At 38.6% G+C, this 69,258-nt stretch overlaps 3 protein-coding genes across 3 annotated transcripts; 1 reads left to right on the top strand and 2 right to left on the bottom strand.

Annotated features, from left to right (window-relative positions):
• Nucleotides 1-13,029: 13,029 nt before the first annotated feature.
• Nucleotides 13,030-17,815, bottom strand: LOC139710183 (mitochondrial nicotinamide adenine dinucleotide transporter SLC25A51-like). The gene is made up of 4 exons (XM_071622115.1): nt 17,751-17,815; nt 16,252-16,688; nt 15,361-15,589; nt 13,030-14,205 (listed from the first exon to the last, which is right to left on the bottom strand). Exons 2-4 carry the CDS (start codon nt 16,516-16,518, stop codon nt 13,682-13,684), a joined length of 1,020 nt encoding a protein of 339 aa, XP_071478216.1. The 5' UTR covers nt 16,519-16,688; nt 17,751-17,815; the 3' UTR covers nt 13,030-13,681.
• A 7,021-nt stretch (nt 17,816-24,836) lies between these two features.
• Nucleotides 24,837-39,701, top strand: LOC139710188 (ADP-ribosylation factor 1-like). Its single transcript, XM_071622119.1, has 5 exons — nt 24,837-24,994; nt 31,602-31,779; nt 33,063-33,173; nt 35,384-35,508; nt 39,476-39,701. Exons 2-5 carry the CDS (start codon nt 31,635-31,637, stop codon nt 39,635-39,637), a joined length of 543 nt encoding a protein of 180 aa, XP_071478220.1. The 5' UTR covers nt 24,837-24,994; nt 31,602-31,634; the 3' UTR covers nt 39,638-39,701.
• A 9,946-nt stretch (nt 39,702-49,647) lies between these two features.
• LOC139710187 (chymotrypsin B-like) lies at nt 49,648-59,961 on the bottom strand. Its single transcript, XM_071622118.1, has 6 exons — nt 59,770-59,961; nt 58,614-58,649; nt 57,197-57,422; nt 55,473-55,750; nt 52,741-52,883; nt 49,648-49,868 (listed from the first exon to the last, which is right to left on the bottom strand). The coding sequence occupies exons 1-6, from the start codon at nt 59,924-59,926 to the stop codon at nt 49,680-49,682; spliced, it is 1,029 nt and encodes a 342-aa protein (XP_071478219.1). The 5' UTR covers nt 59,927-59,961; the 3' UTR covers nt 49,648-49,679.
• Between the last annotated feature and the right edge of the window lie 9,297 nt (nt 59,962-69,258).

The following is a 69,258-nucleotide window of genomic DNA, read 5'->3' as shown; positions in this document are numbered from 1 at the left end:
ATACTGGTGTGATGTTATAGAATGCTGTGACGGATATTCCTTTGCAAGGAGAGTATCGACACCACGCAGGCAATAAAGGCCCGTGAGCCCTACACTGCGTACATTACGCCTCGTGATGTGTGAGTGGCGACCTCGTGGGCCTTCATGTTTGCCTCGTGTAGGGCTCATGGACTTTATTTGCCTAATGTCGAGCTCATGGGCTGTATGACTCGTGGGCTGTATGACTCGTGGGATGTATGACTCGTGGGCTGTATGACTCGTGGGATGTATGACTCATGGGCTGTATGACTCTTGAACTGTATGGGTGTCAACCTCGTGACACGCACCCAAGACGACGTAAGGGTTTCAAAGATGCTACTGCTACTGATAGTCGAAAGAATGGAAACAGGGGAGCCACGTACGGTCAGGGAATTAAGATCCCAAAAGAGGTACAACGACATTCTGAAGGCAAAGCTTAAACTCTGAGCTACAACTTCACTGTGAACTCTTGGGAAGCAACTACTCAAGACGAGATCTTTTGAGGCATCAATGCTCTGCTTTTTAGCAGCGTAGTTATCATCATACTATCATAATACTACTATTGCCACGCTTTGGTGAAGTTATCGAATTGTCATTGCCATGTCATCCGTGAAAGTCTGACAATGGCTAACCTTGTCGTAATTCAGATTCATAGCATTTATGCTCTGTCGCACCACCCCCATAGTGAAGACTGAGAGTTCCATTTAGCAGTTCACAAGTCTACACCGCTGGATAAAACGCAACGAAATCATGGCCGATTCGACGTCTGAGCCGACAGGAGCGACGGGCGATATCCCACAGCAATCGCGCGTCATGTTGTGGTGCCTCCCCCGATCGACCTCCTCGGTTTTCACCAAGTGCTTGAGCTTCGTACCGGACTCGCAGGTCTTCTTCGAGCCGTACTACTTCTGCTACGAAGCCCTGGCCCAACTTCGATCTCTGGGAATCAGCGTCGATCTCTCATCGTTGTCGACGGATTACTACGATCACGTTGACCAGGAGACGTGGTCCAAGGTGGCGGAGCTAATCAGTGGAGAGAAATGTCCCGGCACCAGAGTTGATTTCGATATGTTTAAGTGAGATTATTTTCTCAATGTTTTCTTTCTTGCTATACCTTAGAAGACTATTATGATACATGTTCATTTGGTAAACTTTTTAGTGTGTATATGTGAGGGGGGGGGGCGGCGGCAGGCCGATGGGGGTTTAAGGGTCAATGGTTGCCCCTCCCTCTCCTCATCCCTGTTGGTCCTACTAACTCTCTGCAGTTTTCATCGTCTACTTTACACCAAGTCGTTGAATTTTCTTGTGGTTAGTATCTCCTGCAACAATCCTAGCCCCTCGTAGGCCTACTTCAGCTCTTTTGGACACTTAATACACATCCGCTTACATGAGGGCGATCTCTTGTACTGTTTCTCCCTCGTTCGAGTGTGAATGTGGAATTCAACGCCGCTACTTTCTAACATGCTATGCTGTTACGGACATGCGTTGATAGGGATTCAACCATTACTTTACCAATCTTAATCTGTTTTATTTTTTTTTGTAGGCCTATTTACTTGTTGCTGTAACTGGAGAAATAAAGAGAGACATAAATAAGAACAAAACAAACAACGACTTTGTGGAGGAGCGGCGGATCGGTCTGCATAAATTGCGTACCGTGATGTAGTGACGAAGGTCATAGTGTTGTAAATAGAAGGTCTTGGGTTCGGAACCTGCCCAGCTGGTTGCGTTCATACTTGGACAAGGTGTTTTTACCCACAACGGGTCACACTTGGAGAGAAGTGTAGCCACTGAAGGCAGTGAATTACAACTGTATACATGGTACAGGTGCAAGTTTGGTCCGTGATTGATAATTGTTGCCCTTAAAGCAGTAATTCAAAGCGAAGGCTCAAATATGACAACTAGATATCATTGGAAAGCTCAGAACTCAAAGAATGCAATGAGGTAACGTTCTGTCACTTCTGCGATTCTAAAAGATGCAAAGAAAGGTGACGTCTTGGTAGAGCCTGAATACGCCCAATGCGTTAGGAAAGCCGCACATTTCGCCTGACGTCACGCACTGGATTTGCGAACTCTCCTGGGTGAATTTGTGTCATTGTCATTGGAAGTACTACGTGTCTCTCTAGCTTTACATTTTCTTTTTAAAAGTTCGAATAGGGTCAATTTTAACTTGTTGATGACAAGCAGCAATGGAGGAACTTTTGTTTTCCGACCTTTTAGTCCACTTTTACTCATACTTCTCAAAATCAAGAGTTTTAAACGACTACTGCAGTCATTTTCTCAAAAACTTCTCAAAACATCTACGTGTATCACTATTGATAGCATTTGATTCTACCAAAACGATTATTGTTAAGCCCACACTTCCTATAAGTAAATGTATCGCTGTAATTTCTCTTATAGCTTTGATATTCGGTAATTGTACTGTGCCGCTGTTATTACTTTAATGCTCACTTAATGTCCAACACTATACGAAATATTACGTGAGGTGAAGGTACAATATCCAAGTCATAGCATTGGCAACGCTGTCTAATATCGAGAAGTACGGTGGTTCAAACATAATTATATAATTTCTAAATATTAAATTTACATGGGCCTACATGAAAACTAATGTATAACATGTGATGTACAAATCATTTTCTCTCAGGTTTCCGCACATCCAAAGACTCCTACAACATCCTGATGCAAAGAACAAATTGGTGTTGCTGAAGGACGTTGCCCACTCCATCGACGGCCGCTACAAGTTTCTTCCCGACAAGACTTCGAAGTTCCGTTTCGCCTTCCTTCTGCGGCACCCAGCCAAAGTTTCTCGTCCTGGAGAAAGGTGATGTACGGGCTCCGCCAGTCGCTAGAGGGCGCTGCTCAAGACAGTAACACGGAAATCGCAGATAGTTTCCACATGATCAAAGACATACCAGCTGTGTATAATCCTCCGGGGCTCTTCTACAAGGAGTTGTACGACCTATGGGTTCACGTCAGGGAGAACTATGAGCCGAATCCCGTTGTCATAGACAGCGACGATCTGCTCGCCGACGCGGCCGCTATCTTGCCGAAATTCTGCCGGCGCTTGGATATTCCTTTCACCGACGACCGCCTTCACTGGGACGCCAGCCCTGCTACGACTGATCGCTGTTTGTCGGCATTCACCCCTCCGAATGACTTCGAGTTTATCCGTATTTATTGCCACACGGCATTCCATACGTCGTATTTCAGGGCACCTACCCCATGTCCGTCTCATGACGAGCTGACTTCAGACGTCAAAGAGTGTGTGGATGTCTCTATGCCTTACTATCAAAAAATGTATGAGCACAGAATCACAGCTGACGTATTATAGCAACTGTCTGTCTTTAAGGGCTGGCATATATAGGTGAGATGGGGATTCAGGTTTTAACTTTTTGCAAAATTACTAGAAACCACTTATATGAAATATGAAAGAGCAAACACCTCCAGGAGAAATTCAAATTTTATTTGACGAAATTGGATTTTAAAGATATCCAAAAAACAAAGTGTAACAAAGTGGCCCTGATAATATAGGTGGGACCCAACCATAGGCATAGGTATTGTGTAAATTTTGTGAAAGTGTGAAGCCAGCGGCCTAACAATCCTTGACTTCGATGGAGGCCTGGGAAAAATGATGAATGAACTTATACCAGAAAGTTTCCTAACATCACAAAGAACAAAAGAAAAATATGCATGGGGATTGTCTGTTGGAGTGCATATCGTTCGATTTGATTGGATATTATCTGAATTTGTGTTCATGTTTGTACAGAGTTTATACGGTGTATATATGAGATTGAAGGGTTTTTTTTGGGGGGGGGGGGGGTGGCGGAAAGCGGGTGGGTTGGGGGCCTAGTAAGTAGGCCTAGTCACATGGAGTGTAGATGGTCACTGTGAAGGGATTTCAAGAGAATAGTATTCAATACTTTTTTGGACGGACATGACGTCGCCATTTTATAGGGAGCTTTAGATTTTTGCGACACGGACGTTCAGAGGAAAAAAAACTGTTCTGCACATGCGTAAAATTGCTTATAAGAATTGATTTCAAAATAGCTCGCGTCGTCTGAGTTTTCACCATGCGTTCTGGGCCATTTTTACATCCGCTCAACATTCACGACGCAGAGGGCTACTTAATGCAGTGATCATCTATGGCTACTACGTAATCTAAAGCTACTTTGCAACACGACGCAGGGAGAGATGCAATCGTCATCTTGAACGTCCACATCGCAATTCTAAAGCTCTCTATAATGGAAACTACGACGGGATCAACGGCTTTACATCCCTTTAAAGGACAAGGTATATAATGGGATATAAAAGTACTTCGTAAGACAATGGTTTCGCAATAGAGAATTGATCCACAGTTTGATTCACTGAGCCACAAAACGCGGCTCCAATAACCATCCCAAGCACACGTTGATATACACTTTGCCTACGATGTTTGCAGATGAGAAAGAGAGAGAGAGAAAAATAAAACAGTAATGTATCACGAGTGATTAATAATCATCTTAAGTGCAGCATTTTTTTTTTTGGGGGGGGGTGGTGAAAAAGCATGATTAGTATTGCAATTTATATATACATGTATATATATATATATATATATATATATATATATATATATCAGGGTTTTTTCGCAAAACGAGCTAAATCCATTTTTGTTGAGATATTTGAGATTAAAGCTGCTAAAAACAAAGAAGATAATAAGAAAATACAGGATATCCTTAATCGTGACTTCTAGAAAATTCCTTATTATGTCACAAGTGAGGTATTACTGGAAAGGTTTAATTTTGCTCTATCTGATGATGGACTTACTTTGAAATATGTTTAAAAATGGTGCTTAGCTCATTTTGCAATAACACTTCACATATATATTATATTACATATATATATATATATATATATATATATATATATATATATATATATATAGGTAAGGTATATAGGCCCCACTCATTGCCGATTGTCCTCCCTTCTTTCCTTATAAAACCAGATTGATTGACTGTAGTATATGTGTTAAGAAGCAACATAATCATTTAATATACAGCTGTAGATATGCATGCATACAACTACACACACACATATAACATCATAATTCATAAATATATATACAGTCCGTAAATAATTATGTATAATATAGGGATACAATATATATATATATATATATAGATATTATATATATATTTCAACTCTTCCACTTTTCCGAAAAGGATGAACAGTGAGAGGAATGATGTCAAAGCTACACACCGATTTCTCCTTCCTTTCTCATATCTCACAATATATATATATATATATATATATATATATATATATACTAGGTGTTTCAAAAAACATTTCCCACTTTTGATCATTGATAGTCCAAAAACTATTCATCCGATAAATTTGTCATTGATATGAGTAATAGCTGAATAGTGTACAATTTTGTTGAAGGTAATTTGGATGTGAAAGCATGAATCAGTTTCATTAAATCTAAGATTGATTTTGAAGTAAGGTTTCAGATTTTGGTCAAATTTTAACCCTCTGTACAAAAATGAACTTTGCACAAGAACCAATGATGTGTATGTGAGTGTGTGCTGACAATGGCCCTGAACAATGGACATGCCTGAACCACCTGTTGACTCGGCGTCAGTCTCGCGCTCCCAGGCACATGAATGCTTAATCAATAATTCATGTTGATTGCCCTGGGCACTGCTAGTCTGAATTCATGCACGATAAAGGGTAAAATGCATGCACATGGAAAAAGTAAGCACATGCTTCCATCATGTGCTCGCAAACACCACATTTCATTCCAGCTGGCAATCATTTTCAAATTTTGCTTCACATATCACTAAATCTGGGATATAAATAAGCGTAAATGATCTAAAGTTTTTCATTTTAATACAACTGTTTACTAATATTCTGACAAATTTGTCGATTTTTCGATAAAAGAGATCATTTTTGGTAAAGAGTTCAGCAGCATTTTTCATTGGGGCGATTTGTTTCACAGTTGTGAGTAGATTTATTTAAGGCTCCGTATACACAAGTGTATACTCTAACTGATTTTCTTTGCTTCCTGTCACCTTGTTTACGACAGAACAGAAGGTATTCATTGGAATTTCGTTTTTCAGAAGTAGGGAGAGCACTGTCGCCACTCAACGACAGTATCGGCAGGCGTTTCACTTTACACAGATACTGCCAGAGGCTGAATAAAGACTAGTTGTGATAGTGGAATTTCTCATGAATAAATAATAAAGCATTGAAACCCTGGCCATTGTTTAGGACCATTGTCAGGGTGTTAACCACACACTCCCATACACACCCATCGACCCCTGTGCAAAGTGAAGTTTTGTACAGAGGGTTGAAAATAGAGCAAAATCTGGAACCTAACTGTGAAATTAATCATGGATTTCATGAAACTGATTTATGCTTTCATATTTAAACCACCTCCAACAAAATTGTACACTATTCAGCTATCACTAATATCAATGACAGTGTTATCTGATGTATAGTTTATGAATTATTAAGAATCAAAAGTGGGAAATGTTTTTTGAAACACCTAGTATATATATATATATATATATATATATATATATATATATATATATATATACAAACACGAAATTCATAATCTCAATTTTATCTAATCACACCACTTCTTGACTATGAGCGAAAACAGAGCACGACAACAACTGCATTTTCACTGAAGTACACATACATACCTCTTTAATTGCCATTAGTAGTGTTGCATTTCCTTCTTGCATGCAAATCGTAGTATATAGTCCCTCTACTTTCCCTTCTCACAATAAAAGGACATTTCACATGAAGGAACTGATAATTCACTAATAGCTGATACATTTTGTTTCATGCTTCGAAGTACCCCACATCTCAAGACATAATCCAATACATATCTCCACAAAGAACTTAATATACACCTGAGGTTCAAGAAAATTTACAATAGAGGGGAGGGCTGAGCAATACGTGCGACTTTTTTTTTTTAATAACGGCGCAACCTTTTCCGCGCCACACTATATACCAAACGCTTATAGTCTTTCAGTTTAACTCTTATCACTGAATATGCATCACTGCTGCTGGTTTCATATCAACATGTCAGTAGTTCATTTCTTATGCTTTTTTTTTTCTCTCTCTCTGAAGATAGCGTTGCAAAGCCAACAACAAACATTTCAATAACACCGACAACTCTTCCTTTCCTTAGTACTCTTGATATGCTCTTCGTAAAAGTTTGAAAGCATTGCTGAATGATGGCTGGATGCTTTTCTATACACAGTAGTGCCACTTTAAACTTATAATATAGCTAAATGCTTTTTACGGCATTGCATTCATTTGCAGGATTAAAGAGAAAAAGGTGGAGGAGGAGAAGGAAAAAAAGACTGGTGTAATTTCTTTCTTTTTGGTGATCACTTTCATGGTGGTTGATGCCGAACAGGTGCAATTTCAGAGACACCAATATTAAGAGCAGATGTATAAAACATTTTGTTTCAATGTGTAAAAGAAAAAAAAAATAAGAGAAGTTTCTGTTTTGTCACAATTGCACTAAACCCGAAAGAATGCAAAGAGTTGTACTATTTGTTGCTGGGAATATCAAACGATATCCTTACCTAACTACATGACATGTTTGTGAGTACATGCATATTGTAAGGTGAATGAATCCTCGACTCTTTTACACACGTATGACTCTCCCTCGAGCACATATCGTTAACATAAAAAAAAAAAGAAGAAACCCACACACGCAAAAAAAAAAAAAAAACTTCTATAGATTTTGACGCATGCATGCCGCAATCCCTAAAAAACAATAGCCCGCCAGCATGTTGATCAGCAAGTTGATTAACATTGACATTGTGCGTATTTGAATATATACATAATAATGTTCAGCTGTCTGTTGCGAGAAATTCAAGCAGCATGTGGGTAGTCAACAGAAGTAATGATGGACCTGGGATGCACTATGATGACCCTATCAAACAAGCACATAGTACGGTACCGCAAGGGCAGGTATACGGGGGGAGACAAACATGTAAAGCAGGCATCTAGTACTCTGCAAGACTTGCGTCTTTACCCTTATATACATACATACCCCTCAAACAACTTTCGTAGCAACGAAACTGTGCTTGCAGGATCTACTTCAGCAACAGAGGCAAAAAGCCCTTTATAGTTCCTTTGTGTTCCTTTTCTATCTATAGCTTTCTATCATCACAGAAAACTGAAATATCATGTGGTATATTACTTACCACTGGTTCATAACAGTATCTTCAAGCTGACATTTTATACATACAATATACTTGCACCTGTCTTCACACTGTAAAAAGTACGTAAAAACAATCATCAAAGCTCATGGGCAGACTTCTGCTAAAAATAAAAATACACATTTGAGGTGGGTCACCACGTAATAAGTAAGCATGCACAAGATGAATAAAATTTGTCCCCAAACGAATAAGAAACAACTGTAGAAAAAAGACGAACCAACTAACAACCAAATCACTCCAACAGCAAAACTTCTTTCAGGCTGATGTAACGGTAAGTGTGATACAGTAACCTGTATTACACAATCTTCCTACCCGTGAAGACACTCTAATTACGGAAGATAGCCTTCTTTAGTGCCTCATTCAAAAAGTGACTCTCTCGTCACAAATATTGCGGTCTGGGGGGAATATCTACACAATGCATTAATATAAAGTTCACACATGTAAATACATGTGCATTAAAGGCAGTAACTTTCAAAAGCATATCTGTACCAATTAGCCATTCTTCTCTTGTTTTTTTCTCTTCATTTGTAAACTGAATATGGCATTAGAATAGTACATGTGCCAAATCTTATTCAATCTAGACCATTTTGCCACATATCTATGTTCAACAGTTTCTTTGAGTTTTGTCCCTTTTCTATATTTTGTTCGTGGCTCTGAGGTGGGAAATAAGGAACACAGAATATGTAATAAACATAATAATTTTCATTTTCATGGCAGATTATCACTAATCATTCTAAATATCCAATGCAACATGAATATTGAATACAGAAATGGAAATTGACAAAACAAATTTAAAGAACATAAAAACACTGTGATGCTCCCTATACTGGACTAACATTGACAAGTGATTGGATAAGATGTCGATGGAGGTCAAAGCCACAAGAAGATGGGTCAATCAGTGTACACGGAAACTGATGACATAAATGTCTTGTTTTACTGGCAAGGAGGTGCATGCACATGGAGAAGGTGTAAAGGTATGAAAACCATGAACAGGTAATCTTGGTGATCTCTTTTAGAGGCATCAAACACTGATTTCTATGCTATATCATAGCGCATAGATCGGCGGCTCTAAATGCAGTCAAAGCCTTGGGGTGAGAGGTTGTTGAGTACGAAAAGCTGTGTGAGAGAATTGTGGTACAGTATTGTGGATATGGCAATGGACTTTGTTAAAAACTGGATATTCAGTTTTCCAATACTTCTGGGGGATGTTTCTTAAAAAATTTAAATTGATCTTTATGGTCAAGATAAGCTTACATATAAAATGGTATATCACTGAATTCCCTATTCCATTTGACCAGCCTTTCAGAATCCATTCCAAAGTGCTATCAAAGTTTAAAGAAAAAATCCATTGTCACTTATTTCATTGTATATATTAATGGCAGCATGAAAATGTCTTACAAAAATTTCACTTTAAGTACGGAGCTCAAATACCACTGAAGAAATACAAAGCCTACCATGAGTTTAAGCTTATCAGCATTTTTAAGATCGACTTCAATTGTTGTGAATCGCCCCCTGGAAAATATGCATTTGATATTTTCTTCCTTTTTTTTTTCAACAACAATGTCTCATTTCTGATGTCTACTGGTTACCCGGGTGCATGTGTTTCTTGCAATTGGACAGCATTGGTAAGGTTTCCTTCGAAATTGTCTGGAAAGTCCTCTTTTTTTTTAACACTGGAGGGGTTCCTCCTGGTAAAAAAGACTATACACATGTACATAATCATTGTGACAGTAACACTGTTTTACAACTCCTCAAGTATTCTACCAACATATTACAGGTGATTCCCATTATAGTGAAGTCTTCGGGACTAGCAGTTCCTTGCGTTATATAAAAAAATTGTTATATACAGTATCCGAGCAAATAAAGTGTATAGAAATATCTACATGATAATTTTGGGCCCTGAATTCTGACCTCACCGTATCCAAAATTTTGTTATAACTGTGGTCTTAATAATGGGAGTTCACTGTATCTGATGGAGATCATGTTATCAAATGCACATATGCCAACTTTTTGGCTCAAAACTATAAACACTTCTTCAGAGATAAAAGCTATGTTTTGTTTTGTTTGTTTGTTTGTTTGTTCTTTTTTGATTCATTAATTTTTTGTTTACTCTCTACTCTCTGCAGTCGGGTTGCTCTTTGAATGCATAAGGCACTTCCTCGTCGCTCAAAGGAAAGGGATACCCTATCTAATAAATACCCCCCAAAACAGTTTTCAATCGTGAAAATGAAATGATTCTGCATTACCAATCAAACAGCAGAAATCATTTTAATTTGAGGACCCTGATACATTCGGCAAGTAATGGTTACTCAAATACTTTATAGATCACAAAAGAAAAAAAATGCTTTCACACTGGCTCTTCACAACTGATGTCCCATTGATCAATTTGCATGTTGACAGACCATGACAATATCTAGGACAGAAATAAAGAGTATTAATGTCATACGAGTCATACAGCCCATGAGTCATGCAGCCCATGAGTCATACAGCCAACAAGTTACTGTAAAACAAGGAATGTTCGCGTGCATTTTAATTTCGCGAATTTCGCGAGCACAAAGATTCGCGAAATTAAAATGCACGCGAAAGTTCTTTTCTACACTATATATATTGAATGGCAGTGGCAGTTCGCGAAAATTTCATGCCCCAAAAAAGGCTGTCGGCTTCAATTTGCGAAAAATTCATGCCGCGAATATATCATGTTTTACAGTATACCGCTCATGAGTTTGACAATACGCGAAAAAGGCCCACGAGACTGACACATTAAGCCCTGTGTTGTAATGTCGACCTCTTATGTCATTTTTACCTAGTGTTGAACTCATGGGCCTTACAATATTCCAAGTGTCAAAACTCCTGGGCTGTATGACTCGTAGACCTTTTTTTTTAATGTTGAACTTGAGGGCTGTATGACTTGTGGGTGCCAATCTCTTGGGATGACCCCATATCTTCATGAGCTACAGGAATACAGATGGCAAGGTATCTTTCAAGTAACACTTCATGTCGTAACAGACCCTCAAGCAAAAGACTTCAAAATGTGACACTTGGAAATGACGAAAGATACCATCCCCAACAAAAAAACAAAAAAAACAAAAAAAAAAAACTTCACGACAAGAGTGGACATAATGCCAAGATAAATGGTTCAGATTTTCACAAATTTACACTTCCACGGTGAGAACACAACTTCTCTATATCATAATGTCAGAAAAGTACTGATATATGATACTCATTATAAGATCCCTGCTCCTGAGCAAGCAGTATTTCACATATATTCCATGTACTCATACTAAGCTTGTGGCCTTTAGACCACATGGTCAGGACAATTTTTCTTGTTGTTGTTGTTGTTGTTGTTGTACCTGCCATTACTGAAAACAAAATCTTTCAAATATAAATGATATTTAAATGGAAGCAGTCCTTAATCCATTGAGGGCAAGTCACGAGAATACTCGGGCAGGTGTCTATGGGAAATGCGCAGTATAGCAAAATCAGTCCATCCTCAACGGGTTAAATGGATGGTACAGTTTTGGTTGAGATGGGGGTTTCAGATTTAAATAACTATTTGTGAGATAATTAGACACCCCTTTTGAAATTATGAAAGAGCATACAACTCTATGAGGAATTCAAAGTTCATCTGGTGAAATGTGGTTTTGAAATGGCTGATATCCAAAAAAGAAAGTAAAACAAACAAAGTAGTCCTAATAAAAAGGTAGCTCCAACTTTTTACTAGAATCTCATTGTTTAGGCTCTTTATGCATCCATATTCAACTTACTGTACACTACAGGCAGTGGGACTTACAAAAGTACATGCTGGTGACATACATTTAATACACAATACCAATGATATTGATATCCACAATAACATGAATGAAAAAACTGTCATTGCAAGCTAATAAACAAACAAACCGTAAAAAATCCATTAAGATTGACGAATACTACACTTCAAATTCAATCCCTAATACCCTTTAAACCCAGTATGCCCCTCTTTCTCATACATGTACCTTACCATAAAGAATTATATATTCACTAAGATATAACACATACTTTGTTATCAATTTGACTTGGTATCAAACAAATGCATACTTGAAACTCTCTCCAAGGCCTTACACTTGAATTCTCAGTATAGCTCTACTTCTGATTTTCTTTCCTGTTTTTTCTTCCGTATTTTGTAGAATACAGACTGTATACAAATGTCTGCAAGTACTCTTGAAATTTTTCTCTGGAGTAAGGCATAACCTTTGTGATTTTTACATTTTTACATTTTTTTTTTGGGGGGGGGGGGGGGGTGGGGGGAGGGGGTCACAATGCACCAAACTCTTTCTTGGAGTGAGACATGGCCCTAAAAAGGACCAACTCAATCTTCAGGGCTACCTTTCACTCCAAGAAAGAATTTGGCGCATTGTGCGCTGAAAAATGACCGGTGTTAAGTATACATGCAGCAATGATACAGTGGCACTGTTTACCAGACACAGGACCAAGACAAGAGAGTACACCAACAATGATTTAAATATGATGTGTCTACCTATTGGAATACACAATATACTGCATGCATCTGCGGTACGTCTCAGCAAGCATTAGTACAGGAAGAACACAGTGATCCCAGAAAACTCAATTAAAATTTGGACACACTCTATGTATCCCATTGTTCATCATCAAATGCTCTAATGCCCACAATCCGCCCCAACACAACAATCACATGATGGTCAAACAAGAATGATTGTCTAATTTCGTATGCATGAACGCACTTCTTGGAGCTCTTCTGGTTTTGGCACGAGGATGATGTTCTGCTGAAATACAATGCCACTATTCAGAAAGCATGCGGGCATACTGCTGTAAAAATGAATATTTTCGCGCGACTAATTTTTCGCGCTTGGCCAGGTAAGAGGAGTTTAGCATGTTTTTAATTCCGCGGAATCAAGACATCACGCACAGGAACATATGAAAAGCCAAAATATTCGCATGCTTTTATTTTCGCGCTAGTTTCTGGATGCGCAAAAATTTCAACACCGCGAAAATTTCCACTTTTACAGTATTCATGCAGCCACAACAGCATTACATAATAACTCTTTTCTGAAACAGATTTACTCTTCTAAAGTAATTCATGACATACCTCGTGACAATCTTTGTTATTGTTTGGCATGCGGTGAGTTTACCCTGCTATAAGTCATATGTAAGACCAAATGTAACAAATCGAAAAATGCAGCTTGTTCATCAAAATTCATTATCATAGATATTTGTACTCTTCACAACACCACTGGAAAAAGGTCATTTGCAAAGATCATTACCAGCGTCAACCATCAAAGAAATTAAGCTAAAAATAACAGCTGCTTAATGGTACACAAACCATAGACAGAGTTTTCTATGTATTCATCCAGTACCTAAAAAGTAAAAATGAAATGTGATACAAACACACTATCACATCAAGGAAGAAACAAATTAAAATTAAGATTTCACGATTTCATGCTTATGCAAAACGATTTCAGCATTTCATATGATGCATTGATGATGCCCCATGATATTAGGGCTCGGGTGAAGTTGAGGTGGACGCCATAGAACATGGCACGCCAGCGACAGCCGCGCTCAACATATATTTCCCGGAAGGTGTGGACGAAGGAGTAGAACTTCCCACCTACCCTGGACTGCATGCGGGTCTTGACGACGTTGACGGGAAACCACGCTGTGCTCAGCATGGCCCCCAGGATGGCCCCACTGATGAAGTCATTCACGACCGCTCCAGCGTCGCTGGTGGGCTCGGGGAGCGCTTCACGAAGCCTCCCGCGGAGGCTGAAGAACACGATATTGCTGGGCCCGTTGCGGAGGAGAATGGCCGTCAGACCACGGTAGCACTCTCTGATACTGTAAGAGTAGACAGTCCGCAGAGCGTGGGGCGTGTTCTTGAATGTTCCAGAGTGTCTGTGGTCCTGCAGCAGAGTCTGAACGCGCTCAAACGGAGCAAGAAGGGCTTCGCAAGATCCTGTGAAACAAAAGTTGGATGAATATTTCTCATTTGACCATTCACAGAGACACTTGTACTATCAGGGTATCATTCCCTTGTACCTGAGACAATGGGTCAGCCAAAACTTGTTAAGTGGCAGGATATCAATGGCCTATTGTACAAGTCATACATATTGCCAGACAAGAAAGAGCAACACAACAAGCAGTTAACACTGGCCTGTGTGAGAAAAGTTGGGAAATAATTCACTTAATTCTCAAGGCTGCAAGAACCCTCCCCCCCCCCCCACACACACAAACACACAAAAACACTTCATTAATCTATACACATACAGTATTGTATATCACACATTTTTAAGTTGTTAAAAGTGTGTCTTAAACAGAACTTGATAGAAACTCTTATTTACAGTGAAATGATATTGGAAATCAAGTAGTTGCTGCTTGTGTTCAAATAATATCAATACAGAACAATCGAAAGATCCACATTTTTCAACTGTTTTGCATCCCGATGGAACATCCCAGGCATCATTGCATTGTACACTTGCATCACCCACCATACATTTATCACACATGAACAGAGCAGTCTTTTTCACAAATAATGAAAATGTGATATTTCAACACGAGTTTACTCCTTCTCTTGCTACACTGTATTTTTTTCCTCTTTCTTGTTGTTTTAGTTAAAAACTGAGAAGTTTTCATGGTTAAATGATATCAAAAAGTATATAAAGTAAATTGCAATGTCTGAAGGTAGAGGTCAAATGTATCCCTCCTGTGCACTTATCATGTGGCAGATTTCACAGAGACTCCAACTCTCCCGCTTTTGATGAGAGACCTCCCGCTGAAAGCCCATTTTTGCAAAATCTCCCGTTCTCCTGCTTGAGATTTCATTTCTCCCGCCCTGGCTCTGTGGCTCCCACTTTAAGATGTATTTTCTCCCACTGGAAATGATCTCTTACTTAGTGCCATCATAATGTTGAAAAATAAGCCTGAGATACATAGCACGAGAGAGCACCTGGAACCCTGGTATCCTAGGGACTTCGTGCTCATGATGTGTGCTCTGTGCACATCAAGTTTAATAGAGTTTCCAGTTTGCTACGGGTTTCAGGTGGGAGAATCTCCAGATCAGAAGGTGCTCGGGGTTGGAGTCTGTGGATTTCGTCCTTCGACACTTTCATACCTGACAGCAGTGCAGCAGTGCACAGGACGGCGGTGGGGCTCAGCGATGGGAACTCGCTGCGGAAGATGCGTGAGAAGTGCTCGTAGGCACCAAACATGACCGCCACAGAGCAGGTCTTCTGCAGGAGCGGGGGCAAGACGCCGCGGTAGATGTTCCTCAGCCCCTCCCTGTTGATTTGGCGCAGCGCTTTCTTGGCACGGATGCCATGAAGTTGTTGACGGAAGAGCACCTGTATTTCACACAGGTGAAGAATACATGAATTTTTGTGGTGTATAAATATAAATTGTACGTCAACAAATTTTCATTACACCAATAGTTTCTCTTTGTCATACAAAGTGTACTCAACTGCAAGTTCACATTTACTAACCAGGAATATAACAACAGCTAATGCTCTTGCATCTATAAAAATGGTGATGTGAAATTCTTGGTATAAAGAAAGAAGATGATGAATATGATGAATTCTTTATTGAATGTAAAATGTTCAAGGTAACTAAGGTAGAAAAATTTTGCGCATTATGTTGGAACTTGTAAATGCCAGCACCAGCACATGTTTTGCACATCCAAACATGCACAGCCTGCATGTAGCAATTATCATCGTGGCAGACTTACTGATCTTTTGGGGATTGATAGTAAGTAATAAAAAATAACAAAATAAGCTCGCAAGTCTTTATTCATTATTTTTTCTTCTTTTTTTCTGACCTGTAGTTTTGGGTATGGACCAGTAAAAAATGGAAAAAGTGGATTATCTACTGGTCCGACGCAGACAGGTGGGACCAGAAGAAAAAATAGGTGAGTGTGGAGCCCTGGCTTTACATTTGTACTTTTATGTATCTGTACATGAAACGGTAGTGTTCAGGTTTGACTAGCATCATGAAATTCATATACATGTACCTTATTGAGGGGGAAGGTAATTGTAATGTTCATGAGGGCTGCTCCTCCCCCTGACATGTACTCAACCCAGTCAGGCTTGTGAACGAGAGACGATGTCACCTGTCCCGAATCATGGGACAGCTCTGCTGCCATGGAAACTGAAGCTGAGGTAGAAGTGGAGGCAGCCGCAAAGGTTGAGATGTTGTAGTACAGGCATGATGGAGTGGGTAAGTTTTGCTGCTCCCAAGCACTAGAGTCCAAGCCTTTTCTCTCTGCCTTAGAAGGCATTGTGGTCGGTCACATTTGTCAGGAGCAGCAAACAATGACATCTGGAAGATGTCCACGGGCGCAGTCAGCAAACAGGTAGGATGACGTACTGGCACAGGCAAAGCTGTAATTTGTGTAAAACTGGCTAGTGTCCACGGGAAGATATAATCCAACCATGAAATGTGTATGCCCTGTAAAACAATACAAAACAAAACAAAACAAGTCAAAAAAAACCCCCAAAACAAAAACAAAAACAAATTATGGATGTACCCAATCACAGCAAATAGTGCAGTCTGACTTTACAGTATTACTGTTATTAGCTGTCCAAGAAATGACAGGGAACTGAAGTCGAATTCTATGAACAACAAATCATTCTCGTAATCTCATGCTTAATAAATTGAGTGTACAATGTATGCTCACGTATACAATTTTACAAATTTGCTTAATTGTTCTACCAAAGAGAATGCACATTTTCTATTAGCCCGAATACAATAGATCAGTAGATGCTGTACTTCCTTGTGTACTGTGACAGGACTGTGTATAGTCTAGTCAATTTTCTATAGACAGATTAAAATTTTCACTTTAGAGTGCTCTTCTTTTTTTCTTGGTATGCTGACAACATGCCATGGTAATGCTAAGATGCCAATACAATGGAATAGATACATGTTGCCGCCGCTCCATGTAGAAAATAATTTGCATCACATCGCCACAGCTATTTTACACACACTAGATAACTGTTCTATGTTACGCTTAGCATTTAGAATAACTAGAAGAACCCTACTCCCTAGCTAGCCTTGCCCCCCACTGCAAGGCCTTGGCTAGTTAGAACTCTAGATTTACAAATTTAGGGGCCTACAATTTGTAAATTTAGAGCTCAGCCTATGTCATAGGCATAGACTCTAGTCTAGGTTCCGAACAGTGCGAGCGATCAACATGGGCATGGTCTAAAACATGTCCTTGGGCCATGAGTGAATTAATGTAAATAATGAAACAGCTCTAACTTTAAAAGTTTAGAACCTTCATTCGACCTATATTACAGACGCATTAATGCTTAACCACACACAAATGCCTATATGTGGGGCTTAACAACAACTCTTGCGTATTTTTCACACTGCACTTGTCTTGAGCACGTAATTTCTTTTTGAATTATCCACACTTGCTTAAGATTTTTAATCTGTAGGTTTCTTAGTTCGCCTTTGTGGTGAATACACAACATGAACTGAGTAACATAACGTTCTTTGGTGAGGACTTACAGTACGCTTCGTTCCAATTTTCACTGCAGCTAGCTACTTGTAAGGCCGTGTAGACTGTCTTGTCGCAAATGCCAATCTTTGGTAAAATACCAAAGGTACCGGGTAAGACTAGAGCGTGCAAAGAGGGTTGTACGCTCTTATACGACGTGTGTGTGTATGTGCGGGTTTGTTTGTAGTTTATTAACTCAATCACCCTCCTGGGGTATGTGAGTAAAAATGAATACATGTAAAGATACAAACTGGCAAGAATAACAATCTACATGGCAGACTAAACATGCAAAGAAGACGTACATGGAATAGAGATGAGTAATACGAATATGTACATCAGACTACTAGTACCGTATCTACTTTCTATAGCAGGCACGCCTGCAATACATGTAAGCTAAAAAATCATCCCTCTAACAGGGTTAATGTATAAGTGCCCATAATCACACACAAGAAAATCATTTCAAAGTTTATCAAAATAATCTACAATTACCTTACAAAACTTTACTAATTTCAACATCACTGTTTGCGTAGAGTGGTTAAATAAAAGATCCATTTTATATAGATTGTCTACATTAGGTCGTTTCCAAAAAAAAAAAAAAAAATCTTCATGGCTTGTTTACGATCATTTTCAAATATTGGACACTGAAACAAATAATGAAATTCATCCCCGATCTGACTCAGGGAGCAACATTTACATATTCGATCCTCTCGTCTCGAGGAATATTTGCATAGGGGAGACCGGGTCTAGTTGTTACACGGGCAAGTTGTTACACTGTCATTTTCTCTATTATGATCAAAAGAGGGCGTTACAAAAGTAATATCAAATCAAAACGTATAAGCAACGATCTCTGCATGCAAAATCTGGCGTTGCCTGGACGCCACATGTAGAAGGTAGGTCCAAAAAACACTTTTTTACCTCTCCGAGTAAAATTTTGAAAAATTCGATTTTTCTTTATTACACCAAATCCATTCTTCTCCAGTAAGTGATGAGTATGTGGTTGAAAGAAGCGTGTTTTGGCTGTCTTTTGGTGAAAGTAGCAACACGCGATGTTTGATTGTTTATTGGCCACACGTGTGAAAAGTTTTTGAAAACGCACTGGGTCAAGTTGTTACAACTTGACCCGTCTGGAGAATCGAGTGGTGTAACAACTTACCCCAATGCACTTTCAATTGAATTTATGGTTATACACACACACATACACGCACACACACACACAAAAACACACACACACACACACACACCCACACACACCCAACACACTCATACACCCCAGCATAGGCTAACATGCACACCCAGACAGGTTAATATTAAGAATTACCTAACACGTCAGATCTGCATTACCCGATTTGAGTTGACTTTCTACGGTGTAACAAAGTACCCCATGTGCTGTAACAACTTACCCCAACATCGGGGAAAGTTGTTACAAAATTTTGTGTTTATTGATTACGTAATATCTTGTTTATATTATCTGGACTTCCAAAGTTTGTACTGTTTTTAATTAAAGGAGGAAATAAGGTATCCTCAAAGCAAAAATGAAGCCGATTCCTCTATTCGTTTTTTGTACAGACCTAAAAATGTGAAAATTGTAACAATTAGACCCGGTCTCCCCTACCTTCCAGTCACTATAGGGAGCTTATTATCTAAACATCGAAATCTACACAAAAAAAAAATCCTATCACATGGATTAAGGTGCAACAAATAATCTCCAAACACTAACTTTTGTTTATGAATATTCGATACACAATACATTGAGAATTCAAACTTGCTGGTGTGTATCATTCAACCTCTGCGACACAAATTTCTTCAACACAGCAAACTCCATATCTTGTGCTTGGTTATCCCAAATGTATGAAAATTCTAAACTATCAAAAATATACTTTTAATCTTCCCAAGCCATGGCAGGATGTAAGTACCAGTTTCAAAAAGAGAAAAATAAAACGAATACTAGTACATTATGCTTGCCAGTTTACCTTGCTTTCCATGAACTATCCTGGGTAGGCCCTCCTGGGGTATGGGCAAGCGCAACTAGCTACACTGGGAGCTGCATGCAGTAAGGGAGTCACCTCCCTGATGCAGCGGTGCAAGTGCTACAGGTACTAGTATTTGAAAGTTGAAAGTTGAAAGTTTATGTTACTCAGCAACCTATATTCTGGGTATCGGAGTCCAATGTAAAAACATATATCATAATAGTCTAATCATTAATTCAATAATATAGAGTTGCAAATAACTTAAAACAAAACAACGTAAAGTAAGAGTCGTATGAATTACGATAGTTATAAAGAAAAATGTACAGAAATGACACACAATATGGCTTGTAATGGAGGACAAAACACAAAGTTAAGAAAAATAATATGACAATAAGAGAGAAAGAGAGAGAGAGAGTCGGGGGGGGGGGGGGGTGGGAGGCAATGGGAGGAAGAGAGGCGAGGTGAAGAGTGAATTCGAAGGACAAAAAAATCGGGAGACAATTAAAGTACTTACACAAAGTAAAGGAAACCAAAGCCAAAGAGAAATGTGGATTAAGTGAAAGCAGTAACATTAGTAGAGCACATTGACAGTGAAAGTTTGAGGAAAATCGGACAATCGATGCAAAAGTTATGAATTGTTAAAGTTTTGGTGTTGGAACCACTGGATGAGAAGACTATAAATATCAGAGGTTTTGACGTCATGTGTGGACATACAACAAGATAATTTTTCATGAAAATTTCACATTCCATCAACTTGCATATAACATACTGACATGATGTTAAGGGTAACAAATATGCCCTGCTTTCTGAAAGCAGTATATAGTGACTATAGTCAAGTGCTCTTTCATTTTGCTAGAAAAGTGAATTTTGTTGGAATCCCCTTTATTTTCTTTATATTCTTGTCCACACAATGACGTCATAACCTCTAGTAGTCTCCTCATCCATGGTTCCAACACCACTATAAAACTTTTAAAATTCTCAACTTTTGCATCGATTGTCATAATATCAAATAATGTCAAAACTATGACAAAAATGTCATATTTCATCTGTATATTAATATAAAACGTGTCTCACCCCCCCAATATATAAAAAAAAGATTAATGTTAACTCTGGTATATCTTGGTATGGTAACATACTTTTACTTGTATTAGCTTATAAAAATAATTAAAAAAATTGTCCGAATGTCATATATAACATACATGAAAAATTGTGAGGGTATCACATCATCAACTAGGTCATTTCAAAGGAAATTGGTAGTCATGTAAAGATCATCCATTTTCAAGGGAATGTGGTTGGAATATCCATGTAAATAATTATTACGACCTTTGTATTCTCGTATGTATACGAGGTATGTATAAAGGAAATGTCTCTGTATATTTCCAATGCATGGAAAACAACTCCGCTGAAATCATAAAGTATATAAAATGTATATGTAATGAAAAGTGAGACGATAATCGAATCGCAAAATTTGAATGTATATAATCATGCTCCAATAAAACATCACCCTGAAAATCACATGGATTTGTTCATGTAGTTCCAAAATGATCATGCGTAGAACCCCTGTATATAACTGCAGGCCGCACATGTATATTATGAGTTATTTCTAGTCATAATTGCATTTAAAAGAGGATTTAGGGCAATATAAGGTTCAGCGATTAGTTTTTTTTTTCTGCAACTGATTATCTAAATTGCCCTGTACGTCAACGTAAATAAGCACTGATTGGTCAGTGTTTGATATTATAGTTGCAATATAATAATGATGATAATAATAATAATAATAATGATAATAATGATAAAATTAATAATAAAAATAACGATGATAATAATGATAGAAATTATAATAATGATAATGATAATGATAATAATAATAATAATGATGATAATAATAATGATAATAATAATAATATTAATAATGATAATAATAATAATAATAATAATTATCATTATTATCATTATTATAATAATAAGAGTGCAGGAATATCACTCCCTGATGGAAGAATACTACAGAGTTTGGAGGAAGGAGAGAATTACAAATACCTCGGAGTGTTGGAATCTGATGATGTCTCGAACAATGCGTCTGTGACGAAGGAGTGCTTCTCACGTGTAAAAAGTGTACCTAATCACACTTAAATGGCGGACACGTGATCACAGCTCTAAACACCTGGGCGGTAGCAGTTTTGAGATACACAGGAGGAGTGGTCGAATGGACGAAGGCGGAACTCTCTGCTATGGATCGGAAGACAAGAAAGATGCTCTCGATCTACCAAACCCACCAAATGAGTGCTGAGATGTCGACAGGTTGTACAGTTGAACCTCTCGTATCCGGACAAGTCGGGACCGGGGCTCATCCGGATAAGGGATTTGGCCGGATACGGGAGACTCAATGCTTTATACATGTACATATACATACACATGTACTGATGTAGCCCATTGTAGTACCACATGTAGTAATGTGTATACTGCAACCTTTTCATTGTTACACTCAGTAACAGACCCCAAAATAGAGGTTCGTGTTTGCAAGAATGAAATCATTTTCTTTTATAAATTCTTGGGATGATTTACCTAAATAATTATTAAGAAATGTATCAAGTATATGTAATTCATGTGTGTTTGTGTAGGAGTTCTCAAGGAGTTGGGAATCCCCCTTTCCTACCGTAATTATTAAAAAATAAAAAATCACGGTGAGATTGCGTCCGTATAATAGAGAGATCCGGATAAAGGGAGGCCGGATAAGGGAGGTTCAACTGTACTTGCCAAGGAAAGAAGGAGGCCGAGGGCTCGTGAGTGCATCAGATTGCGTCGAAATGGAGCAAATCAGCCTCAACAATGACATAAACAGCAGTGAGGAAAAACTCCTTCGAGCCGTTCGGGTTGAAAGTGGAAATAATGTAAACGTCATTGATCCACTTACTTTCAAAAGCCAGAAACGAACAGAAAGATCCGCAAAGTGGAGAGAAAAGCAGCTGCACGGGCAGTTTTGCAGAGAGACGGAGAACATCAGCAGTAATGACACATGGTTATGGCCTAAGAAAGGAGAACTGAAGAAGGAGACAGAAGGACTGATCATCGCTGCCCAAGAGCAAGCACTGTCAACAAATGCTCTGAAAGCCAAGATACAGAAGAGAGATGTGGATGCCGCATGCAGGATATGCCGAGAAAGAGACGAGACAGTGCAACATATCGTATGTGGCTGTAGTAAACTGGCGCAAAAAGAGTACAAAAGACGACATGACAAACTGGCGCAAGTCGTTCACTGGGAGCTTTGCAGAAAACATGAAATACCATTTGAGAGCAAATGGTATATGCACGAACCACAGAAAGTTTCTGAAAATGATCAAGTGAAAATCCTGTGGGATTTCGATGTTCAAACTGACAATGTCATCCAACACAGGCGTCCGGATATCATCGTCGTAGAAAGGGCTCGACAGATGTGCACAATCGTCGATGTCGCGGTACCGGGAGACAGTAGAGTAGCCGAGAAGGAGAAGGAAAAGATAGAGAAGTATACCAAGACCTTGCCAGAGAGCTTCGCCGCCTGTGGAATATGAGAACGAATTCAGGTGATCCCTATTGACGTTGGAGCACTCGGAACAACGCCAAAGCAGCTGCGACGGCACTTGGACGACGTTGGTGTGATGTGCCCGATCGAGTGCAAACGCTCCAAAAAGCAGCATTGCTAGGGACGGCACGAATCCTGAGAAAAGTACTGGAAGTCTAAGGTTCCAGGATGGAACTTGACGTGATATTAATCTCCAAGAGATATCTTGTGAAGATAGAGATAAAAATAATGATAAAATAATGGGGATATGATATAGCTTACTCGAGCTGGAGTGGAATCAATGATCTCTTGCACCACCGGACAGCATGAGGCTTCGATATAAAGGACAATCAATCAATCAATCAATCAATCAATCAATCAATCAATCAATCAATCAATCAATCAATCAGTCAATCAATCAATCAATCATCTTTTGCAATAAAACGAAGTCGATGCAAAATCCATCTATTTGAATATATGAAAGCTCTTTTTTTTCTCCTTTTCAGCATGTTGTTTTAGATACCCATCTTATATAATGTAGTATGGTTTTGTTGTTGTTAGTTTCCGTTGCCGTCACGCACAGAGACTTCGTTAAAAAGAATTACAAATAAAAAGACATGGGCCAGGATTATTGGTAAAGAATATCAATTGATCGCCCAGTAGGTATATAACCTACAAATGCCGATATAGCAGTGGTATTGAAGTAGTACATGGTAACAGCTGCTTTATGCATTGATAAGTATTCTTATTTCCACAGTCTTTTTTTTTTAAATTCAGTTAAAATGTGCAAAAAATTTAGACAAAATAAATTGAATAGAACTGAAAGGGATTGTATAGTTCAGGGCCCTGTTGCATAAAACCCTTACCGCTGGACTTACCTCTCCTTTCTAGCGGTAAGTCTTCAAATTAGCGGTAAATTTTAGAATCCTTGATGCTGATTGGCTGTGATGCCTAATTTTGACGGTAGTTACCATTGAAATTCAATGGTAAGTTTTATGCAACGGGCCCCTGGTTGAGATGAGAGAATTCAGATTTTCATCTTTTTTTATGAATGAGCAATTATAAAGAGCATCCAATCCTAAGAGGAATTCAAAATTTATTTGATGAAAACTGGTTTTGAAATGGCTGAGATACCCTGAAATAACGTGGTCCTGTACAAGTGTATCATAAAAGGTGGGTACCTAATTAGCATTGTTTTGTTTTTGGATATCTCAGCCATTTCAAAACCAATTGTCTTCAAATCAACTCGGATGCTCTGTCATATTTCATAAGAGGCTTCTCATATTAGAGAAACAAACAAACAAACAAACAAACAAAGAACCCCCTTCCCCCCCCCCCCCCAAAAAAAAAAAAAAAAAAAAAAAAAGAACACACACACACACACAAAAAACTGTACATTTCCGTGTGTGCGCAATGCGAACGTGATGAACAGTGGCATGATAACGGTGTGAGTCAAGCTCTGTGGTCAAGCTGTGCTTACCGCGTGCGCAGCGAGCGGTGTTGTGTGTGCAGTGGTATTGGTAGTATGCATGCATCATACCACGTACGTACGTACGCCAGTTGAGTGGGTATATGTGTACTGTGTGATGTGTGTAGAATACACGTCATAAGTTACAACGTTTTCCTCCCCACAATTGCACTGGAGGCCAACTACGGTTACTATTTTCCGTGTTTTCCGTGTATATTCCGGACATTTTCACTTCCAGTGAAGTGACCATAGACACCCCGGATATTCTCATCAATTTACTTTGTAAGTATATAAAGATAATTTTGAACAAAATGCCCTTACATGAGCCGGAAATTGTGATCATATCTTATCAAAATTTTATCTAGACTACAGTAAACTGTCTCATGCACGGTGTACAGATCAAATGGGGAAAGCTGTCAAAGTCATATCATATCAGATAGCATATCGAACCAGCACCAACTCAGATTACCTTCCAGTGCAAGTTAATTCCGCTGATAGTTTAGAAGATTATGCCTTTGTATTTCAGAAAGTTCGGGTACATTAGTGTTCATCTTGCATGCAATAGGTTCAGCCTAGCCTGTTCGCTGTGTTTTGACTGCTCAGTCATTACTAACACAGTTAGTCTAAACTCGGTTTCAAGTAACGACCGTTAGTTTCTAAGTTGATGCGGACCGCGACCGGAGCTATAAAAAAAAAAAAAAAATGAATTAAAAAAAAAAAAAAGCTAAAAAACCATGTGTACAAATGCAATGAATCTGTGTTAACTGTGTGTAAGTTAAAAGAAGTCGGTTGAGAAATGTGTGTGTGTACAAACTGCCTCTGCTCTGACTGTCTCTGTTGTATCAATGACTGTTTTTATGCACTCCTAAACTGTTAACAAGTTAGTGTTAGAAAATTTCTAACATTACATTTGTAGGCCCTACAGATGTAGTAGGAGTAGCAATTGCATTTCTCAAGCAACTTTTTGCAACATGCCATAAATACATCATTACATGTACATGTAAATTTACATATGTACTTGTACAATGTATATATACCGTACCTACATTGTATATATATTTGTGTATGTGTGTGTGTGTGTTTCTACACTGTCACTGTCACTGATTTTTTGAAATTTTGCCTCGGTTGGATCCTAACCACATCGCATTGCTTGGTGACCCCAACAGCAACACGTTCATGTCGGGGTCGCAGTGCAGGGCGACCCTATCACCTTTGTCTGCTTTGATGTAGACCCTACTTGATATGGTTGATATGGCTTGAATAGCAGCAACAATATTGTTAGGTGATCCGAGTATCCTCTCGGATCACCTTCTGTATCTGTACGGATTCTTTCTTCTTCTTCTTCTTCTTTCTTTATTTCTCCCCAAAAGTTGTGCAGAGGTTAGCTCAGAAAGTGCTATGCCTATCAAGTTCAAACTTATACCATGTATGTATCGTGTCCCAAAGACGGCAATCGAACTAAAATCAAAGTGATCAGGCGACCTTGACGTCACTATGACGTCATTATGTGAAAACACATTCTCAATCATATCTCATTAATGGAATGAAGTTTTTCAATGAAATTCACGTCACATTTATTTCAAGTTATGCGCATTCTACTCATATTCTCAAAATTTGCATTTTCTCTTGATACGTGCGCGTACGCGCGCGTTGAAATATTTGTATGCTCCAATCGAGCTCAAAATTTTTTTGCACACGTTTCAGACCATTTAGAGCATTTTTTGAAAAATTGAAAAAATCGGACGGACGCGTACGCGCGCGCGCATATACGCACGCACAGCTCATGTGCAATTGAAATTTCCAGTTTTTTCACTTTGATCGGATGTCTGAAATGTTAAGGAATATTTATACCAAGTTTCAAATCAATGCAACCCAATATGACGTCATACGGGCCCGTCAAAGTTGAAATTCTGCGCGCGCGTCAATGGCGATATACAGTGCAACTATGCCAAAAAACTGCTAATTTTAAATTCGATTTTACTCGTCAGGATGGACGGTGACCCCCCATTTTCTTTACATATTTTAAAACCTGATGAGTTGTACATGTCATTTCATGGGGTGGCAATGCTGACAAAATGATTAAAAGATAGCAAATTTCTTAATAAAGTAAAAAAAGTAAATTTTCAAAATGACGTCATCAAATTTCAAGTTCATTTGAGCGTATCTCACTAGTCCTTTGTCAATTTTCACCCAGATTTCAGTATGTTGTAGCTTATTTAATGTTCTTTCAAACATAAAATTACAAAATTTTGATTGAATAACGGTATCACCTCGTAAAAATGGATTGAAAGTAACCTTGTCAAATTTGACCAGTTTACGTGTTATCTCTATGGGAGTGCAGTTTTTCTGGAAATGAAAATTGACATGACTATCTTTATCGAGCACTAGCTCACTTACTCTTCGGTAAATTTCTCCCAGATTTTGATATGTTGTAGCTGAGACTTTACGCTACCGTGAGTGTGCCCTTCGTTTTTTCATACGATGTCGGGATCACGTCAAAAATTTTGGTTGAAATTCAGGCTTATCTTCGATGTATTGAGATATTTCTTTCTTTCTGCAACTTTCTTTGCAATAACTCAAGAAAAACACGCCCTATCACTTCTATATTTTGCACATGTTTAGTTCATGTCACGTACATTATTTCATAAAATAACAACTACTTGATCGGACACCATCTTGGGTATGTAAATTAGGGTCAAAGGTCATAAGTGTTTCATCCTGTATCTTAGTGAATACATGTCTTATCTTTCCCATATTTTGCAAACGCAAAGACCATGTTACAAGGATCATTTCACAAAATAACCACTTTTTACTCAGATGCCATCTTGTCTGTGCAAATTGAGGTCAAAGGTCATATGTACTTCTTTTTGTTTCTTCGTTATGACGTGTTATCTCTATGGGAGGGAATTTTTTTAAATGTGAAAATTGACATGATTGTCTTTATCGAGCACTAGCTCACATACCCTTCGGTGAATTTCTCCCAGATTTTAATATGTTGTAGCTGAGACTTTGCGCTATCGTTAAATTTCATTTTGTTATTTCATACGATGTCGGGATCACGATAAAAAACTTGGTTGAAATTAAAGCTTATCTTCTATGTATTGAGATATTTCTTTCTTTCTGCAACTTTCTTTGCAATAACTCAAGAAAAACACGCCCTATCACCCCCATATTCTGCACATGTTTAGTTCATGTCACGTACATTATTTCATAAAATAACAACTACTTGATCGGACAACATCTTGGGTATGTAAATTAGGGTCAAAGGTCATAAATGTTTCATCTTGTATCTTGGCGAATACCTGTCCTATCTTTCCCATATTTTGCACACGTATAGACGATGTCGCAAGAATCATTTCACAAAATAACCACTTTTTCCTCAGATGCCATCTTGGGAGTGTAAAGGTGGGTCAAAGGTCGTATGTATTTGTTGTTGTATCTTCGTTATCTAGTGTATACGGAATTTGGTACCAAAGATGGCAGATATGACTCCCTTTTCTAAACGAGAATTCAAACATCACACGGCCAACGTTTTTAACAACAGACGAAACCTGTATGGTCATGCCTATTGCGATCAGGACTCGAATCATTGATGAAAAAAAAAAATCGGATCACCTTAATTTGTCAGTAATGACAAATTACAATCTCTAGTTTGTATTTGTAACTGCGACCAGCCCGACCGTACATGAAGTAGAATATATGCTGATACGTATTGATACTCAATGTGTTCAACGGAGCTTCCCGGGGTTACTATCGGCAAGACCAGAGACCAAAATACTATTAGAAAGTCTATGAACAGGGTTTTGTACTATTATTTGTAGCCACACTTTTTTTTTTACTAGATGAAATACTGTGTGTGCTGACAATGGATTACCTGTACAATGATACATACATGTACAAACTGTATTGAGGAATTGATTTCCAGTATAATCTGATATCTGCTACATTTTTAGAGTCCAGTCAGAGATTTTATCTGAGCTTTTAAAGTTTCAGTCCTTGTGCACTTCGTATTGTCATACAGTTTATAAGTCGATCACTTCATCAAACTGCATGCAAGTCGTTGAGGCGCTGTAACTGGTTTAACAGTGCCTCGGATTTGAGGTTATTTGGATCCCGGTTGCTTAAAAGGGCAGGACTTCCACAGCACTGGATACCTTAGACCGATAAATCTGCCTAGCTTCTCTTTACTGTAAAAGTGGTTTCTTTCGCGGTGGTTTTATTTTCGCGCTTTGAGGTTGATCCGCGAATTTAACATACGCGAAAATGTTTTGACAAGTTGTGCGAAATTAACCACGCAAGGAAATGTTTTGAACTCGCCGCTTGTTACAAGGCTATAATTGCGCACATGCACACACGAAGATTCTGCGCATTGAGTGTATTGATGGTCAACACAAACACGGCGATGCCGCGCAATGTGGTGGAGGTACAAGCATGCACTTACTCGAGAGACGGGGTTTCAGGTAAGCCTGCATTTAGTTTTAATTTCTATTTAATAAATTAAAGAATAGTTGGATTATACAATGTAGTTTGGGTTTTCATGTGCAAAATAAAACATTTTTTGCCGACTGTGAATTCACAGATTTTGCCGACCGCGAATTTAAACACACGCGAAAAAGTCGGCACCGATGGAAATGCGAAAGTATCTGTACGCGAAAGAAACCACTTTTACAGTAAATGGCCTCTTGTTAACCCATTGAGGACGGTTTGATTTTGCTGCAAATCGCATTTCACATAGACACCTGCCCGAGTATACTTGGGACTTGTCCTCAACAGGTTAACTTTACGGTGAACAACAACAATTACACTGGTCTTCTTCTTTCAAACATGAAGACTCTTCTAGAAATTGCATGTCACAGGAGTAGGATGAGATGTGTATACACTTTGTACAAACTACACAGTGTATAAGGGTGCAAGTAAAAAAAAAAAAACACCATGGCTCTACATGTAGCCACAGTTGAACTACAGCCTTTCGTCAAATGAGGATGAAAGGCTTCGACCATGGGAGCTTACAGCTAAATACCATACTGTAGATGGGAGAGTACTCCAATGCCCTCACGCTGTACAAGAAGGAGTTTTGTTGTTGCTGGGTCCTGGACTGTGGTAGGAGGTATCCTTACAAGTGTGTGCCCTGCTCTTGATGATCTGGCAGATTATTTGGTAATGGGTGTCTCACAGTCAAATGGGACAAGCTGGCTATGGATCTTGTAGAAAATCACATGTCAAAGGTGTTATTGGGAGTGATGATGATGTTCATCCCAGCTCCTGGAGCATTGTTGATTCACTTGAAGTGTTGCGGTAACAATTAAGGTGTATCTGGCTGCCCTCCATTGTGTTGTATTCTGTTTGTTGATGAGATGATGGTTCCCATACAGAGAAGGCATTATTACCTCTGGACACCAAGGAAGGAGGTTTTGTTCCAACTGGGTTTTGGTCTTACAGTGCCAGTGATCTGTATACCTAGGCTTTGGCTTTAATTATTGAGCTTTTGGTGAACTTACTCTCAGATTCCTTCGTAGGAAGGCTAGGGAGTTGGTAGTCTTTTGGCAGACATTGTTGACATGTTTGTTCCAGTTTATGTGTGATGTTATGGCAAAGCCAAGGTACTTGGGTTGGTTGCTTCTACAGGAGTCAGGATGGAGTTGGTGAGCTTGTACTGATGCACACAATTCAGTTTTGCTTCCTAGTGACTACTGTATGATGACTTCACGCTTCTTGGTGTTCAGTTCCATCATCCCCATGCTGGTCCTTTCACAGAGCTTATTTAGATCTTGTAAGTTGTATATTTTGTTCAGCATCAGTATCAGACTGGATAGTCAGGTAGACAGTGGCGTCATCAGCAAACAGTAAAACCCTGGACTCGAGTTGGCAATCCAGGGGTTTAGTTGCCACACACGTTTTGATCTTAAAATGACTCATAGTGATATTTTGGATGACAAGATTGAATATTTCCAGGTGTTTCAGCTTCTCCACGATGCCATTTTGATGCAACGTTGGCCGTAAGGTAAGGGAATTATTGTAATAAACATTGCGGAGTGCACACAGAAATAATGAATACTGGTTGAAAATGCTCAATACTCATCATGTGTGAGAATTGCATGAATGCCTGGCAGAGGTGCACGTTCTGCTGAAAAGTTGAATTAGCCAGCAAACAAGATGAATTGTCACCATTTGGATATTTTTATCGCTTAGTGTGGGACGGGCGGTGTTTAGCAGTCCTACAGTACATTGCTGGAAACTCAGCTTGGGACGGAACACCAAGTGAAACATGCGTTTGGTCAGAATCAAACTCAAAGTTACGCTTTGTATGTTAATTCATCCAAGTTACTTTTGATTTTTGAGCATTTCCACAGTAAAAGGGTACATTTCAGGGATGTTGCTTTTATTTATTTTTTCTGTTTCAAGAAATGTGCATTACCTCCAGTACAATACAAAATATGCTCTACCATCTTTTGGAATACTTTAGTGAGAGATGTTTAATTTTGCCCCCATATTGCTTCAAAGCTGTGCTGCAATCTGTTAGGATTTTTGCTAATATGTCTTTTTTTTTTAATGTATGCAATGCTGGACAAACATGTATCACTTTGTACTAAGCATAAATGCAGAATGCTCACTGGAACTTTGTTGTTTTTCAGCTGAGTGGCCTACATGTACATTGTAACATTGATCAGAAGAGATGATATCAGCTCTAAAATTCTTTTGAACATTGTGTTTATAGCAATTGTAGATGTAGTGCGTAACGATGACAAAAATGCAATCAGTTTTGTTGGTCCATTTTGCGTACTATTTGGAAGAATAATGTGTTATACAGTATGTAGAGGCATACCAGATTTCTAGTTTGTTGAATAGCACACTTCTACATAATGCTGTACTCTTTGTTTCTCCAATACAGATATCACATACGCAGTTGTCCAACAGCAGAAACATGGGTGCACTTTTCAGTGCGATTAAAGGGATGATTGGTAAGAAGGAGGTCAGAATATTGATGGTCGGGCTGGATGCTGCAGGCAAGACCACCATTCTCTACAAGCTCAAGCTTGGAGAAATTGTCACGACCATTCCAACAATTGGTGAGTCCACTTTTGTTTGAAAGACATACTGTACATGTATATTCTATATTAAACCAGAAACTTTAGCAACGTGAAACTTTTGCGAATTACAGAGTGTACCACTGACATTCAATGCAATTGCGTGCAAATTTGCATAAACCACCTTCGTGAATACATCTGTAGAATGATTCTATAAATGAAATAATTTTGTTCTTGAACTCGCAGTATGTAGGCCCTACTGTACATACTGTACTGTACTGTACACACTTGTACAGCATACAGTTGTATAATGTACAGATTGTAGAACTAGATTTGAAATAAAATACTGACAAATGGGTGATCCCATATATCCGGAAATACATTTTTTGAGCCCTGACTCAATTCACATGGCCAAGATCGAATCAGGTCATGAAGTCGGTATTTCAAGAAATGATTCCTGTAACATGGTCACATGGTCCATGTACACTACAATGTACATTAATGCATTTTAATCAATGACCCTACCACTCTCTAGGGAATGCACATCGTGATTGCACTCTGTACATATGTTTTTAATGACTTTTCACTCTTCCTTCTTATAAAAGATGAGCAGTACATGTACATGTAGTTACATTTGTACTGGTACAGACATACAGCTATGCCGGTATGTGCAAATGCATATTGCCCCCAAATCAATGAAATAAAAATCAAAAGTACTCTACTCAACTTTTTCATGTCTTTAAAAATCTGATAAAGAACTATGATTATACTTGAAGATCGTACACGTACCTTAATTATCACTTTCATTTGTCAAAAATGGTCGGAAATTCTGAAATTGGCTTTCAAGTTAGAGTGCCGAACTTTTCAGATACATGTACGTGTACACTGTACATTCACAATATACTGTTCGCGAACACGTGTACAGTGTACATGTTTGCATGTTGTACACACTGTATTTCTGGATGGGATTCACTCTAAATTGTTTGATATACTTTATCATTAGGTACAATTTCATTTCATTAAACAAGCAAAATATAATCTGAAATTACCTGTATGTTAGCATTCAAAATGAATCTTCAGATTACTCATAACAACAGTGGCATTGAACTCTGATCATGAAAGGCATAAATGTACCAATGGATATTCTCTTGTGCGTCCATAGGGAACTGACAGCTGTTTGAGATTATAGCCAGTCAGAACTCGCATCTCTTGAACCTCCTTGCATTAAAAGTACTGAAAGAGGTACAAGTTGTGCTTGCTTTACTTGCTTGGATGTCATGCAGTGTTTGATTTGAAAATTATGTTGTTGTTTTTTTTTTCAACAGGTTTCAACGTGGAGACGGTGGAATACAAAAACATCAGCTTCACAGTGTGGGATGTTGGAGGGCAGGACAAGATTCGTCCGCTTTGGCGCCACTACTACCAGAACACACAAGGTGCGTGACAACCTGTACAGTAGATAGCGACTTGAATTCTCGGTAATGGAGTCATACTTGAATTGAAGAGATGCTTTCCTTTCAACCTCTATCTACTACTACGTACAAATTTGTATGTGGTACAGCTGTATGTTTCTGTTTATCGTGCATCATGAAGGTGGCCAAAAGTTACATGGAATGATACAAATATTTGATTATCGTCTGAATATTAACCGAACACTTTGTGGTTGCAGGGGAACTCAGCATAAGATTGAAATTTTTGTTGGTAATAATGCCAAAAACAGCAACAAAAGCTTGCCACTTTATGACCAGAAAAAAGTGCTTTTGTGGTAGTACAGCCGTGTTATGGTTTTGTTATTGGCACCTGACTTGCTTTGAGTTTATCTGTAACAGCAAAGCTTTGTTAGACACTTGGTTGGCACTTTAGCTCAAGCATTCTTTGTGTGTGTGTGTGTGTGTGTGTGTGTGTGTGTACAGTTGTACACTACATGTGTGTTCAAGTTTGGTGGGTTAACAGAAAATGACAAATGCACTTTCCACTACATGTATGCATACACATATCGTCGCTGGGGTGACAAGACCTTGTATCTCAAATTTTGGTGAAAATGACTTTTTTTTTTTTGGATTTAATGGTCAGATAATCAGTTAAGTGAAGTCCTGTCCAATCCTAGCTGACTTATCCCAAACATGAAGCCACCATGGCATGTCAAAGGAAAGGCTATCCCATTTGAATAGTGCTTATAGCTGCTGTGTTTTTTTGCTCTCCTGAACATTTGACATTTTGTAGATGCAAGGTCTTGTCACCCCAGCAATGATATGGTAGTCAAGTAAAATGCTACGAGCTGGTGTTTGAGTAGTCCAGATACTGGACGATTTTAATCGTCCGCATTCCCCACACTTACACACACATACACATGCATGCACCCACACAATGCGCCCAACCGCTGACTGCGACACTCCACCAATTGGTACTCCCGAAAAAAAATGTATTCAGGAGGGGTGACCTTGTGTACTACAGTGTACATTGTATACAGACACCATCAACGTACGTACGCGGGTACGCTGCATACGAATACAGTCCAGGAAGTGGACTAGTGTTTGAGTAACAGAGGATATTTGACAGTGGTAAAAAAAAAAAGCAAAAAGCAAAAACAATAGGTAACGGGACATGAAACTCAGTACTGAGAAGAGTTAGGTGATATTCGGGGGGATGGATGGGATGATGAGATATCAATTGGGCTTGATTGCCACCTACATACTGTACATACTGTGTGAAAAGGGGATAGTCAGAAATCAAGGCAGTAATGTCGAAAATTATGCTGTTATCAGGCTAAAAGCAATCACACCATACATACATATGTACGCCTCGATTTTGACTCTCGTTTCCACAACCAAGAAAGTGACATACGGACCAGAAGTAATATATCAAAATATATATTTGCGTAGAATTAAGTTCAAGACAGACACACTTTTGGCACATTTGGACAAATGGTTTTTGAGATTATGCAAAACAAAGAGAAATTGCTTGTACTACACTGTATATAATTGTATGTGCATGTGGTAGTATCATAGCTACACAGTATGTAATACAAGCTCAGCGACTGTGTACTCTTAAATAGCAAGAGGTCGTGAACACGAACAAATGAAAAATGATACTAATGTGTTTTAGGGATCATCTTGATCTTAAAATAGGCCTTTGAAAAATGAACTTAGACCTTCATTTGCGTAACCAAATGACTACAATATATTACCTTATCTTGCCAGTATGTAGATGAATTGGTCATGCTCTACGAGCCCACAAATTTTACAGCAGTTGGAGCAATGTGAGTACCTGAGATACAGAACAAAGGGAAATAGTGTGTTTGTCCTTGTGGGTGTGTATCCCTGCGAAAATGATTTCTATACGAATGAAACTAAAGTTTAGCTGAAATACAACGAAAAAGAAAGAACAAAATAATGAGAGCAAATTTATCCTGCTGGGCTGAAATGATGGCCCTTGGTTCAAAGGAAGAGTTCTTAACCACTCATCCACACTTTTGCATGGACTAGACTTTAATATGGAACTCAAGCTGATTGTTAAAAGAATAAAAAATCACTTCACCATGTAAGTATTCCTTTAGAAAATGTGTTTAATTTTCCTCAAATTTCATTAATGTGATTCTTTTTGTTTTTTCATTTTTTTGTAAATACAATCCATCTCCTTTCTGCAGGTCTCATATTTGTAGTTGACAGCAACGACAGAGAGCGCATCACCGAAGCCAAAGAGGAATTGCACAGAATGCTGAGTGAGGATGAACTGAGAGAGGCTGCCGTGCTAGTAATGGCCAACAAGCAGGTAATGATGATGATCTGGGAGCATCCCGTTTCCAGGGGCGGATCCGGGAATTCCGTAAAAGGGGGGGGGGGGGGGGGGCTTTTGCAAAATTAAAGGGGGGTGTGCACACCTCACCCCCCCCCCCCCAACTTTGTTAATTTTTATTTCTTGTGTTTTTAACAAACAATAAAGGGGGACACTAGGTGCGCCCCCACCTGGATCCGTCACTGGTTTCACATTCTAAAGTGCGCTACGCTGTGGCAGGGCTGTGGGGAAGGCCCTCCCCCCCCCCCCCCCCCCATTCCACATATTAAAACAGAGTACCCTTGAAGGACCACTGGGGGACCAAAAATTGGCAAGACGCCCTCAACAGTGTCTCCAAGACCAGTGGCTGACCGGGGTTTGAAGTTGACAAAGCTTCGGAGGGGCACACATTGTTCACAAACAATACTGTGCTCCTCCAGTGCTTTGTCTACTGGAAAACACAATATTTTTGCAGCATGAAATTTTCGCAAATTGGAGCTGACGGCCTTTTTCATGGCATGCCTCTAACATAGTGTAGACAAGAACTTTCACGTGCATTTTAATTTTGCGAATCTTGGCTCTTGCGAAATTCGTGAAGTTAAAATGCACGCGAACATTCCTCGTTTTACAGTTCTCCAAACCTCTGTCCGCCACTTGAAGACCAGATGAAAATATCGTCTTTGTGGAATTGCTAAAAGAAAAAAAATCCCTTGAAACATCATTGACGGACCAAAAGGTAGTTTTCCAGCAATTTCTCGGAGATCTCTGTGGGACCTTGAAGATGGCCAAATGTTCACTGGGAGACCAAGAAGACTATTGAGAGATCACTGAAAGATAATTTGATATACTCCCTTAAAAAGGAAATCCAGTCCAAATTTAAGTTAGTCTGATAAAAAAGAGTGAAATCTTACGAGTTCTACAGTAAAAATTTGACTGAAATTGGATGAAAAATAAGGAAGTTATAACATTTTGAAGTTTCACTATTTTGGGGGGAAACAACTCTTGAATAGTCAATATGAATATGCAAATGGAAAGTGAGCATGTCATTCCCTCACAAGTTACCATATGTGACTCTGCACCTCAAAACAAACAAAAAGTCGCCAGACATGAATTTTTAGTTAAGACCATATTCTGAAAGAGCAGATTTTAAACTTTAAAATGATGCATAACTCAAATCAAATGAACTCTCCTAACCTATCTAAACATTGGGAAGAAAGCACAAACTCATGAAAAGTGTGAAGTGAGAAAAGAGGCTCTGAAGTACAGTGTCTATTCAAGCGCTTAATCTTTACCAAACCGTGCTGGCTGTGCAATGAATGGGACAAAAAACAGGAAGTAAACCACCAGAGTAACAACAATGAAGGGATTATCAAATTAGACCAAAATTAAGCATGCCTCATTAACACATTCTGTCCATAATTAATGCCAACTTTCAAAGCAGTAGCACTATCCTTTCAAAAGTTATTAGAGTTGAAAGTGAAGAATGTGGACAAGGTTTTTCAGAAATGAAAAAGGGATTCTAAAGACACACTTAATCACACTATTCTACCAAAAATGTTCGAGATAAACTGCTAAAAAACACACTTTCCTGCCCGTTTTATGATACCAAATTTTAGCATAATGTTAAAGAAGACCCGCTCTTCAGAAAATATGAAAAAGTCAAGTTCGACTAGGTTGACCCATTTAACTTATTTTCAGTCCTCACGCAAAATCAGTGTGTGCGACTTTATGTTCGTTTTGAGGTGCACGGTCACATATAGTTTGTACATAAAATTGTGAAAGTTCCGGTTTTTCAATCAAACACAATTATGCCCGAGGCTCAAATCCTCGTATATCTAACTGATCACTATTCTGAAGTTATTCAACCAGGTTATTCAACCAGGAATAACATCATCTTTCAGACTTCATTGACAGAAACATTGAATTTTCATCATATTTTTGTACAGGATCAATGGAAAATTGTAAGGGTATGACATGGTTAGCTCACTCATTTGCAAAGTCATATCCACTGTACAAGAACTGTTTTGCAGAATAACTTCCTTATTTTTCATCTGATTTCAGTCAAGTTTCTACTATTGAACTTGCAAGATTTTACTCTCGATCAAGATTTTACTCTTTTTTTTTTTGTCATGAAAATGGGATATAATGTATTACCAGTCAGTGATTATTTGATGAAAGATGTTGGCCATGGGGTCAAACGGCAAGGGTCAAACTTCAAGTGAAAATGCTCAAATTCCCGAATACTTGCCCTCTGAACAATTTTGCCATCCAGATGAAGTTTAGCTGAAAGATTACTGATATGTACTCAGACACAGGCCCTTCTGATGTGATATGATATTGGGAAAAAAATATATATATATTGCTATACTTACTACTCAAAATTTTCCCAACCAATACATAATGTTATGTGAGAAAGTGTACAAGTTTTCAGGACACTATATGTATATATATATATATAAGTATATATATATTATATATATAGTGCATGAGGCTGAATGCACTATAACAATATAAGCACCGACAAATTCTGAATTTGCCCCGAAGGCCAGTTATATTCAATGAGGCCGCAGGCCGAATTGAATATAATTGCCTGAGGGCAAATTCAGAATTTGGAGGTGCTTGGTACTTGTTATAGTGCAATAAGATGTCATGCACTATGTGATATATAAAATAGCATACATACCCAGGCAAGATAAGCCTAACATTTTGTTAGATCATTTCTAACAGTTGCACGTGTCTACACAAGCAATAATACCAGTTTCTTTGAACCTGTGTAGACAAAATCCTGAAGATCCAAATTCAACTATAGTCCGAGTCTAACGCTAGGGTCTACGTGGTTATATCTAACGTTTTCTAGGCCCTACGATAGGTTAGGTCTAGGGCCCTAGGGGTCCTGGCCTAACGTTTTTATACTAACACTTGTTAGATCTACGTACTGTACGTCACTTACGAGCGACAGAGTTAGTTAACACTTGACCCTACAATAGGTCAACTAACAACAGTAACACGTTAGACGCCCTACTTACTGCACTGTGGGTCCAGGACCAGGACTAGATGATGTTTTGTAGGATTAGGGATCTACTGGATTTAAACACAAGGTTCGTGCCAGGCCCCATTGCTGCACATGCGGATTCCGAGAGTGTGTTGTGAATGTCGTAGTAAAGTTCATAGCGTAGCGTGATCAAAGAGCGCTTAGCGTATACTGTACACACCACACGCTCCCCATTTCCACGGCGCACTTCCACGTAGAATGTACGGAGAAAGCGGCACAAATCTTGGGTTGACTTGCTCAGTAATATCCGTCAGATTGATTCCTTTTTCAGAACAGTAGGAGTCCAAAATTCGTAGGGCGTATTTGATGGCATCCTTTGTGTCCTTATTGTCTAAGATACTGTTTATATAGATCAGTCTCTCTAAAAGTAGCGAACCTGTTCATTTCAGCTTCCATGTTTAAATCTACCGCTGAAAGTCTAGTCCCATCACACAGAAGTTGCTGGCATAGCCAGCCTGCGAGAATTGAGAATAACGATAATATCGAGCAAAATATATCGCGGTTGTGGCGCAATCGCGTTGATAAGGTGCGGGATTCAAGTACTCGATGATTAAAATGAGGGAGCAAAAACCGATATCAAATCGATAGTGGGTTATCGTTTGCAATCGTTATATTTTGCGTGCACTATAATTTTTGTCGTGCACTGCCGGCCTGTATCATAAGTATGTATGCTATTTTATATATATATATATATATATATATATATATATATATATACAGTTGTATATTCATATTATATATATATATATATGTATAATTATACTATATATATATTTATACATATATTTATGTTTATACATGTATTTATATATATATTATATAAATGTATATATATATATATTATATATATAGATGCACTGTATATATTTATACATATATTAATTATATACACTGTATATATCTCCTTTGCAGGATCTTCCCAATGCGTGCTCAGTTCAGGATGTGACAGACAAACTCGGCCTGTCATCCCTGAGGGGTCGGAAGTGGTACATCCAGTCCACCTGCGCCACGTCTGGAGATGGTCTCTACGAGGGATTGGACTGGCTCTCCAACACGCTCAAGAACATCAAATGATGTTGCTGGCCAGTGGAACCCCCAAGTCTCTGATACGTTGTACCCCTTCACAACCCCTCCCCAATACTTTCCCCCCCCCCCCCCCCCCCCCCCCCGCCCCCCCATTTGCCTGTCCTTTTGCAGATGTGACGTAGCAGAGTGATGCACGTCTCAGTCTTTTTTCTTTTTATACCTTTGAGAGAGAGAGAGGGGGACATAGATATGCTATATATCGAGATGAAATGTTCCTTTTTTCTAATCTTACGAAGCATTAATGTACAGCCCACCTTTTCCCATCTCAAAGTCGAACAAAGATCTGACGACACTATATCAATTTTGTTTTTGCTCAACTGCGAACCAACCATGCCTGTGCATATTTTTCATATTTTTTGAGGGGTTGATATTTAGTTTTTTTATGTTCTTGTTTTTGTTTGTCTTTTGAAATATTTCATCAGTTGTCTGCTGTCAATGCGTTTTTTTTTTTTGCTTCGTATCAATTTCATTCCACTGTATTATTTTGAAATGGTATCTGTACCAATTGACCAACTTCTTTGTGGCATCTTTTTGTGCAAATTGAGTTAGATATGTTCACTGTTATTCTCATACAAGTAGATTAACATTTGTGTGAGAGGTCAGTTGTTTTACACTATCATAAAGCAGAGACACAGGAAAGTTAAATACCACACACACACACACACATGCAAATGTTATTGTATGTGTACGTGCAAAACTGAAGAAGCAAACACTACTACAGCAGTGACATACTCGTGGACATTGTATGGTGCTCTGTACAAGGTTGCTGTGTGCTGTGAGTCTCATAATTGCTGGCTGTTAGAATAAATCACATGTATTTAACTTACACATTGAAGAGATTAACTACTTCTGTGAGTGCTAGGAAGACAATAGGTCCTCTAGTGTTGCTAATGTCAGCACATGCCATTTTTTTTTTTTTTTTTTTTTTTAAAGTGCTACCTATACATGTACTATCATCCCACATGTGTACATCAGCATTAGTTTACATGCATGTCTTTTTGAAATGACAAAGACTTTGTTTTTTGTTTTTGTATCTCTATCTACCCATCTATCTGTCTGTCTTTCGGTCTGTCTGTCTGTCTGTCTATCTGTCTGTCTGTCTATCTATCTGTCTATCTGTATGTTTGTCTGTCTGTGTATCTATCTGTCTGTCTGTCTGTCTGTCTGCCAGGCATACCTTCTGTACAGTTCTGGCACATCTTGCTCTTGATGTGTACAAGTGCTTGAGCTCTGCTACAGACACTGGGTATCCCAGGCATTAAAAAACGAGTTTGTTGCGATAGATCCAATGATGTTATCACAATAGGCTTTGCCTGTATTTTTCTTCAGAAGGTGAAGCTCTATAGTCTTGTGACTAGTATCACACACACAAAACACTTCTGCTTTTTCTCTCTTTAAAAAAAAAATTATCTTTATAAACTCACCAGAAGGAAAAAAACTCACAAAGTAAAGCGAGCATGCAAGCAGCTGTCACTGATTTTTAAGCCTTCCATATTGCTCGCTATATTGAGCCACAAATTGACATATCGTCACATGATATCTGTGAATCAAGTATTTAAAGTCACGTCAGCTGTAGGTGGCAGCTTTGCTCTCTTTTAATGGGAGTGTACGTCTCTCCCTAGTTCCCCTACGCTGGCCTAAACTGTTAGAAATAATGGCATGTAATGGTGACTGTGATGAAAATGACTATGGTCGTAGGGAAGGTAAAAATTTGCAATTGCTCTTGATTGCAGATGTAATATGAGTCATATTTCATATTTCTGTCATGTAAGAAGCTCTCTCCATTTTCTTTCTCTCTTAGTCATCTCTTTCTCTCCCTGTCACGTAGTCACGTCACACTCTTTTGCTTTCAATCTGAGAATACACAGTTCCACTTGAGCGCCGTGCTGTTTTGGCTGCATTACTGTTATAAAAATCGTCAAATCGAGAGAGGCAAACGTGTTGTGGTTTTGAAAGCTGTTGTACACAGTGCGTCAGAGTTTGGGAATACCTGGGCCCTGTTTCGTAAAGCTGTTTGTAAACTTACCATGACTTATGAGCCACTGGTGATCAGTTCTTGTGCTGAATTATTGAAATTCTGATTAAGTATAGCATATCACAAGTGATCACCAGTCGCTCGTAAGTTGTTCATAACTTTACGAACAGCTTTATGTAACACCCTCCTGGCCTCAGCGTTCTCCACCCATACCCTTCAAGAGTACAATGCAAGCACTTTTCCCTTGATTACGTACTTGATCCTTGTACAAAGTAATGAGCGGGAAAAGTTCACTCCCCCCCCCCCCCCTCTTTCATTCCATGATAGCAGTTCAGTATTTAACCCATTGAGGACAAGGTAAATTTGCTTTAACACACATATCCCATAGACACCTGCCTGAGAATACTCGGGACTATAGTCTTCAAGGGGTTAAGTATGTAATGGGGTTGTGAGCCTAATTGCATGTTGCCAGTATTTTTGAAACTGCAGAAAGAAACGCCTCTCTGTGTATTGGACACAGGAATAGCTTGAATAGATTTTGAAAACATTCCCCTTCCCCCCCCCCCCCAAAAAAAAAAAATCATATTAAAAAAGGGAAAGCCTTTGTATTCTAGGAATTATGTGAAGAACTCAATCTTTTTCTCCCTCGCCACCTTTCATTTTTGTGTTTTTTAATTATTGTGGCGAGACTAATTACAGATTGAGAAATCCATAGAGTTTTTAGGAGAGTCTTTTTTTTTTTCTTTTCTTGGCTGCTCCTTGTGTAACACGACGATAAGGTATATTCTCAAAGTTTTGTGATTGTAAGCCTACCGTTGCAGGAATATGAGAGATGTTGCAGCCACTTTACCATGTGTTTTTTGATGGGAATGTTGTATTGAAAATTTGTGTATGATAGGAATTTGCGTATACAGCATTTTAAAGTGTACTCGTTTAAGGAATTGGACTCTGTAGTGTATCGCTGTGGAAATGTATTAACCTATATGTGGATATGGGTGATTCGAGAGGTTCCCTCTTCCGCGTGCAGAAGAGCTCAGTTAACGTGCAGTAAATTAAAAAATTATGATTGCCGACAAACCAGCCACAGACAGTAAAAGAAGATTTGGTAATAATCAGCCAAAGCTGCAGTCAAATTGTTAGTCTCTCGTAATTATTGTTATCATTATTTTTTTTTTTGGTTATATTTTACAAAAGTCTCCATTAAAGCCTGTGTGGAGTTATGGCATTTCAACAACAACAACAAATGGAACAAAAATCTTTTACTCGGTATGAATACTTTTTCCTTTTAGCATTTCATGATAGTCTCCAAAATGGCTTAAGCTTGAGAAGGTGCACTCAATGGATGCGTAGTAAACCCATGGTGGGAAGATATATGAGTGTATCACAGATAATGCAATAACCCCACTTTAAGTGTTATAAAAGTAAGAAGTGTGTACACACTATACAGTCACCCTTGCTTAAGTCGACCTCACATAAGTCGAATAATCGCTTAAGTCAAAGGTCTTTTCAAGTCCTCTCTTGTCTTTATATTCTATTGATTTTAATCCCTCATAACTTAATTTTCTCCAAGTGGAAGCTATTTCTTTAGTCCCAATAGATTCGACTTAGGCACGGTTGACTGTATTTAGTTTCATGAACTAAGTGTGTATGGTTTGTAGAGAAAATCCCAAACTGACTTGGGAAATTTATGTAGTGCATTATCTGTCATACAAGAGGTATTTTATAAAATCTGTCTTGAAACATATATTTTGTTTTCATTCTAATTGCAAGATGGCTTGTAAATGTTATAGTATGAATGTGTAGATACCCATTTTCATATACCAAAAGCACACTGGGGCGTTTTAAACAAATTCACAGAGAAAACTATGGGAGTGTGAAATATAGTTGTGAATGTGAATGAAAATGCACCAATATGTGAGTGCAGAAGCAAAGAATAGTAGATCATTACAACAACAAAGAATTAAATGTGAAGTCTTGCAAATACAATACATGTAAAAGTTGAAAAAAAAACAAGAAAAAAAGGTGAATAAATTGGTATCACAAAAATTGAAAAGACGTCCCTTTTTGTTCTCGTTGATTTGTCCAAGTGCTGTGTTTTGTTTTGGTTTGTTTTGTTTTGTTTTGTTTTGTAGTGACCACAGACCTTTCTTGTAGAATACATACAATACATACGAGGGCATCAAGTACTAGTAATACATTCGGAGTTAAAGGAAACCAAAACCCAAAGAGAAATGTGGATTGAGTGAAAGCAGCAACATTAGTAGAACACATCACTGAAAGTTTGAGGAAAATCGGACAATCGATGCAAAAGTTATGAATTTTTAAAGTGTTGGTGTTGGAACCGCTGGACGAGGAGACTACAAGAAGTTATGACGTCATGTGTGGACAAAAAAAATAAAGGGAATTCCACAAAAATTCACTTTTCTAGCATAATGAAAGAGCACTTGACTAACCTCTTTCAGAAAGCAGGGGGAATAATTGCTAACCTTAATATGTCAGTATCAAGTTGCTGGAATGTGTAATTTTCATGAAAAATTTAATTTTGTGGAATTCTCTGTATATTTTAATTGTTGTACACACATGACGTCAGATACTTGTGAAATTTTGTGTAAAAGAGCAATTTGAGAGCTTGCTCATTGATCTCCCTATAAATCACACAGAGTTGCCAATATGACAGATTCTAAATTTTTACAATTCTTAACTTTTTTTTAATGTGCCCTATTTTTCCCCCAAATTTCTGATCCCACCCTTTTGATTTTTCTGTTTTTAATACAAAACAACATTGATAGTAATTTCTCAGGATATATTTGCCCTTTCTGCAATATTGCTGATAAAGCCGTCGGAGTTGGGGTTTGGGACGGAATTGTATATACAGTACAAGGAAATATGATAAAAATGTTACACAATGGACCCCCTCCTTCTAGAGGGAGGGGGAGATTGAGGAGAGAGGCGGAGAGAGGGAGAGAGAGAGAGTGAAAGTGAGAGAGAGGCAGACAAACAGCTATAGACAGACAGACAGACAGACAGGAAGACCATGACGTCAACAAAAAACAAACAAAAAAAATGACGATGTACGTTTGCTCCACACATTTCTCAGGCCCGGGTGTTTGTTTTTTGTTTTTTGTTTTGTTTTGTTTTTGTTTTTTTAAACAAAACGTGTAATTGATCAAAAGTTTAATAAATCAACTTTAACTCCCCAAATCGATCGTAAGTGCGTGATCGTAACTTTACAATGAACCAGGATTTAGGTAGACCAACAACGAGTGGAACAAGAAAAAAAAGAAAAAGAAAAAGAAAACTAGCAAGGCAAGGCTCTGCTTTATACCTGGATGGCGTTTATTGAGCATGCTAGTAGAGCTAGGTCTAAAAGGCACTCAGGTGTATACATGAGTATGTATACATGAGTATACATGACTGGCTACCGCAGCGTTCGAAAATTTATTTCCTCATTCTTTACAAGTGCTAGAAAACGTGTTGTGCAAACATGATACACATTGATATTATCGAGAATAATTATGTGAACTCTTTTGGATCGGAAAGTCTCGTGTCTTCCCCTGTTTCCTCTGTTGTTGTTGTTTTTTTTTTTGGTGTGTGTGTGTGTGTGTGTGTGTGTCTCATTCTGTGTGTGTGTGTGTGTGTGTGTGTGTTTTGTTTCTTTTTTTTTTACTGTTGTTTTTTTTTTACTATTTTTTCGCCATGGCAATGAAAGTGTCATCCATGTCATGTTTTGATGTCGGTATTTCATAGGATACTGAAGAGGACTGCCATATGGCGGTTACTTCCTGTAGAACTTCAATGCCATAATATTGCCTTTGCCTGTATTTACAGCGTAATGTCAAACAAGAAAAAAAAGTCCAGAGAAGATATAATTACGAAAGTTCACACGTTTTTGGCAAGAAAGGGTGATAATATTCACGTTAATTTGATGATGTGATGATTATTATTGTCATGCATTGGCAAGCACACAAATGCTCAATGGAAACAATTAAAGCAGTAACTTCCTTGATGAAAAAAAAATATGGAGTTAATTGATATAAAAGCTAAATTGACAGAACAGCTATAGTGGAAAGTTTATGGGGCGTCGACATTATCATCGCTATATGTGTGATTGTGAGTGATATTAGATTTCCAAAAAATAGGGAAACTAGAATTATGAAAATCCCAAACTTTCTATACATGTATCAAACTTTTCAATGACGCTGTTCCGTCTTTGTGACGTAACGCTACGTCATGTTGAATCATGTCTAGCAGCATTGTCTTTGGTAATGGAAATTAAAGGACAAGTTCACCTTCATAGACATGTGGGTTGAGTGAATGCAGCAATATTAGTAGAACACATTAGTGAGAGTTTGAGCAAAATCGGACAATGATGAAGTTTCTGCTCAGTCACGGCTGAATGAAAAGACTACTATAGCTTGTGATGTCACATGAGTACAACGATATAAAGAAAGAATAAAGAAAATTCAACATATTTCCATTTTTCTCGCATAACAAAAGAACCCTCGACTTCTCTCTTTCAGAAGGCAGAGGAAATAATATAACCCTTAACATACGTCAGTAGCAAGTCGAAGAGCTGTGCACTTTATTCAAAAAGTACAGTTTTGTGAAATTCTCTTTTTATTTTCATTATATAGTTGTACGCATGTGACATCATACACTGTAGTAGTCTTCTCTTCCAGCGGTAACTGCGCAGATACTTAAAATATTCGTAACTTTTGAACGGATTGTCCAATTTTCTTCAAACTTTCACTGATGTGTTCTACTAATATTGCTGCATTCTCTCAATCCTTATGTATATGAAGGTGGACTTGTCCTTTAAAGAATTCCAGAAAATAGCGATACGAGGACAGTATACTAGCATCCGCATAATTGTGCAAATTTCATGAAGTGATAAGTGCCATGACGTGGTCTCATAAATTTTCTGCCAGCCATGCCAGCGCATCGGTTTTCACCAGTCCTAGTTTATTTCTTTTGGCATGGAAATCTAAAGGGCAAAACATAGGCCATTGCAACATTTTTTTTTTTGTGTGTGTGTATATACACTGTACCTTTATACATGTGTTGTTGCAATACTCTATACAATGTAGTACTGTACTATTGGCATTAGTAGGGGAGAGGGTTTTTGTTCTAAACTGTTGACCAAATGATGAGTACATGTGTACTCGCGGCAACTTAATGCATGATAATGGGATTTAGATTGAAGAGTTTTGAGTTGATAGATTGTCAAAATCAAGGGCATGATATTTATCATAATTCGACGTACAAACGAACAGGAAGGTTGTGAGTTGATGATATCATTATTCAACCTCGGCTAATTTGCATAATATTCATGAGGTTGCAAACAATATCACTAAGCGTGACGAAGGTGTGAATTTCGATAACTTCCATCAGTTTGTGTACGAAATTGTTGTGAACTCTACCACTCTGTTCGTCCGACTAAATTCCACACATTTTGGTTTGTTTGTTTGTTTGTTTGTTTGTTTGTTGTTTGTTTTACTTCAGCTTGATCATAAGGTGGAATTGCAATAAGTATATTACACGAGTTCAAAGGTTGCGAGAGTGTACAAGCTGTTGTCTTTTTACAAGGACAGAATGGAGCAAGGCAATTAGTACACACGTTTTGTTTCCTTTTGTTTATTTCGCATTCACAATATAACAAGAGTATAAGATACATGTATATACAAAAAGACAATGCATAGAGTCCTCAAGTCCAACAACAACAACAACAACAACAACGATTCTGTACAACATATCAACATACTGACAGCGGATAACAGAGATTACAATAGTCATGTGCAGCAAATAACGCATTTTGTCGGTAAATGTCTGTCCAGAACAATACGCACGCATCAGTTCATGTGCGCCTATGAAATTTCAAAACAAACAAACAGAAAAAAAAAATCAAAACAAAGCATACGAACGAACATGCAGATGAATTCAGCCCGCAAGTTTTGTACACATTACCACTAACAATGCCCCATTCCACCAAGATATCGAAAACTTCTTGTGAATATACTCATGCATGGATCTACAAGTGTAGGAGTGAAATTCAAGATTTGAGTAGTACACTGTATTTCTCTGCTGTTGATCTGTCGTTTCTATCATACTAATTACAATTTCTCGGAATCTTGTGCACAATTTCTCGGAATCTTGTGCAAAATACAGCAAAACAAAACTAAGACTAAAACAGACCAAAAAGTACGTACATGAGCGTGAACTTTGCTTAGATTTATCTTTCAAAATTATCAGGGACCGCCGACACATTGTTGAGAAATCATCGATCAAACTATTACACTGATCTAGAAGAGTATACTGCTCAGATCATCCAGGTTATCGGCAAAGAAATAATTCTCTATTACTACAACGATGCTGGAAAATAAAATTGAGGGAGTCATTCATTTGAAACGTCACACAGTCCAACACAGTCCAACACGATATATGCATCAACACTCTGGAATAAGAATTACTCCATGCATATTGAGGAAATCTGACAATTTCAATTTGAGACTACGTTGGGAGGGGGGTAATCAACCTTTTTCAGTTTCAGACCTAAACTCTTCCTGTGCTTATATAGTTTGCCGACTGACTGGAGCGCTTTCGTCTCCAATTTGCACAGAATGATGTCTGGAAACTAATTGCCGAATGAAGATTAATAATAGAGATTACTTAATCTCCTATATCTCTAACTTTGTCACAATGGCCCATCTGTTGGACTGAGGCACTTGTAACACCTGAGTGGGATTAAAACTGTACAACTATAACAGGGTTAAGTTTGGATGGATTACTGAGTGCTGATGACAAAGAGCATGCGTGACGTCATAAAAAATGTGTTCACACTAGATACTTTTGACAAATCTTGATTCAGGTTTCTTGCACTTTCGAATGCACGTCCCAATTGCCTATACAACAGGCAACATAGCACAGCATACCACGTATTTTGACACTCTTGTCTGCTTTTTAGTGTTTTCTTTTGTTTCTGTAACTTTATACAAAGGCACTGCGGTATGTCTATTACAATACAACGATGTTCTATAATATTGCTTTGAACAGCGCTCTGATACACATTTACTTGAAAAAAAAACCCAGTTTTAACAGCATTTTACAAACAACAGGGAAAAATTAAATGCATATATGCATAAGCATGCGAGTATACTATGTACACATAGTCAACATGACACAAGCGTTTTTTTTTTCCATTTCGGTCATTTTTCTTTTTGTTCAAAAAGAGTACATCGTGCATTTTTATTACCCGCTGCGTTCAGTGCCTCATACACTAACCTTAATACTCGAGATGCATGCATTAAACACTGAGAGGTGGTTTTACATTTGGCGTCAGCATAAAAAGTGAATGTTACCCTTATTCAGTGGCTGCTTTGTCATTGATTCCATAGCGATGCTAATTATGTAGAATTTTCTATATTCAGAAATGCTTGTCATACAATATAATTTACTTAATAACATTCTTTAGGGAATGTTTGACTCCACAACTGCATTTCAAAATTGAGTTCAAAGAAAGAAGGAAAGACACAAAGAAACAAGAAAAGAAAGAAGTGTAGACAGATAGATACACACTAATAGATAAATACATTCATAGATAAAATGGATAGATATCAATGGCATCATGCCTGGGCTAGGTGACGAATTTAATGTTTACCTCAGGGGCTCTCCGTAATCACAGAGAGTGGAGGGAGCCTGTAGTAAAATGTGGCCAAAAATCACACATATTTCTCTACAATGTTACTTGATTAGTATTTGAAATGAATTAAACTAACACTTGATAACCACATAAAAGAGATAATGATTATATCTAGTCATATATTTACAACCGCTTTACGTGTTAATGTATCTTATCTTTCTTGATACGAAATGCCATGCAGTCTACACGGCTGCTCACAATACTATTTTCTTATCAAAATTAATGAATGGAAGCATACTTTGGTACCCGTAAGGAACAGGAGTGACGAAACAAAAAAAAAACAGAAAAGAAAAATACGCTTCGAGGCAAGACATAAACGGCGTTTAAAGGCGCGGCTCCACCCTTTACCGGAAGTGATGTCATCTTTGGTCTGTGTCATCTTCCACTATTGCCTTGATGAAGGTTGAGAAGTACCACGACACTCGCGAGTAGACGCCGGGCGCTGGATTGGTAGGCGTGTTGCAGCCGTAGCCAAAACTGGTGACGCCTACCACGGACCAGGCGTTGGTGGCGTTGTCACGACACATCAGTGGACCACCACTGTCGCCCTATTCATGCAAGAACGAAACCCAATGATATTATGATAACAATAGTGATTCATCGAGGCAATGTTCAGTACTAACGACCGTGACTTATTGGAAAATGACTAAGTCGTTTCCAGCATTGCTGGCCCAGCAAAAAGATAAAGTGGATAAACTTTGAATGGATAACAACAAACAAACAGAAAAAAAACATACAAAATATAATTTGCAAACAATAAAACAATAAAAACTGTCGAGTGTTGTCCACAAGAATCACATTCAATCACTTCATGAAATATTTTGATTTTGATAATAGAGTGGCTACTTGTATAACGCACAGGTCCACCTTTCGGTGCTCAATATCACGATATACTGATGATGCATCAAATAAAGCAAATAACAAGGCAAGTGCTATAATGTGTCTCGCCCATTCGCGTACAACAAATTGTACGCGAATGGGATATAACAGATAAAAAGAGATATAAAAAGGTAAAAATTTATAGCAAAAAAGAAACGTGCCATAAAAACTGAACATTGGGCCCTTAAAGTTCGTTGACCCCTGCCTGTGACCTTTGACCTTGTGGTGACCATCCACACTCCCCAAGGGACATCTACCATCCAACTTTGGTCACAAACGGACCTATGGATCAAAAGTTATGACCCATAATAGAAACGCACCATAAAAACTTAACATTGGCCTCTAAAAGTTTGTTGACCCATGCTTGTGACCATTGACCTTGTGGTGACCATCCACTCCCCAAGGGACATCTACCATCCAAGTTTAGTCACAAATGGAGATATGGATCAAAAGTTATGACCCATAATAGAAATGCACCATAAAAACTTAACATTGGGCTCTAAAAGTTTGATTACCCATGCTTGTGACCATTGACCTTGTGGTGACCATCCACTCCCCAAGGGACATCTACCATCCAAGTTTGGTCACGAACGGAACTATGGATCAAAAGTTATGACCCATAATAGAAACGTGCCATAAAAACTTAACATTGGGCTCTAAAAGTTCGTTGACCCTGCTTGTGACCATTGACCTTGTGGTGACCATCCACTCCCCAAGGGACATCCACCATCCAAGTTTAGTTACAAATGGAATTATGGATCAAAACTTATGACCCATAATAGAAACGTGCCATAAAAACCTAACATTGGGCTCTAAAAGTTCGTTGACCCCTGCTTGTGACCTTTGACCTTGTAATGATCACCCACTCCCCAAGGGACATCTACCATCCAAGTTTGGTCACAAATGGAGTTATGGATCAAAAGTTATGACCCATAATAGAAACGCGCCATAAAAACTTAACATTGGGCCCTAAAGTTCATTGACCCCTGCCTGTGAGCTTTGACCTTGAGGTGACCTTCATATATGGTAAAATGTGAAACTTTGTATGACTCCTCTTCCCTCGAAGTTTGATTGCAATTGAAGCCCAGAGTAAAGAGTTATTGAAGTTTTTGTAGCGTTACGGACAGACGACGCGACGGACGGACGGACGGACGGACGGACGGACGGACGACGGACGGACAGACGCCGCAGGCGATCCCTCAGTCTTCCCTCACCTCCGGTGGGCTCGACAAAAACTAATTACTAGTATCTTGTTACATAGAAAGTTCGTCACACTGATGAAAATGACAAATGTGTTCGACCTGTAAACCAATACGATTTGTATTAGAGTAGGAGCTCATCTGTATTGGAAATTCCAATGAAATTGGTGTTAATTTTGATCTCAATACAATACTGGTCATGCCGCTGATGAAGGCTGTAGCGTTGACAGTTGAAAATTCCGGAGGTAAATATCTTGTAATGAGATAAAAAATTTAACACCAATTTCAGTACGATTTCTATTGTTTTATTTCGTTATTTGGATCACTTAGTGAATGCGTGCAACAACATCCATTAATAGATTCTGAGTCGTGTCTGTGTGTGCATGTGCGTGCGTGCTTTTAATAGCATTGTTCTAGTGGCAAATCGGAACACATGCATTTTGAAACGTTGTTTTACTACAAGCGAAAAAAAATTGGAAGAAAATACTTTAGAAGTAAGTTGACAAGGGTCAATCCTTTGGATTTCATTATTTCTTGTTTAAGTTGCTTTACATAATCGGTATCACATCCTCAATTATCATTATTGTTTTGAAGATTAACTCTTTTTATGCCAGTGACTTTGGGCACTAAATATATAAGGTTATGTGGTTTTCTCTGCTTGTCACCCTTCAAAGCACAAAAAGGTTTAAACTTGGTTAGCTGATCGATCATTGCTCATTAATATGCACTATCAGACGTTGAGTTATTCCAACTGTCTTTGTTCGAAAATATGTGCATATTGTGTATGTTTCTATGTCACCACAACGACGTAGAGTAACATTTCATGTTAGTGACAACCAATACCTTAGTTTATTAATATGTCCCCAGTACTCCATCCGATGATTAAGTTAAAGGTGTCGGTCGATTGATTAGGGAGCTTTATAGATTTGCGATGTGGACGTTTAAAACGAAGATTGCATTAGCCGGTCCAGAGAGCCTGTGTCGTATTGCAAAGTAGCTTTAAATTACGCGAGGACGCAACCTATCAAAAAGTAAAATGGCGCCCCATATCACGATCAGTGCATCAAATACAGTAGCTCTCTGCGTCGTGAATGTATTGAGCGAACGCAAAAATAGCCCAGAACGCGTGGTGAAAACCCAGAAGACGCGAGATATCATATATACCGAGCATTCGATAGATCGATTTTGATAAGCGATTTTGCGCATCCGCAGAACATGTCCTTCCCCCCCCCCCCCCCCCCGAACGTCCGCATCATGAAAATCTAAAGCTCCCTATTAGCATTACTTTGTCATTCCAACTTGGAAGGTCTGCATATATAAATAATCGAGTTCTGATAGATACCTTACAGGTGTCGACCTGGGCATCGGACGACACCGCACAGATCACGTGATCACTCAGGTGGTGTCTGTCGGCATAGGCTTCCGTGCACTCATCCAGAGGTACGAGAGGTACCCTCCCTTCTTGGAGTATCGTGGAGCCGAAATCTGAAAAAAGGTTAACATTATCATCGGTTAGTTTTTAACATGTCAGTTTACACAAGTCAGGGTATTATTTGGTTCCCAGTTCCGCCGAGGCCATAGTTATCATCAACTTCAACAACAACAACAACGTAACAACTGTAAAGATGATAATATCAGTGATTATATAATAACAGGAGATAGAGGAAGATTAGGCAAAGGAGAAGAATATCAAAAGACATGAATAAGAACAATAACAGGAACAAGACATTTTCGTGTTGTTATTAGCATTGCTATCAGACTGCATTATTATACAGGGCATACTGCGAGTATGGTAAACAAGACAGGGTGGAAGGATAAGGAGAGGACGAGGGGGAAAAGAAGGTAAAGCGCAAATAGAAAAAAAAAAATGAAGAAACGAAAGCTAAGAATGATGAAGTGTGGCAACAACACACAAAACAAAAAGAACAATTAAAAGGTTATCGTCTATGAGAGTAATATTGTGTTGATCAGTGGAGATTGTCTTAGTATTTTAGGAAGTAGCAGTAGTATGACAGTATCATCAGGAGGTGGAGCAGAGGGAGGAGAAGATGAGGTGGAGGAGGAAAGGAAGAGGAGGAGGAGGATAAGGAGGAAAGATATTTGTATACGAATGTAGCACGTTTCCAGAAGTCTCTCAGGGTATCAGGACAATTACCCCCCCCCCACGACAATTACAGTGCCCCTCCCCCCCCCCCCCCCCCCCCCCCCCCACCGCTAAATACTGGTTAGTGATAGGGTTAGAGTACAGACAGGGTCAGGGTTGTCAGAGTTTGGGTTAGGGTTAGGATTAGGATCAGGATAAGGATTAGGATTAGGGGAAGGGGAAGAGTAAGGGTGATTGTCGGGGGGGGGGGTAATTGTCCTAGTACTCCTATAGAACCTCGTCTCAGGCCTGGAGAAAAGAGAAAGGGTAGGTGTACTCTACAGGGAGGGAGAATAAAAATATCATGACTGCCAATGTTGCCTCAAGGGAAGAGATATTATGTGATGTTAAACAGAAGCCGGAGGTCGTGACATCTTGTTTGTTTGTTTGTTTGTTTGTTTGTCTGTATTTTGGTTCATTTTCATCTGAGAAGATGGCTGGATATCCCATATTTAGCTATGCTTAGCTGGTCTTCCATGGGGTTCAGTTGGATGTGAGGCGGAACCACTTCACCGGGTTAAACACGCTGTTCTTTGCGATGAATGAACGAAGCGAGATCTTTTACTTGTATGAGTTGTGACTCTCTCATACACGGGGCCTCCATTTTATTTCCTATCCGAGGGACAGATCTTCATGTGATCGGGAGGGCATAAACAAACAGACACGAGATCCATTTATTCGTAATTATATAGGAAAACGGTTTTCCTCATGATCTGGTGACTGCCTCTGCAGGCTGACGGCAACATTACGGGAAGCCGATCGAGGTTGGCGTGACTTCGCGAGACTTGTGATGACCTAAACGCGAAACAAAGTTAGCGTGTATTTATAATGAGCCTTGCTTCTCAAGGGAACTTGACAAAAATGAAAACATGCTATGCAAGATCAATTACACCTTGAAAGACCAGCAAAGGTATAGCCATTGCAGATTTAAAAGTCAAAAGAAGGTGAAAAATAAGATAGAGGTTAGGGCGGTGAGTTGGCTCAGTCGGTTGCGCGTCTGCCTCCGACCCAAGCGGCCCGGGTTCGAACCCGAGTCTGGACTGAGCAATGTTGTGTGTAATCATATCGTCCCCTCTAGCAAGAGGCAAAACACTCTGTCCATCTCAGATAGGACATAAAATGGAGGTCCCGTGTATGAGAGAGTAACAACTCATGCACGTAAAAGATCCCGCTTCATTCATTCATCGAAAAGAGAAGGGTGTTTAACCCGGTGAAGTGGTCACACCTCACATCTAACTGAACCCCATGGAAGACCAGCTTAGCATAGCTGGATATGGGCTATCCAGCCATCTTCTAAGATGGAAAATGAACAAACAAACAAACAAACAAACAAACAAACAAACAAACAAACAAACAAACAAACAAAACAAGCAAAGGTCTTAGTGTTTGGTAAGGGAAACAATGAAGGGAACAGAAAGAGTATATAGAAACAGAACTCGGGCTATTGTTACTCTCTTGATTATCTAAATTAACTTTCTAGGCTGGACTCTCATTATGCTTGCTTTGTGTCGCATCGTATCAATATTCCACACCTCCTCGATGGTCACATACACCTGTAATTCATTTTTTCTCTCACTTTTTCATTGTGTCATTAAAAAGCACTCTAGGGCAATAAAGACGAACTATTGTTACCGTCACAATCATAAATTATTATTACAAACAGTGATACAATTTATTAGCTGGGCCTTCTCCATCAAAATCATAATTATTCGTAGTAACAACAACAGTTGTAGTGATATTAGCGGCAGTAGCAATAGTGTAGTGATTATAAAACCAGAAAACTGTATAGGGATTATGTTAACAGTCTTTTTGTTAGTAAGGCCTCCACGCATCGATAGTGTAACAGTCGCTATTAGAAAATAAACAAAGGAAGATAAAATGGATTATCATATGATGAAAGACGTCCAAATTAATCCAGGGATCGTCCTTACCGGAAAAGGATGTCTTTCCCCAGCCTAGCACGTAGCACGTAGTGAATAACTCCATCTCCCTCGCGTCGTCATTGAGGCACGCCGGGGAAACCCCAGACGACGTCATTACGGGTGGGTCAAAGCGGACGACGGCGATGTCGTTGGTGAACGCCGCCGCATCGAACTCATCGTGCATGTAGATCCGAAACGAGTTCCTCGTCACGTGGCTGCTGGAGTTCTCGGCGAGGGAAGTGTCGCCCATCACGACGGAGCCAAGTTCGCGCGAAGATTCGTTTTCACTACAGCAACAAGGAAATATGCACGTAATTATATTTCAAAAATATGAGCTCAAGATAATTAATTTTAAGTTTTATGGACGGGATTTTATCGGTACTTACAGATACTAGCAACTGTACCTCGATGGGAAACACAACGGCCATCCTGGTGGCGAAACGGTTAAACAGATCACAGTATGCTCTTCACATGACTCTGATTGTAATGTGTTTTGACTCTTCCTACTTTGGTGCTACAGCACAATGGCCCAAATTTACGAAGGTGGTACAATTTTTGTCCATGGTTTAAAGGCTGTGTACAGTTCTGGTCTAGGTGAGGATTTAGCTTTTAACATTTTGCGAGATATTCAGAAACCACTCTATGAGATGTCAAAGAGCATGCAGTTCTCTGGGGTATCAAAAGTTTATTCGATGAAAATCGGTTTTGAAATGGCTGAGATATCCAAAAACAAGGTGAAACAAAGAGATCCTAATAAAGTTGTGGCATGTCGCCTTTTATTATCATCATCACTTTTTTTTTTGGATATCTCAGCCATTTGAAAACCAATTTTCATCAAATAAACGCTGAATCCTTCTTAAAACCACATGCTCTTTCATATCTCATAAGAGGTTTCTCATTATCTCACTTAAGAATGTTCAAAACATGAATCCCCACCTCAACTAGTACTGTACAGTCCCTTTAAACCATGGACAAAGACTGTAGTTTTGTATGGGGCGCCAAGTGTCGCATGGCCTATTTCGTTACGAAATCAGTCATTTCGTCGTTCATTTCGTCGACGAAATGTTGTCATTTCGTTAGGAAATGATCATTTCGTCGACGAAATGACTGATTTCGTAACGAACTAGGCCATGCGACACTTTGCGCCCCATACAAAAATACGGTCTTTGTCCATGGTTTAAACCATGGACAAAAATTGTACCACCTTCGTGAATTCGGGCCAATGTGACTGAAACCTCTTGTGAGCTCCTACACAATAGGCCTAACCATCATGTGACCAGTGCCATTGTCGACAGAGTTCTTCCAGTGAGGCATACGTGTAAATGTGGCATAAACGTCAGCCGGGTTATTTTGTCTGCATCAAAATGACGCAGTGTCTGGTTGCCAGAGATTCAAGATTGCCTTTCTTGTACATAGTAGTAATAGCGCCACCTTTGTCACCTATGATCGCTTGAAGAAGAAGAAGAAGAAGAAGAAGAAGAAGAAGAAGAAGAAGAAGAAGAAATATATTTCTTATATACATAAAGAGACAGCTACACGACTATCATGACTCTTTAATTTCACCATCGAAGTGTTTGGTCAAAACTATTCATGAACAGTCAAGAGCCATTATCAAACTAAGTGGGAAAAAGAACGTTTATAATAAATTAACGTGTTATCATTGCAAAGTCGAAAAAGGTATATTATAGTAATATCATCGTCAAATGTTTTACGACATTGGTGAAACGCATTACAGGCAATGAGCAGCCGTCAGCAACCATCGATCGCCAATGAGCGTCGCTCCACACATGTGCGAGCCGTGCTGGTCCCGTAGCGAGGCCATCCACGGCCAAGACTCGATGTCGGTCGGGCGCCCACCCGACACCCTGAGATCGATGCCGGGGTGCGGCTCGACAACTTGCTGAATGCACAGCGCCGATGGCGACGATGAAGTGGAAATCACGGGTGGCGAGTTTGGATCTAGGGAAAGAAAGCATTCAAGTATCATGACATACGAATTACGAATGCTTGTAGAGAATACAAGATCTTGGAGGCACCATCAGGCCTACATGAACCCGAGGGCAATATTATTAGATATTTTACGCCTTATCAAATATATGTGTACTTAATCACCCTTTTCTCAATCTTTGGCCACGATGAATGAAATTGCAAGGCTAATTATACAGTCGAAATGCATCTAGTGCATGATAATGAATGGTTGAGAATCATGTTACGATGTAAATAGAAGTGCATGCAATTATATTGGCATGTCGTGCATGAATGCGTGGTTATAGTACACGGCTATATACACTAGTGCAAAAACGGTGACAAGCCATTTGGTACCATGTCAATGATACTCAACTTATGTTATTCTTGAAAAATCCATGTTTAAACAGCTTTTAAAGTGAAATGAGTCATTATATCAATGCATTTAATCTTAACGCTTCAGTTTTACTGCACCGCTTTGGGTGCACGCACGTCACATAATGATATTTTCCCGTTTGCTTAAAACAAAGTGATGTGATCTCATTTAGCCGGAATAACCTCTTCAATGCACGCTCAGCTCTTTTATGATTATGGGGTACTGTGATTGGTATAGCATACTTCAAGCATTGTCGGTTGCACCATTTTTTTCCACACAAGATCAGCGTCAAGATGATCCCAAGATGTAAATATTATACGGCAGCATTTAAAAAAAAACTGAGGGTTAAAAGTAGGGTTTCAACTAGTTTGTTTTGCAGAATGGATGGATGGGTCGTCACGTCATCAACTCTTGGCTCATGGATGGGGTCAACCCCTGTAACCCTTGTTTGCTGAAATGTACTTTTGAGGAAAGCCCAGGTACCTTCTTTATTGCACACGATGAATTTTTATCACCATGCTATACCCGTTATGTATATACTTTTTCTTTAGGTCTATGTTTTCTTTCGCGACACTCGACAAAAACAAGAACAAAGCAAAAACCCGAACACTGTGTATGGCTCAGCTGAACATTGTAGAAAAATCGCACAAACAATAAAACCAAACTCGGTGGCTCGCATTCATAGTGATCAAATTTCTTTTCCCAAGTATAACAAAGTGTTCACACCTCTGAAAATCTGAAATGTAGATTCTCCAATATGCAGACTAAATAGGCCTAGTTTTTATGAATAATATGAACATGCAAATTACCTGACGTAACACTTTCCCTCTGATGTATATTGTAATCTGTTGACGAAAGAAACACATGAAGGGAAAAAATGTAACAAAAGCTAATAAATATGATGATACACACGGGGGGGGGGGGGGGCAAAGTGTCTACAAACGAAGTTTGATAGATTCTTAAGAATTTTGATGGATGGAGCTACTACACGCCGATCATGCCGATGTTAACTCGGAAGAGTGCCGAAAGACTGCGAGACAAAAAAAAAAAAAAAAAAAAATCACCTGTTTTCTAAAATTTGAAACCTCCTATCAGGTGTAAAAGGTTCGTATTACATGAATGTGACTCCGAAAGTATAACAATGTGGACACAAGATGCAAGGTAAACAGGTGTCATGTTTTCAGTTGCTCTGCATTTTGACCCATATTGTTCTGCCTGCCGAGTAAAATAAAGAGCTAATAAGACGCAAGTGAATGTGTGGACTGTTTTTAGCAGACAATGCACTTCTTCTTCTTTTTTTTTCGAATAAACATCAAACCTACCCACTCCCTCGCTTTGTGATTTATTCTGGCAACATCATCTAGCTATGCAGTCAATCTAAAAATATCGAGCAAAATACTCAACATTTGTCGCAAGTTTCTACCTCAATTCAGGTGAATAACCGCAGTGAAATACAAAGTTAGCATATTTACCATTTATTCTTAGTTACAAACGATATATACAGTCATGCTGCAGCAACTGACTTACTTTCCGCCTGTTACAAAACTTTCCTCGGACAAAATTACCGCTCTGATAATATTTGGTTTCTACATTTCGATGATGACATCACCAATATTATTTTTGAGAATATTATTCGATTCAATTCAATTGTTCATTTATTTCCATTAAGAAAAGAATACATGATCCAAAGCAGTACGTGTGTACGTGCACCACCAATATAATGTATTTATGTTATATTCATCTATGTACCACTGTACATATTTTGATCATTGATAATAATGATGTCGATAATACAAACATACACTTCTAACAGTAGGGCCTACTTGCTATAGAATGCAAACAAAATATTGTAACATAGCAATGTTATGGCACAAACACTATTCATATTCAATATATTTCCGACTATGGTAATTAGAAAGACAATACCCTGACTTATATAAACAGAGGCTTGCCCTAGCGACCAACCTTCAAAGACCAGAAAAAGAACCAAAAGAACAACAGTCAGTGAGATGAAGAAGGTGAAGAGAACCCAGGGCAGGACGCGTTTACAGCAGACTCGACGACTGGTACGCTCGCCCGTGCACATCTCGGCCAAAGACGGTTTACCTCGACCTTCCTCCATCGTCAGAGCGTGTCTGGTTTCTTTCGCATTTCGTTCCATTTTGGATGTATCCTGGATCTGGATCTGACGAGGGAGATAAAGAATTTGAATGATTTCGAATGTCACCTACAAAAAAAAAAAAAACCAAAACAAAACGAAAACAAAAAGTTCAAACACTTTCCTTTAAAAAAAAAGGGGGGGGTACCCCTCCGTTAAGGAGTATAATCCCACTGTCTAGAGTTGAGACAATATCCTCTAGATACCTGACTTTGAAGATCATTGCCGTAAACCCGCTACATTGTATAAACAACGTTTACCGACAATAATTATTCTCCATAGAAGAAATCACTGTGAGAGTGGGTTGTTTTGAAATAAGGCAGTGAAGCGAAAGGAACTTCAACATGACTGCAATAGAATAATATGTATATCGTACTCGGGTGCATGGGGAAAACAAATCTTTCATTACGTTGACCCCCGGACACTTCAAAATCACCTTCTCATGCGTTTCTGGTCTCATAAATGTCACAGTTCAGAATCACAGCATAGAATTATATCAATAAATGAGAGTAACTGGATATTCTCATTTGAGAGACACTTTAATTCTCCTGTAACTCTGGGTCGTCATGTTATGTGATGTTAACATGCCATGTTATGACGTATTGTACAAATCAAAATAATGGCGTCAGACAAATTTTAAACGGAAGCAAAATTAAAGGAGAGTTTCAAAAATTAATGATTTTCAGACTTTTGCATTTGAACATCCGTAAATTGGTTGTACTGCATGGGGACATCGGAGTTTCAGAACTTATAGTGATTATAAGATGAGGAATAAGAATGTTTTCAAAATTCATAACAAAACACAATGAACGAGGATGATGACATAGCAGCTTCACATTAAAAAAGAAATGCATGATTTATTGTTCAAGGAAGCAGGACAAAAAAAAAAGAAGATAACTTGCATAGATTGTGCACAGGTAACATTGCTAAGCGAATGGTATTGAAGTTATATTACATTGCTGCATTACTGGAATATGTAAGTTTCAGTGTCATCATCCTTGCTCAGTGTATTTTGTCTTGGGTTTTTCAGAGTTAAAGTTTATCTACTCGAGGCCCAAAATAAATCTTACAAATCTATACATGGCACTATCGATGTATACACTACATAAATTATTGATGTGAAATCATATAATCGTTGGGCATGTCCCTTTAAAAAAATCGTTGGGCATGTCCCTTTAATGAAATTAAAATTACTGGTACATGATTGACACCACTGTCACGTGAGTCACCGAGACATCGAAGTTACCCTTGTGTCCTCTCAAGACATGACGTCATAAATCCCCTGTCGCCCGATGGTCATGCTTCATACCCATTACATTTCGACTTTATCTTACTGATCTGTTGATTTCTTTTATGTTGCTACATGTACTTCGCATTAGCTTGTTACTTATTAATACAATCTAACCTGTCTGAAATAGTGTTGGAAAGAAGGAATGGAGAGAAGGCAAAGTAACAAAGATATAAAACAATTATATAGGCCTATAGTAACACAGTAGAATGAAACAACGCATAGCCCGTTCATATTTTAATCGTTAGATTTCTTGTTTCTTGGTTTTAAAGGGAAACAATTTATCCTCTAATCCTGTAAAAAGACCAATGAAATCAATCTTCATCTTAGTAAATTGGAAGTGAGGGGTACTGAGGGGCAAGTACCAATGAGGATAGTAGACTGTCATTTGATGAGGGCAAATTTGCTTTCAGATCCCAACATGACAAGATGTTAACTCATTACAAGCAGTCAAACAAAATCATTTCCACGTGATTTCAACAAAAGTGCAATTTCAATTATTCCATTCATTTCAATTCAATTCAAATTTATTTTTACTTTCTTTTCAACAGAATGTACAAAGAAATAGACCTTTTTTGGATGTGAAATTTGACAATTTTATCGAATACACGGCAGCAAAGAATAACATGTTCATATCTATGATCAGTACAAGAAGAGGAATGTAATATACAAACACATTTATACATTCTGCGAAAAAAAGGAAGGTACCCACTCAAAGGATTATATGTTTGTGCTATCATGGGTACCTAAGAGGAAACGGGAAAGAGGGGGTGAAGTGCTTACAAGGGCAAAGAGTATGGGAAAATGAGGAAAGAAGGGAAAGAGAGAAAGCAAAAGGAAGTGGGAAAAAAGAGGGAACAAAAAATAGGGAGGAAGGAGATGAGACAGTTAAAAAACGCCTAGATCAATTCATACATCAAACGTCAAAGCCCACAGACATGATTATGTTCGTGTTTGCTAAATATGACAGACTACGATCACACAAAGACTTTTCCTCAAAAGCGGACCTCTATCAATAAGAATGCTGAAGAATTGTAAAAGTTTTGCACGTTTTCACGGAACTGTCTCATCCTTTACTAAGGCATTATTTCATCCTACGGTCCAACTCATCTTTATACATAGGCCTTATAATATATAGCATAGTAATAAGTAAGAATGTACCGACTTTATAGTAAAGGTTCATTAACATTAAACGGTAGGCCTAATTGCTCACATCATAGAGTCAGCAGAATTTCTCATTGTTTTATGATTACGTCGCTCGAGTGTTGTTTTTTTTTTATTAATCCATATGAAAGTGAACATCTCCATACGTTACTGATGCTCAGCCAGTAAAGTCCGACATTTTTGTTTTATATTGTGTTCTTTCTCGAGCTACTTAAAGTAAACAGCCATAAGGGTTGGACATGTTTGTACAAATGCTGTATCCGATATTGCGCTATAAGGAAACTTAAAATATTGTGGGATTTGTGGTTCACAATAGGAAATGAAAGCGAAGTACCTCAAAGGAGTTAAAATCTGTCTTTGCACAAAATATATCCCTGTTAAAATCGTGTTCGATAGGATATCGTTGGCGTAGACATTCAACAACATAGCACAACTCAGATAGTGAGAAGATAGACAGCAATGTGATTACAACTGGACTATGATAACAATTATTTATGTCAAAAATTAGCAGATTCACCCATCACAATGTTGGCCCTTTGACAGTTTCTCTGATCATTCTGAAAATGGCAATCGAGGGGAAAGCAATATAACTGCGCATAATTGACGACGGTATAATAACATTGTCTTATTGATGATGTGAAGCCCGAAAATGTATGGCCCACTAGCAAAGGTCACACTTTTGAATAGAAGCATATGCGACTACATAAAGGAAAGACGCCCACTCATACAGTAATATTATCAACGGTACCCACTATGATAAATACCGTGTATACACATACATGTATTGCACATAATATTAATATACACACATACACACATCCATACACTCAGTGGTAGGCAAGCATCTTATTCTCGGATCCTTACCTACTTACGCAGCAGGGAGTAAGGGCATCCCCATTCACAGAGAGAGAGAAAGGGCAAGACAAATACAGCTCCTAGTCCTACGTGTATTAATTCAGCGGTTTCGATGCTTTGACGAATGTATACCACACAGTGTGAAATTTAGAACGCTATTATGGCTACTAGTATGCTCTTCCTCGAGGCATCCGCTTAGGGAGTCTGGTACATGAACTTCAGCGCGTTGTGTACACCAAGTGCAAGTGTACACGAGACGGGCAGTGGCAATCCCTTTCCTTTACGGATGGCAGACACCAGAAGACTCTCATTATAATACAATACATCCAGCCTTGTGTCGGTCGGTAGGGAAAAACAGATGCAGGGCCGCGGCTCTCGCTTGCGATAGCGCCAGAGCCGAGCCGTGTTTTAAGAGCAACGGGATGACCCCAAATGTCACGGGCCTAACTCGCCTATCGGCTCCAGTGACAGCGGAGGTCATTGCGGGCCACAAATCACGCGCGGCCCTGGATACAGGGCGAGGCCAGGTGGTTGGTAGACTGATGAAGGAGGAGGAGGAGGAGGAGGAGGAGGAGGAGGAGGAGGAGGAGGATGAGGAGGATGAGGAGGATGAGGAAACGGTTTCCTACTCCCAGAAATCTCAGGATATCCCCATCTCCACTCTTTCCTGAATCCTCCTCACATTTACCTCTATTATCTCCGCAGGCCATGTTCGATCTTGCTATTGCGTAAATCCGTTTTATAACTGTTTTTATTTATCTATTTATTTATTTATGTTTGGGTTTTGTGTGTGTGTGTGTGTGTGTGTGTGTGTGTGTGTGTGTGTGTGTTTTTTTTGGGGGGGGGGGGGTGGTCATGATGCAAACCGCTCCTTTTCATCCCTGCTCGTCTACTCACTTGATGACTATAACACAGGGGAGGTGTTAGAAAGAATACTAGCTCCTTGTTTATTGTACGCTCTCCAGACATATTGTGCTATATATAGAAAATGAAACTTCAACTGCAGGAGAAAGACTGAAGAAGACGGCGATAGAAAGAAAGAAAGAAAGAAAGAAAGAAAGAAAGGAAGGAAGGAAGGAAGGAAGAAAGAAAGACTGAAGAAAGGAAGAAGACGGCTGAAATACCACCATCAAAGACGATAGTATACATCAGGGTCTACATGCCCCTGGATCACGCGACTTTACAAGTTCAAGCAGTAACCTCCTTTTCTCAACTCACGAGTGGCGCGTCCCAAAAAAGATCCCAGCTATAATGATATACATGTACATATTTGATACATGATCCGTGGTGTAGCGCATGAGGTTGGGGAGGGCTATAATTCTCTTTTTGTTCTACAATCCGCTCTTTGGCTTTTGGTGTGTATTGCGAGTGAGGGCATGTGGGAATATGTGCGTTTGTTTTGGGAGATGACGTGGTACTCGATCGGCTGCAAAGACAAAATTGCCCAGAAAAATGGGTACCGTTTCTCTTTGCGGATGTTTGTTGACAAAGAAAGTAAATAGTCAATTCAATTTAATTCAGTTTTTTATTTAATCTTATTACATTATATGACAACGCATGCATTATCTATGTAGGCCCCTATATATGATTGTGAGCAATTACCAAAGTATATAAAAGATTTAAAAGGGTGAAAACATTGAAGAAACAAGGCGAGGTTAAAAAAGGAATATGGGAAAACTGATAAACTATAAATTGGTATATAAGAACATACTTATATAAACTCACTATCAAAGTTTCATGAATGTGCAATGATCGGAAATGGTAAGTGCGTAGAAAACAACAACAAAACAACAAAAAGTTCGATATTTTGCACATACCCCAAAATGTAGCCGTTGATAAAACTTCGTTAAAATTGTAAGTATCAAAAATTTTCGGATAAAAAGTAAAAATCATAAGAAAAGACATATATTCATATAACAAAGTCGACACAAGTTTATCGATACTTACTGATATCAACATTTGTTTATGCTGTCTTTTAGATATATTATAGAAGTGTGTCAAATTTACTCAAACCAAACATTTCAAAAGGTAGGAACAGCGTGACGCAATTAATACTTCGATGTATCACATTTGACTTTATTTTGAACAGCTCTATCGATGGAAAAAGATTGACGATGTCTTATAGTATCATAACGATTATTTACATCAGGATTTGGAGAAAACATGTTATGCAGATAAGATGACAAAGTTTTAGCATGGTATAGCGTTGCGTAAGAGAACATCATTATTTGCATTTTATTCAAGTCTCGCAATTTAAGTGTGCGTAATGATTTAAACAGTTTTGACATTGGTGGATTATAATTTTGTGCATATTTGAGTTGTTTACATAATATTAATGCAACTATTTACTTTCTCACACTACTTCTACAACAAATTAAAGGGATGGTACAGTATTGGTGAAGATGAGAATTGGGCTTTTAACTTTTTGTGAGATACCGAGCAAACGCTTATTAAAGAGTACAGAGCATACCATTCTAAGAGGAATTCAACGTTTATTTGATGAAAATCAGGTTTGGAATGACTGTAACATCCAAAAACAAAGTAAAACAAAGCGATCGTAAAAAAGTGTGGGTCCCACACTTGATTAGAATCGCTCTGTTTTGGATATCTCAGCCATTTGAAAACCAATTATCATCAAATAAACATTGGATTCCTCATGGAATTACATGCTCTTTCATATTTCATAACAGATTTCTCATTATCTCACCAAAAAACGTTAGAAACCTGAAATTAGGTCTCAACCGAAACTGTACAATCCCTTTAACAACGTCGTAAGTTGTTGTAGAAGTGGTAATTCAAGAAAAAGATGAAGGACTTGAAGGAGCAGTCATGTCGTTGAAAATTAGTTAGAATAGTGATAGTGTTATACGTGTTTGTGTCAGTTACAGTTCGTTATTATAAGAAAATTCTTAATTTCGAAGGTTCACCAATCCGAAAATAAAATAAGGCTGATTCGTTTCTCCGAAGGCTCGTTATTCCGAAGGTTCGTTATTCTGGAGGATGAGTCTTTAGTACATACCTTCTATTCATTTTCGGATAAACGAACCTTATTTTTTATTTTCGGATAATTATAACGAACCTTCGGGAAAAAAACCCAACAAACCTTACATGTGTATTTCATTTTCGGATTGACAAACCTTTGGAAAAACGAGCCTTATATAGGAAGGAATAATCATAGCACGGAGTTTAGAAGTTAACAGAGTTCTTGCCGTGTAGTTCGTGTCGGTTGGAGGTTCGTTATGTATTAAAGGTTCGTCATAGCAAGCACACTTCAATTCATGTTTGGGTTAACCATGGAACTACATGTAGCTCCATGGGTTAACGAATCTTCGGGGTATACAACGAACCAAATTTCACTTTCGGATCAACGAATATCAAGGTAGGCCTATAGAGAATTCGCGTAGTTTCGGAAAAACGAACGTTTGGAATAACGAACATCACCCGTTCCTGCCATGTAGACCTGATTTTTATCTCTGACTATAGGAATGATAACTCGTAGCATATTGGGCAGGTGCATCGCTACCAAGCTAAGTGTTGTTACATCTCACTGAAGGAGCCATGATTCTAGCTCGCAGTTCTAAGTGTCCTGATTAACATTCTCTTCGTTCTTTTAATTTCCACTGTCATAACATAGACAAAATAACAACAACAAGAAATATATATGTATATATATATATATATATATATATATATATACGTCTGTCTGTCTGTCTGTCTGTATGCGGGCTTGGGTGAAGTATGTGCATTTGTGTATGTCAAATTCAGGAGTACACAAGGATTGCCTCCTCGGTCCAAATCACGGTATAGATAATGATAGGCCCTATGTCAGCATTTTTATTTTATTGATATATGTAATTTCAAAAAGATCACAGTGATCAATCATTGGACAATTTCTTCCCTTCTAACATCCAACTAAATGTAATCAGTTTCTGTTACACATTTTAACTATAAAACATGATATTGATATCAAATATCATTGATATGCAGCCTCAGCAAAAGATAAAAGGAGTGCGTTTTCAGTGAGCTGTGACTTCATCATCCAAATATATATTGCAGCTCTTCTTTAATAGCTCATTTCATTTTGATTTGCCCCTCATTGGAACAGTGGTAAGCGTGCTGTTGAATCTAATATTAACCTAAAGCAATATATAAACTAAAAAGCTACGACTTTTAACAAACGTTAGTATATCTATGAGAATGTGTTTCTTCTTTGTTAACGTCTTTTAGCATTGTGTGTGAACATAATCATGAACTTCAGGGAAATATGATAGTATTGGTGGACAACAGTACTTTCCAGAATATATCTCAAGGATCTTTCTTAGTTCTCTTAGGCTTAATAATCGCACATGTAGGCCACGGGTCACAATTAACGTTTCTTTGCCAATATTCTGTTTTCTGCGTTTGGCAAACGTCTTGGAAGGTCATGCAAGTCAAAGGCGAACCAAAGAGGGCGACAAACTTTTAAAGGCTGTAACCCATAATGTTGTAGTTGTACTACAGTGAAGAAGAAACACAAATTTCAGTTTGCAGCCGAAATATCAATGGTTCCCGAAGTGTTAGCGTTAAAATTTTCGTTCTTACTGAATTTCCTCAGTTCAATGGCTGGATACTAAACAAAGCCGGTTGGAGACGGTCGTCCGCTTACTATTCATCGTGCCTCCCCAGCGTTCGTACAGGTCGAGGGCTAAGTCAGTAAAGAAATAATAAGTATATGCTGAATAAAAATTCGCCTGTGTATTGCCAAGGAGGTTGGTATTACCAGGTGATATATAAGGTTCAGTATTATTTCTATCATGTAGAAATTGAATAAATAAAATCAATTTCAGAGTTTATTTCGTTTGGCAATCACCTCGTATTTCCCCGAATGTTTGTTTCTGGCTTTTCCGAAAGATTACCAAATGTTCAATGGGATTTCCCCTTTTGGTCATTCAGTTCCCGACTGTTTTTGCATTTGTCCTCTAGACTTTGTCCACTTGCCGTTTTATTGAGACCAATATTAATGCTTAAAATTCAGAATTCCATTATCTGCCTATTTTTGTCTACTTGAAAGTAGACTGCTTCTTCTTCTTCTTCTTCTTCCCTTTTTGCCAATTTTTCTTGTGTTTTTCCCCTAAGTGCAGTGAAGTTTGCTGTTTTCAAAAGTCTCTTTTATGACTATCTGAGATTCCATTTTCTGATGTTTCTGAGCCTTATTAGAGTCATTCACATCCGACCTATTAATTTTGGTTACTAAAAAATGGTCCTTCGTTCAGCTTGTATTTTTTTCAGTGAAAAGTTAAATGTTTGTTCTTACTTTTCATTTATTCTTTAACACTTTACTACCGTTGAGATTGTCAGGTCCTTGTCCCAGTCTAGACCCTGGATACTTCCGTGTTTCTGGATTGATTCGTTCTGTTTTGTTTAGTTGTTTTTTTTGTGGAAGTAAACTTAGCAATGCCTTCTTGAGTAGGCTAGTTTACTCACTGTTTTGTATGGTTTCTCTTTTTCGATCGTCTCGTGTTCGCTGTAATATTGGTTTGCATAGGCATTGCTACATGTTGAGGGATACAAAAGAGAGCTATTGATTTGTATCATGCGCCAACGAAAGCACACAAGGGGCTTTAATGGGTATTGTTGAATTCGCTCTGCCGCAGCCGAACCCACGGTGTAACGGCATGCATGCCCGCCGTGGAATTCGAATGAGGAAGTCGAACCGTGGAGTCAATGCGACTGTATGCCAACCACTGCTTGCTGTCATCTAGGTATTAAATTGGCAACATTATCAGCTGCTACGTACATACAATGACATAGTTAAATTTTGACGTGATATGATGTATTCATTACTTGCAGCTTATATACCGTAGACAACACAAGAATATTTTTATCTACAGAATAGAAAATACTTACGTATGTGAGGGGAAATGCGTGGGGCATAAGAGCTAATATAATTAATCACCAAGTTCTTTAGCACAAACCGCAAGGAATGATTTTCAAATGAAACAAGCTGGAC

The sequence above is a fragment of the Diadema antillarum genome, unplaced genomic scaffold, assembly GCF_040938485.1.
Source record: "Diadema antillarum isolate AM-2024a unplaced genomic scaffold, OU_Dant_1.0 seq00001506_RagTag, whole genome shotgun sequence".
NCBI classification, from domain to species: Eukaryota; Metazoa; Echinodermata; class Echinoidea; order Diadematoida; family Diadematidae; genus Diadema; species Diadema antillarum.
This window is presented reverse-complemented; position numbering and strand designations above follow the sequence as displayed.

What these genes read in the sequence shown, in the direction of transcription:
- LOC139710183 (XM_071622115.1), bottom strand. Translation starts at nt 16,518, where the DNA reads ATGCCTTCTAAGGCAGAGAGAAAAGGCTTGGACTCTAGTGCTTGGGAG. An exon ending in TTACCTTCCCCCTCAATAAG is followed by an intron (nt 15,590 to 16,251) that starts GTACATGTATAT and finishes TGTGAAATACAG; the next exon opens with GTGCTCTTCCGTCAACAACT. An exon ending in CACTGCTGCACTGCTGTCAG is followed by an intron (nt 14,206 to 15,360) that starts GTATGAAAGTGT and finishes TTTGTTTCACAG; the next exon opens with GATCTTGCGAAGCCCTTCTT.
- LOC139710188 (XM_071622119.1), top strand. Translation starts at nt 31,635, where the DNA reads ATGGGTGCACTTTTCAGTGCGATTAAAGGGATGATTGGTAAGAAGGAG. An exon ending in CACGACCATTCCAACAATTG is followed by an intron (nt 31,780 to 33,062) that starts GTGAGTCCACTT and finishes TTTTTTCAACAG; the next exon opens with GTTTCAACGTGGAGACGGTG. An exon ending in CTACTACCAGAACACACAAG is followed by an intron (nt 33,174 to 35,383) that starts GTGCGTGACAAC and finishes TCCTTTCTGCAG; the next exon opens with GTCTCATATTTGTAGTTGAC.
- LOC139710187 (XM_071622118.1), bottom strand. Translation starts at nt 59,926, where the DNA reads ATGGAGGAAGGTCGAGGTAAACCGTCTTTGGCCGAGATGTGCACGGGC. An exon ending in GAGGGAAAGTGTTACGTCAG is followed by an intron (nt 57,423 to 58,613) that starts GTAATTTGCATG and finishes TTCTTTCCCTAG; the next exon opens with ATCCAAACTCGCCACCCGTG. An exon ending in CCCAGGTCGACACCTGTAAG is followed by an intron (nt 49,869 to 52,740) that starts GTATCTATCAGA and finishes TTGCATGAATAG; the next exon opens with GGCGACAGTGGTGGTCCACT.